Here is a 60,948-nt window from a genome sequence, read left to right as displayed (position 1 = left end):
GACATGTCCAGCGCTCCCCCCCCCCCCACAGCAACAGCATCATCATAACACGTGTCAGCCATGACTAACACACAGTGCAAAATGTCGAGCAAAAATACCCAGCAGTGTAAACAGTGGCACTTATCTGTATGTTGGCTGTGTTCTGTGACTTTCCAAGTCTCAGCAGGGGCAGCGCTTCCAGGAGACGTCAGACTGTGTGCAGCAGCGTTCCAAAGCCAGTTTTCAGCTCACACTGTGTGGAGAAAGTGGCGCCTGCACACAGATGGAAGGGACCAAGTCCCTGCTTCAGCAGGGTAGGAAACCTTGTTTGGCGCCTTTACCCCCTTCAGCCGCTCCCCCAGTGCAGTCTCCTCACCTCCTAGTGCCTCCCCTTCTTCCTGGGATCACTTGGAGTCGTCCAGCAGCGCTGGACACCTGTAACAGTCTTCACTTCCCCGGAGGGATTTCAGACTGTAAACCCTTTCAAGATGGCGGGCGCCATCGCAGGAGGTCCTTCCCCCACGATCCCCTTCTGTAAGGAGCCGGTTCCAGATCGCTTCCAGGGCCCAGGCAACCCCCAGCAAAGCTAGGGTTAAGCGCTGTGCAGTGAGTGCAGACAGACACCCCTGCACACAGAGCGCTGATAGGACACGCTTCTATCAGCCTCTGCTGCGCTCTCAGTGTGCTGTGCTTCTGTCAGAAGCCACACACTGGAAAAAACCTGCACTAACACTAAGTTAATAAAACAATAAAAACCTCACTAACTAGTGAAAAATCAAGAAAAAAGCCGGCTGTAGCAGCAGCCTGTCAGCCAAGCACCCACTCCTGTGGGCACCTAAAACGAACTGGAGCATGCTGGGAATGCAGAAGGGGAGGAGCCTGCAGTCAAGGGAAAAGCTTCAGCTATAGGTGCCTGGCTCCTGCGGACCCTTCTACATCCCAAGGTGAAGCTGTGTCACCGGACTGGACGAAAGAGAAACCATAGGCGTGACAGAAAAAAACGCTGAGAGTGCCCAAGCATTTTAGGGGAGGGTGTGCGATGTCAGGTTCTGGCCAGATATGCCTATATTCATCGCAGCCACCAAGTAAGTCCAGAGCTACACAGTGCTTGTGATTAGTGGTGGCCAGTGGAAAAATCATTCAATGGTGAGCCTGTAACAATTCGCAAGTGCACATTAATTCGCAAGGGATTTCACTATAGTGGGTTGGCATCTACCTGATCGCTGGAGGCTGCACATTTGCTCAACATCAATCTGTTTTTAATTTCCCCCAATGTATCCTCAATGCATTGTCGCTAAAGATTAACATCATCCACAAAACAATTGTACTCCATATGTCAAATTTGACAGAAAACCCGCTTTAATATATACTTTTGTTTAATAACATGGTGCAAAAAATCGAATACTATGTTGTATGGCAGAGCACCCAGTAATGCAAGTCCAGTGCAGTCAGTCAAGTGCCGTCTTATTTGTACCCATGGATTACATTAGCTTAGTAAATAAACTATGTTTTTGTAAACTAGACATAAATCACATTTTGTTGATTTAGGTCCCATGGTTAAAGTGATGAATATTTTTTACTACATAGCACAAAAGGACAGTTCCGCATTTTGAGGCCTCCTTGTAATGCATCTTGATCTGTAACACAGGATGACTGGGTCCTTCTACTAAAGTACACCAAATTAAAACTTTGGTTTTGTTCCTTTGACTGTATATTGTGCACAGTATCACAGCTATATATGTGACACTAAGGGTTAAAAAGACACACTCATCACAGATTTATGACATGGTCAGGGTAAACACTATTATATGTACATTTGATAAGAGGCCAAGGTGTCCATGAAAGGCCGCACAATGTTATCGGTAGAGAAGTAGAACACCAAGCCAAAAGTGATAGAGATTGGGAGAGCAGGCAGTGCCTTCTTGAAAACTGCCAGCAGCAACAGAGTCAGACATAAACCCTAGAAAGAAAAAAATAATTAGTACAAACAAAATCTGAATGACTATAGAGGTTAGTTCTGTTGCAAGAGGTTACATTGGCTTTACAAGAGCAGTGGTGCACTCGGGAAGTGGTCTCTGAACCCATCCCCCCTCCAACTTTGAAAGATCAAAATGTTACTTTAGAAGGAGACAATTAGATGTAGCTGAAATGACATAGCTCTAGTGCGTGGGATTTAAGACCAACTGGGCCAGGGCATATTCTGCTCCAAGTCTCTGTCTGCTGTGCGGTTGGAGTCCACCTACGCGGCCTTCTCCAGCGAGCGTTAGAGTCTCTGCAATGCTGTTCTGCCTCAGCTTCCTTTACTAAATCACTGTACAGCCATCTTCCTTAACTAATCTGTATTATCTACCCTGTCCAACGCCACCATTTCCCCCACGGGCCCTAATGTGTCATCATGCCCCAAGCATGTGTATCAGAATGTGTCATCCCCCACGACTCAGTATGTGTCACCATTTGGAGGGGGGAGTTATTGGTTGATAAAAAAAAAATGATGGTGTGCCTTGGCAATTAATTTTTTTTTTTTGTGCCACGAATTTATAAAGGTTGACAATTACTGCCGTAGTGTGTATGTGTCTCCACCAGGCACCGGTGTGTGCATTACCATGCCCCCTCATCCGAACCCCAGTGCATATGTTTATATGTCACCCCCACTACCAGGATGTATATCACCATTCCCATCCAATCCCCAGTATATGTATCCATGTCTTAAAACATACTTCTTTTTTGCCCATTATTTCTCCTGCAGTGCGTCCTCAAAAGCAGAGCAACTCTCCCCCCTCCCCACTGCCTCACTTGACCCTCCAGTTACCCCTCTAAACCCTCTCACAGCCTACCTTCTACAGAATAATTTCCCCAAGGCACCTGATGTCTCCAATACTTTTTTTGTTCTAAACAAGCGCTAGGAAGTGAAGGTTTTTTTGTTTAGATAAAAAAAATATATATATATATATACACACACACACACACGTGTGATGACGGCGGCACTCAGTATGAATGAAGAGACAGGAGACCTGATAACTTCCTACGTTTCGAGACCTTACGGTCCCTTTATCAAGGTGCACCTTGATAAAGGGACCAGAAGGTCTCGAAACGTAGGAAGTTATCAGGTCTCCTGTCTCTTCATTCATACTGAGTGCCGCCGCCGTCATCACACGGATATTCAGCCGGTCTCCCACGGGCTACTCTCCGGCGGGCACCAGCTCATCACCCTTCACCTGGGACGCAATTAGGAGTGCCGCTCTGCCAACACATTATATATATATATATATATATATATATATATATATATATATATATATTATAAAATAAATGACCAAAATAAAATAAAACAAATCAAATGTGCATGCCAGAACCAAAATAAAAAAAAAAATATAGATGGATATACCAATTTTAAAAGATAAAAATTGCAATGGCAAGAAATGTTTACAACTCTTTTTGGAGCACTTTGAGATTTTTTGTTTGGGGTTTGCTAGTTGCTGTGTTTAGATGGTTTGGACGGAGTCTCCGGCTTCGGGCATAGGCAGGCAGTGGGAGGGTATGGTTATCCCTAACTGTCCCTACTCTTACCTCTCCTCCTCCACATGGGGCATGGGGTAGTTGCACACTGGAGAAGGTAGGAAAGGGGTCTTAAGAAAGGTCCATCACTGGACTGAAACGTTGACCTTATGCCCACTGTCATGCACTGGTTGATATAAGTGGTATGTACCAATAAAAAGTTGCTTCTGCAATCAAGGCTGGTGAGTGCCCCCATTCTTTATCTACATAACTTTGGAAGTACCTCTGGATATTGGTGACTTTCTGGCTTCATGGCAGCCCGGCTGATGTCAATTTTTTGGGAGGGTGCTATCCCCACAACATGGAGATAATAAGTTAGAGAAGTCAGCACATGTGGACTGGACTTGTTTTGGCTATTCAGTTGAAGCATTATATTGGACAGGCTGCAGTCCCTGCCCAATGAGATGCTGCATTTATACCCAACCTACTGACGTCACCACCAGCCCTGACAGTGATCTCCTCTACACCCATTAATTGCAAGACATGAAGATGGCAGGAGTATGATTTATAATAACAGTTGTGCAAGTCAATACAAGCTTTTTCTCAAGTACACAAGATTACTGGTTTACTTACTATTAATATGGCAACAAAACAGGCGAGTGTGGTATTCCAGTCTCCACTAGCTGTTGCTGCAGCTTTCCCCACAAGGACACTGTAGAATATGAAGTCTCCAAGACCAAGCTTTACGCCTCCTAATCAGATATAAAAATGCAAAATACATTGTTTTAGGTCTAATAGTACGTGTACTACAAAATACACTGGAGAGGTTTCATTCTTTAAGTACTAGTTTTACATTGGTCACATATAACGCCAGACTTCCATTACTGAGGCCATCAGTTTACAGGTGTAGGGACAAGTGCTCTCCATTGTTTTTATCACAATCACTCCTTTTTTTTAATGAAGTGTATTTGAAGAATTCTCACAAAGAAAAGGGAACAAAAACTAAAAACATTTGCAAGGTAACACAACAACAACAAAAACTGAAATCTTGCACTGAACAAAAGGCCCAACATAGAAGGTGTTATAAAAGCACTAGGAGGTACATGTATGATCTTCCGCTATTCAGGAGAAGTGATATCAGTGCACATTGGATTCAGCATGGATAGCAGAATAGCAAATATCACTATTAAGTGACATCACATGTAGTCACTGTGACCCAAAAGATGACAGCCCTGCATCCGGCTTTGCCGCCACAGGACTACTGATGTTACAATATGCTTATATGCTTTGTCAACCCCCCCCCCCCCCCAACACACACACACAAACCTGCAGTATCTTTTGTTTCAAGTATAAAATAAAAAAATTAACAAAATTATATATATATATATATATATATATATATATATATATATATACACACACAATAAAAAAATTACGAACTACTCCCCCTTCCCCATAACAAAACTTTCTTATCCTTCAATAACATCACACACTTTTGTTGTTTATACAGAGTGCAATCTGCACTATCGATGTTGAATATATATATATATATAGTCGACATCGATAGCAAATTTGTGCATATCACCCTGCGTGCGTCCACATCCAATCCCGAAGCGTGGCCCCATGGCATTGGGATTGAAAGTAAAAACAGACTGTGCTGCACAGTCTAAATCTACTATGTCCGAGAAATGGACATGCTGCTCAATGATAACTGCGGCTGCCGGTCTGCGAGCTCTGACAGGCTAGTTGGCAGGCTCCATATTTCAAAAGTCCGTCGGCACTAGTGTGAGCCCCTCAGTAGCCTAGGAGCTGAGCACACACCAGACAGGGCCATGGCCACGGGCGTGGGCTGGTGGTTAGTGGCCATGCGCTGCTCCCGCCCAGGACCAAGCACTCTAGGCTGATCGGCCTATTGGTTGATCAGGCCCTGATCCCCTCCCTGTAGTTTTATTACTATTAAAAGCTCCCTCCCTGGAGTATAATTACTATTTAACAGCTCCCTCACTGTAGTATAATTATTATTTAACAGCCCACTCCCTGTAGCATTCTTAATATTCAACAGCACCCCTGTTTAACTCTGTAATTAAAATTTATGCGCCCCCCCTATAACTTATACATTTGCTTGGCACATGCTGCTCCCTGCTCCTCATTGCTCAGATCAGACAGAAATCACTTCCTGTATGACTCTGAGAGCAGGGTCTTCTTGGTCCCCATTCAGCAAAAGGCAGCCTCGCGATTGATTGCCTGTTGCTATGCTGACAGGACCACTGTCCCCCGCGTGGATGCAGATATCAGGGCTGCATCCATGCCCGTACACATCCCTGCGGCATCCCATCAGCCCCCGTTACCACCTGCAGGCCCCACGCACCCATGCTGCACTTAAAGATAAAAGAGAAACGGAGTCATGCAGTGCGGATGGCAGCACCGTCAGTAGTTCCGCCCCGGAGAGAGAGGGATATTCAGGTTTGGGAGGGGCATGTCTAAATACCTATCTAAAATGACACTGTAAAAATGTATCTAGCCATTATTTGTGTGCTACATTCCAAAGGATACTCAAAAATAAATCATTGGCCTATACTAGATGATAATGATCTTATAGAATCCAATTTAAAACAACTTTTATGATAGATAAATCCTTTTAAAAGATAAGGGGTGTATTACTAGAACAAATTAATAATAAAAGTAAACATCTGTTGTAATCATTCATTAATAATAATAAAAAAACAATGAAATGGTTTTGTGGTGAAATTACAAATTGCAGTAGTAGCTTCTCATGGACAAACAATGGTAGAGGAGACTAAAATGGTACACTACTCTTATAGTCTCAGAGACTAGGTACTTCCTTATGTCCCTAAAGTGACAATCTCACATTTCTCCCTTCATTTTGATGGTCATAGAAATTCCAATAAAGAGTACTAGGCAGATTTTAGAAATCTACTGACAAGCTCATAGTTCACTATGTCATACCTATATTGAATTGATTAATCATCAAATGAAAAATCAGATCATGACAGACATTGCTAGAATTCTAGAAACTATAAAGCATTATGTGTTCTCATATTCCAGTCTACACTCATAATTGCAGTTATCAGTACTCTGCCCTGTTTAATTACCAGGCTAATTAGCCAGTATGTAACTGGTAAAGCGATTTGAGGTCCCAATCCCGTCTGCCGTCATCAAAATGCAGGCACAGACAAGAAGGACTGGGGTCAGTGTTGATGGCACATTTCCGTTGTTAGATGATTCCTGGTGTGTCTCTCATTGCATGGTTCGATAGCGCAGACCTACACACGGAAGGCAGTATCTGTCAGGACATTTCTGTGTCACTCCATGATCTGTGTAAATCTCCTTTGCTGAATGTGGCAGCCCTCTGCAGCAGGGAGCCTGTGTTCCTTTGCAGTTGCACAACGTGGGCCTGTTACACCTACTATTTACATGCAAAAGCAGCCAGTATTTACCCTTCATGCAATAAAATGTATTTGCCCCCTTTGCATTGCAATGTGTTTTTTTTCCAGGTACAGTTTGTTTATGTTCTTTCTTGCTTTATTCCCAAATAAGAACCAGCCCTACAGTCCCATACTTGGTTCAAGAAGTACTTCCCCTCCCGACACTCCCAAAGGAGAATGCATATGTTGTTAATGAAAGCAACCAGTGGCCTATTACGTTCCAATAAGCATTAGCTTCCACAGCTTCTCCGAAAGATTGCCTAAGCCAGCTTCCAATTTGGGTTTTAATGACAGGACAATACAGGTAGGAGAATAATGTAACTCATAGCCGAGTCAAAAGCAGACACCACCCCGCTAATGTTTTAATACATAAACCAAAAGGTACAAGAAGGTTAGTACACGTTAGTGCTTAACCCCCCACCACACACACACACACACACTGCAAACTAACCCTAGCCATCCCCCCTTAGTGCCTAACCCCACTTTTTAAGTGTGTAACCCAACTTCTGTTATGGTTAATAATAAATAAGTTTCTTTTTTCTTTCACTCTAGATTTTTTACCGACATCTTTATGTGGACAAGTGGCAACTGTTGCATCTTCATTTACAGAACATTAGCCTCGTGTGATTCAAACTAAATAAGAGCACACTAAAAAGTACAGAAAGCAGTTTCTGAAGTTCAAGACAAGATATCACATAGAATCCTGACACTTTTATTAGTTCCTGATATAAATAGGTTATTTCTAACGTCCGTTAATGCCTTTGATAACTTAATAGCTATCCTATTACCAGAGACCCCAACTACATGTGTACATATATTCTATTTTTCTTGACATTTCATTGTATAGCCCAGTCACCATGAGTCTATGCTCAGGTTACGGTCTGTTACGAACATTGTTCTATACAGTCTTCTACTGAATCTTGTCTGGGGTGTGGTATATTTCCCCAACAGTCGGGATTCCGACAGTCATTAGTCAGACGTCGGAATCCCGACTGCACAGCGTGGTGAGCGCAATGAAGCCCCTTGCGGGCTCGCTGCACTCGCCACGATGCGGGCACGGTGGCAAGCTGCACTTGCCACCTATTTTATTCTCCCTCTATGGGGGTCGTGGACCCCCACGAGGGAGAAGTCGGGATTCCGACGTCGGAGGAATGACTGTCGGAATCCCTACTGTCGGGGAGCCGTCCGGCACCCCTTCCCACTGCCTCACTACACTGCTTACTTACTTCCTGTTATCATAGACTGTGGGGGTGATTCAGGTTGGTATGCAAAAGCAAACTCCTTCTTTAATGGACAAAACCAAAGGTGCACTGCAGGTGGGGCAGGTGTAACTTGTGCAGAGAGAGCTACATTTGGGTGGGGTGTGTTCAAACTGAAATCTAAATTGCAGTGTAAAAATAATGCAGCCAGTATTTACTCTGCACAGAAACAAAATAAGTCGCCCAAATGTAACTCTCTCTACACATGTTACATCAGCCTTATCTGCAGTGTATATGTATTAACAGAAACAAAGACGGAGTCACCACTGATCACATCCAGGGCCTGATTCAGCCTAGCACACAGGTACATGTCACCCACGGCCACACACCCCCACACCCCCGCAGCGCGACTCCCCTCGATAGCATGCAATAGGATGTATTCACACCATCGAATGATTACTTTCCCCTTCAGTAATATGTCAGTGTATGTAAACTAACTTTTCTTTCTGCCACAGATCGCTGAAAAGGGGGCGGGTGCTCGAGCAGGCAGCCCAGCATTTTTATGTTGACGCCCATAAAACTCTGGGCATTTACCTCCTTCCAAACCCCTCTTCATGTGAGCAGCTCCGCGGTGGTGAAACTCACCAAAGCCGTTCACTCCTCGGGTTTGCGCATACGCAGACCACAACCACCAGAAAGGGGCCGAATTCGTACCTGACCAAACTAAATCAGCACCCCCTGTGTGTACCATATGCCTGTGCTTTCAAACAGGCATAGCTAGACTACTGCAAAAATGACTTCTTTACACCAGTACTAATAACATTGTTGAAAAGCACAAAGCAAACTTACTTTCCTCATCTTCATTATCAGTGGTTGACGTTCTGTTATTTGGGGATTGAATCTGGACCTCTGTAGCATCTATGTCTTCTTGTGATACGTGATTTATAGTCCCTGGTTCACACTCTCCTAAAATGTAAGAGAAATTAGTGTTCTGTAAATAAACACTTTAGACATTACCGAACCTGTGCAATCACAACTACGCACACAACTGTTTGGCAACGGTGTGTAAACAATTTACAATGGCTGTTAACGCATTGGCATATTTGCTTAATTGTACCAAATTTAATGTACATGCTAGACATAGATTTAGTTAACTCTGTACAGGTTTTTTCCATACAACATTTTCAGAACTCTAAAGCTGGGTACACACTATATAATATTTTGGTTGATGTTGTAATCCATGTTGTATTGCTACAAATCATTTTATAGCAGCAGTATTGTTTTGATGAATTGGGCATTCCCTCCCGACGTCCCATCAGATGAGTTGCACATCCATTAAACATGCAATAATATACTGCCTTGCTGTACAGCAGATTGTGTGTACAGTGATGCGATATCATTACATCCCACTGCCACATCTCTGGGTCATATGATTGTTCATCTGTGTACCCAGCTTAAGTGACCTAGTCCCACCCCTACTCACATTATACCACACAGTGTAGGTCAACTTCTTACTACCAGAACACAATCACAAGTAATTTTATCTTAAAGGCATACCATCCATTTATCCACTTACCTGCATTCTGAGATACTCTTCGATCGATGTTTTCAAAATCCGCCATTCCCACTGTCCATACCATGGCAGCTATTGAATGAAGTAAAAAGATAATAATATGGTTTATTCAAAAACATGTAAAGGCATGTGCTCTGTAACCAACAACCCACATAACACATTAGTATGACTCAGAATTACTATAAATAGATGAGCAATGGTCACATCTTCATACATAACTGTGGATCTCAGAAGCCAGCAGGAGGCGTCTATTCACACAAGACGTCTCCTGTAGCAATAGCATAATCAGGCCCCAAATCAGCATCTGTAAGCAGTTTTTTATTAATAATCAGTCATTTTCACTGGAAAAAGAACACGGGAGTGGAGCATATTTGCCATGCATTCCGTAGAAAGTAGGTTGTAGTAGTTATATAGTTAAAAAGTGTTGGTTAAACACCAGGTTATTTGGTCATGCAAGGAATAACTTTTAATTGAATTGTACATGCAACTTCTTCTGTGTGTAATATATGTAATGAACAAAATATCAACTTTAGATCCTTTTCAACTGCCTCAATAACTAAGGTTTGTGCGGAGTCAAACAGGGTCGTGGCTCGGTGGAAAAAGGGTCCCTGAGAAAGTAGCGGGAATCTGACCCATGTAGCTACCAGATTTGGACCAGGTAAGGGATGTAATGTAAATGTATACATATAAATGGAGGGAATGAGTTCTTGCCGAGTTTTAGGGTTGGGAAGGATCATGTCTTAGAAACTCTACATTACAATATTTAAATAGCTATGTCGAGAGGGAATTAGGGGAGGAGGAGTTGGTAATCTGCACACAATTAGTTTGTAATCCCACTTATTTACACTAAGTGTATTATAAAATTAGCACTAAAGGATATAATACCTATATATAAGTGTCATTCAAACATCTGATATAACCCTAAGCGATCTCCAAAATAGGAAGAGACCTTGCATGGTACCTGACCACCCATAAGAACGGAACACACTGTGTATGTAAATTGTTACAAAATAAAAAGTAACAATAGTCTCTATAAAAGTGTATCAAATCATAAGAATAATACAACAGATTTTACAGTGTAATGTATTATTCAATAAGGGGATTTTTGTAAGAACTTGTCGTTCGAACCACTTTCTCTGAGTCCACTAACCAGGATACTTCAGTTCAACTTCAAAAGCACACTAGGATACATTACTCAGCCATTTTCTATATGCACAATCAACAGAACCAATAACATGACAATACTGAGCGTAAGGGAGGGATCGCTGTGTCACCAGGATGGACTTAGAGAAAAGGGGTTTGAACGGGAAGTTTGGTACTTGTTTCCTAGCAGGGCGCCCAGATTTCCTACGTACACTCAGTAGTTAATTTAGTTAATTTATTCACTGCACCCTGAGTGGCGAGCCCCGCGAGGGGACGCGGAATACATGTAAAGTAATCCACGTACCCTCGCGGGGCTCGCTACGCTTCGGGCTCGGTGGCACGCTGCGTTCGCCACACTAGATAAGATCAACTCCACGCCGACGTGGATAGTGGGGGTATGAAAAGGTCGGAGGACGCGTTCCGCCGCCGCTCGCCACGCTTCGGGGTGACGTGGAGAGTGGTGCTGTTTTAGGTGTTTTACCATATGAACCAATGAGATCGCATCTCACATCTCATCTAATCTCACGCGATGTGCAATGCGATTTCACTCAGGGTGCAGTGAATAAATGAAAAAAGTAAATTAACTACTGAGATCGCATCGCACACATCGCAAGGCACAAAAAGCCATGCGGTGCAATGTGTGATGCAATTTCACTACGCAGAATAGCCCACTAAGCAAATAGCTTAGTGGGCGCCTTGCTAGGAAACAAGTACCGTAAGTTTTTACGAAAATACCCTTTTCTCTTTCGTCCATCCTGGTGACACAGCTAACCTTGGGACGTTCATGAGCCAGTCCTTTGGGAGGGTACACTCAGAATTACAGTTCTTATCACTGCTTGTCCAAAAGAAGCGTCCCCCGATACAAACTGATGGAACCGATAGAATTTTGTAAAGGTATGAACAGAGGACCAGGTTGCAGCCCTACACAACTGTTCTGCTGTAGCCCCATGACGCACAGCCCAAGAGGAATCAACTGACCTAGTGGTCTGGGCATTTATCCGTGAAGAAACAAATTTAAGGTCAGCTGACCTTAAAGGTTCAAAAGGAGGAATCTGTAGCACGGACAAAACCACAGACAAATCCCAAGGCGCCACCGGCTGCCTATACGGGGGTTTAAGTCTCATGACGTAAAAGGTCTGAACTTTAGGTAACAGGGCTAACCTCTTCTGAACGAAAATGGATAATACCAAGAGTTGCACCTTTAAGGACTGCAGACTGAGCCCTGCAGAGAATCCATCCTGGAGAAATTCCAACAGTCTTGATACCCTGAACCTAGAGGTGTGTACCCTCTGACGCTCACACCACCTGATATAGATCTTCCAGACCCGATGGTAATTTGCAGCTGACACAGGCTTGCGAGCCCTGAGCATAGTCTGGATAACAGCTTCTGAAAACCCCTTCTTCCTTTATAGGGAGGTTTCATAAGCCAGGATGTCAAATTGAGCCGAGCTAGGTCCAGGTGTAGAAATGGTCCTTGTTTTAGTTGGTCTGGCTGAAGAGAAAGACGCCAAGAGTCCGTCGACAACCGCAGTATGTCTGAATACCACGAGCTCCTGGGCCAGTCAGGTGCAATCAGAATGGTTTGTACCCTCAGGGACCTCACTCTCTTCCATACCCGCGGAATTAGGGATGCCAATCCCGGGGCATTTTTTCAATCCCGGATTTCGGGATTGAAAAATGCTCAATCCCGGGATTCTCGGGATCCCGGGATTGGCATCCCTAAAAGAAAAACATGCCCTGTCCACCCGTATAATCAACATGGCGGGGGGGGGGGGTGGACATGGTCGGGCGGGCATGGACATGGGGGGTGGGCGGTTATCGACATGGGCGGGCGGGTATCGACGCGGGCGGGTATCGACATGGGCGGGAGGGCGGGCGGGTATCAACATGGGCGGGAGGGCGGGCGGGTATCGACATGGGCGGGAGGGTATCGACATGGGCGGGCGGGCGGGCGGTCGGACAGAGCAGCGCTGCGGGGGGTGCCTGCTGCAGCCCCGCAGATTACCTTACATAGGCGGGCTGCAGTGGGGCACATAGCGCTGCGGACGCTGCGGGGAGGTCAGTGCGGCCGGAAGCAGTCACCTGTGATAGGCTGCTGTGTCCTGCGCAGCGTGACAGTCAGAGGTCACGCTGCACAGGCCGCACGCCGGGGTTGGGAACAGCCGGGCAGCTTCTGAGCGGGTGCTCAGAAGCTGCTCGGCATTAGACTGCGCGTGCGCAGTCTAATCCCGAAATCCCGGGATTGGATACTCCAATCCCGGGATTGAAATCCCGGACATTTTGGGGCCAAATCCCGGGATCCCGCCGATCCCGATCCCGGGATTGGCCACCCTACGCGGAATCATGGGGAACGGAGGAAACACATAGGCCAGGTTGAAATGCCATGGAACGGTCATGGCATCCACTGCCAAAACATTTGGATACCTGGTCCGAGAACAGAACCTGAGAACCTGACAGTTTCTCCTGGATGCCATCAATTCTTCCTCTGGGAGCCCCCAGTGAGACACTATTTCCTGGAAAACTTCCTGATGAAGCGCCCACTGTCCCTCCAGCAGCTCTGCCCTGCTGAGGAAATCAGTTTCTATAATCCGGATCCCCGGAATAAACACAGTCGACAGAGCAGGAATGTTTACCTCTGCCTACCTGAAAATCCTCAAGACTGCCTGCGTTGCCATCCTGCTGCGAGTCCCGCCCTGATGATTCAAATAAGCTACAGTCATTGCATTGTCTGACTGTACACATACTGGTGATCCCTTCAGGAGATCCTCTGCCTGTAGAAGGGTGTTCCAAACCGCCCAGAGCTCCAATATGTTGATCGGCAGTCTGGATTCTTCCTTGGACCACAGCCCCTGCAACCTCCGGTGTAGGACCACCACCTCCCAGCCCCTGAGACTAGTGTCTGTTGAGACAATCAGACAATCCCACGAGCAGAGGGAACGCCCCAGCTGCAGAGTCTCCAGATCCATCCACCAGATCAGGGACTCCCTTGTCTCCAGAGACAGCAACAACCGTTCCTGCTTCATGGTATTTGAATTCCCTGACCAACATGAGAGAATGTTCCACTGAAAAATCCTCGAGTAAAACCTTCTTGCCGAGCAGATTCACACCCTGCCAAATTGTTGGGTTTGGAAATTGCAGGATCAACAGTACCAAGTGACAAATGTCCACTGCCTTGGATTCTGGTAGAAACACTCGATGTAAGTGTGTCCAAAATCACCCCCAGAAACTGAAGTCTCTGTGTGGGTGTCAAATGAGACTTTGGGAGGTTCATCAACCACCCCTAGTCTTGAAAGAACTTTGTCTCAATAGCCAAATGTTCCTGTAGCTTCTCTGCTGACTCTGCCTTGAACAGGAGGTCGTCCAGGTAAGGGATAATTACTATCCCTCTCAACCTGAGGGCCGCTGCCATGACAGCCATCACTTTTGTGAAGACCCCAGGCGCTGTAGCCAAACCAAACGGCAGAGCCTGGAACTGTAAATGAGTATCCCCTATCGCGAACCGTAGTAAAGACTGATGTTCCCTGCAGGTAGGCACATGTAGATAAGCATCCTGGATATCCACCAATGCTAGTAATTCTCCCGACTCTATGTTTAACAGCACTGATCAAAGAGAATCCATGCGAAAATGGTCCACCCAGAGATGCAGGTTTAAAGATTTAAAATGGGTCTGAATAGCCTGTCTGGTTTGGGGACCAGGAAAAGAATCGAATAAAAACCTTTCTTCCTTTCCTCCTAAGGTACCGGGACCACTACCCCTTTCTCTATAAGGGACATTGCCGCCCCCAAGAGAGCTGTCCGCATGCGAGCTTCCCGCAGTAAAGGAGAAGGGAGAAATCTTCTTGGAGGAGACCTCCTAAGATTTAGCTTGTAACCCTGGGAAATTATAGAATAAACACAGGGGTCCGTGGTGGAATCTCTCCACCTGTCCCAAAACTGCAGGAGGCGAGACCCCACTCTGAGCCCAAAACGGGGAGTCTCCGCCCCATCATGCAGAGGACTTATCCTCTCATTTAGACACATGTTTCTTAGCGAAGGCCCCGAAACAGGATCTGGGTGCCTTCCCCTTACTGGCTGGAAACTTTATTCTTCCCGTTTGTCCTCTGTTAGATCCCCCCCACGTCACTAAAGGGGTCGTGCCCAGGCTGCAGCATCACTAAATGGGGGCGGGCCCGGACCACCACCGTCGTGCAAGGGGGGCGGACCTGGACCCGCCGAGATTGGGATACCTGGAGCTTCCCCGGGCACACCAGCAAGACAAGCAGCAGGCTTTTTTAGCGGGGTGCTGCTGGAGGGTAAAACAGCCTAGCAGGAACACTATAAATGCATTCATTTTTTGAACGCTCTGTGCAGTGTCCTGCATGACCCGCAACATTACTGGGTCCCCCTGAGATGGGGTGACTGAGCCCACCAAAGTTTGGGAGGATGAAGGAGGGCCAGGAGATTTAACTAGGTCATCTCTGCCTATTCAAAGCCTTCACCAAGGCATTCATAGACCTCCCCAATGCAGATGCCCACGCAGGTTCAGACTGCTCAGACCTTTAGGCTTGCTCTCCAATGGGCACAGACTCACACGAGGGGCACAAATTCGCCTGATCCATCTGTTCACATGTTAATTCTACACCACAAAACTTGTTGATTAACAAGGCAGGCGCTCTCTCCCCCACAGCAGGAGCACTACACCCTTCAGTCATGATATAACCACAGTGCACAATGTCAGGCAATTGCACAGAATAATATACTCAGTGTACTTATCTGTCTGCTTTTGCTGCCAATGATCCTCTGTGATCAGCGGGGAAAGCGCTGTCCAAGGAGAAATTTCTCTCTGCACTTTAATGAAAGCCTTGCTTCAGCTCCACAGCCTGGAGAGAAAGGGCGCCAGCACAAAGAGCAGGAAGAGACCAAGTCTCTGCTTCAGCGGGGAAGGAAGCCAAAAAGGCTAATTATCCCCCTTTAGCCGCTCCCACTAGTGTTTCTCCTCACCTCCAGTGCCTCTCCTTCATGGGATCACTTGGAAGCATCCAGCAGCGCTGGACTTCCTGTTATAGGCTTCACCTCCCCATAGGGAATTCAGCCTATAAACTCTTCACAGATGGCGGCCGCCATCGCGGGGGTCCGTCCCCCACGATCCCCCCCTACGCAGGGAGCCAGTTTTGGATACCCCCAGAGCCCAGGAAACCTCTCTTGTGCAGAGGTTAAGCGCTGTGCAGAGGGAGCAGACAGTGTTCCTCTGCACACAGAGAGCTGACAGGATGCGCTTCTGTCAGCCTCTACTGCGCTCTCAATGTGTGTGTGAACTTCTAAAAGAAGGAACACACTGGACAAAAACCTGCACTAACTAGTAAAATTAATAAAATAAGGGGTGTGGCTTGGCCGGCAACTTGAGCGGGTGCGGGGAGTGTGAGCTCCGATACAATCCTTTATATATATCCTGCCCCGGGACCCCTGGATGCTGTATATTTACCCTATTGCCTCCGGAGCTGCTCCTGTGGATTCTGCGCCACCTGTGATTCTCCTCTGCGGCGCACGGAGATCAGACTGGCTGCCTGCTGAGCTCTGTGAGTCCTCTCCGCGTGCGGGCGCCATCCTGAATTCTCTGGCGGCTCTGGCTGGGCTTCTGTGCCTCTGGAGTGCGGCCCTGTGTCCTATCTGCACTGGTGTCCCGGCGGGTGTAGGTGCCTGGTGCCTCTCCGGAAGATTGGCGGTGGAGAGCGGGAGTCGCCTTTCCTGAGGCGCGCTGCTGGGCCTCACGGAGACCCCGGCGCCATCTTGCCCACCGGACTCCTGGGCTGAGGTGCCTGTGCTAACCTAATCCTGCAAACGCTGCGTTACACGTCTTGTTCCTGCGCTGGGCTCAGTGGGTGCCTTTGTTGTGTGCTTTCTGCAATCTGCAGGGTTCGTATAAAATCTGCTACACACTATCTGGCTGCGCCTGGGTGAGACTACAGAGAGCTGTCCTGCTGCTGCCAATCTCCTCTGAATGGTTGGTGATGTGCTAGCCATCGCCAAGCTGAAATCCCTTAAGATTCCTCTTAAGATTCCTCTACAGCAGCCTGCCTACTCTTCTTTAACTTGGTAACCTGGCTGTGTACACTGCGGGCGTATCAATGGATGTACAATTGATTCTCCAGGCTATAGCTGCCTCGGCTGACAGGATTGCTGTTGTCCTGGAGATAACCCTTTCTGCCTCTCCTGTTCCAGACAAATATCCTCTTACTACTCACCCCATAATGATGGAAGCATCTGTTCATCATACTTTACTGGCTGTACGTGCCTCCACTGACCGGCTGATTAATAGGCCTGCTGATATGCAGATCTATACATGCACCTCCGATGGGCTCTCTGTGATGGATCTCCTTGGTTTTGATACTCCCTGTTCCATATCCGACTACCTTATTCCCGATACGGTTCATCCATATGTACTTCATCGTTCTTATCAATCTCCTTTTCTGCTATTAATGGCTGTGTTGGGATTCCAGATACGCTGCCTGGATTATCCACGAGGACCTGGGACTAACCATCCTATCGTCATTTCTCCTATAACACAAAGTCTTGAGGAATGGCCGGACTGACGATCTAAACCTATATTGTCTCCTGATATATCTCTTCCACTGTTCCTACCTATTTATCTTTAGTAATAATATTACCTTTCTTTAGTTACACTGTTTTTTACACATACATACATCCTGTTTTTGCTCCAGTCAGGGGTATCTTCAATGCATATCCTGTGATTTTATATCATGCATTCTGTAAGACGAATGCATTACTGCTGAATAGGATGATGGAGGAGTTTTGCGCTTTGGTCCAAATACATATATGGTCCAAGTCCACTACCCCCTGTCATATCCTGCTTATAATATTCAGTAACTAAAAGGGGGAGGGGGGGGGGGGGAGTTGACTAGATTAGTAGAATTTAGGATAGAGGGGCTGTGGTTTGGGATCCAAGTACGCCTTAGTTGGGGGTGGGTTGTACAGGGTGGGGGGTTATAGAGATGGTTTGTTTTGGGCTTTTTGGGGGGGGGACTCAGTTTTATATCTTCGATTTCCTGCATGGCCGGACACCTGTATGTATGTATGTATGTATGTATCTTTTCTCCCAGCATAATGTTTCACTTTTTCATTTTCTGTTTTTTAGTGGGTATTATGTTGACAGACTATATTTCTCTACTTATTGCAGCCTTGTTGCATTTTAATGCGACACACTAACTTGAATATATGTGTATTATTTATCCGCTCTTCTATATGGCCCAAATGGCGCCTTTGGGTCCGGGAAGAGAAAATATCCTGTAATGAAACACGTTTTTCTTTTATGCGTATAATATTCTACTGCATTGGTCCTCAAACTGCGGCCCTCCAGATGTTGTGAAACTACAAATCCCAGCATGCCTTGCCACAGTTTTAACACTCCTTTATAGCAAAACTGTGGCAAGGCATGCTGGGATTTGTAGTTTCACAACATCTGGAGGGCCGCAGTTTGAGGACCCATGTTCTACTGTCAAAAATATTCTGGCAGACAGAGCACATGTCTCTGCTGATTTCATGCTTGTTTCTGCTGTTGTGCTGCTGGATTCAGCATGTGATCGTTTCAATGCCTTCAGCTTATTTATAATTTGCGTAGTGGTTCTTATAAATCCTGATGCTGCCATCATATTGCTGATATTACGGTATATTGCAGCATCCTTTACCGTACCGGTCATCTGACACATGATTTCTTCTTTCCCACGAATTCGAAAGAGTTCCCTGATCTCCTCCTCTGTCCAACTGGGCATGGTAGCAGAATGTAAACAGCAGTACAGCAAAAAAACGTTTTAGCTCTTCTCTGTCTACTGTCTGCTGTGATTACTTCCTGGATGTGGCGACTGTGCAGTCATCACAAGCAGGAAGCCAATCATGTTCTTAACCTTTATTATTCGATTTCAAACTGGTTTCACAACTTTTGGTGGCAATTTGTAATTACATACTACAAAACATTAAATCGTGGTGATGGGTCCAATTAAATGTCATTGTTGTATATACAGACAAAAAAGGTTATTAGTGGAACGTCAAACAATGATCACTATATAATTTTGTTAGTCTATCCCATAGCTTTAATGTAAATAATATAGTTGGAGAGCTAGATATATTAATAGGACGCTGTTTATGTGGCATCCAGAGCAGGGTAGATATTGTGTGCACTTGCATCCACTCGGATTCCAATTGGACCCATCTTCGTGTATCCCTACCTGAATGCCACAAAACAGCCTGAGAAATATGTACTGCATAAAAATAAAATTTGACATTTGGTACTCCAAGACCTCCCTCTTTTGTATTGTTTTGGAGCTTTTTCAGTCGAACTCTAGCTTTTTTTCCCGCCCATAAGAACCGTGTAAATGATTTATTTATGTTAGAAAAAACTTTTGTTGGTATTAATATTGGTAGGGCCTGAAAAAGGTATAATAAACGCGGGAGTACATTCATTTTTAGTGCGTTTGCTCTCCCCGTTAGTGAGATTGGTTGTCTCATCCATCTATCTAAATCTTGGTTAATTTCATTAATCAGTCTAGGATAATTGGCTTCGTATGTATGTTTACTTTGTTTCGTTATATATACGCCAAGATATTTCAAGTGCGTTTTTTTCCAATTAAATTGACAGATGGACGAAATTTCGGCCCTCATCAACGGGGAGAGGTGTAGTCCGAGGACTTCTGTTTTTGTTGCATTAATTTTAAAGTTAGAGATTTCACTAAACTCCTGTATAATCTGAAAGGTTTTCAAGACCGATTGGACTGGTTTTGCTATAGTTAGAAGGATATCATCCGCATATAGTGCTGTTTTATATTCCTGCGTACCTATTTTAATGCCATTGATATCTGCAGAATTCCTTATTTTTGCTGCTAAAGGTTCGATCATTAATGCAAAAATCAATGGCGATAGGGGGCATCCCTGCCTTGTCCCATTTTTTATTGAAAAAACCTTGGATTTCAATCCATTTACCAACACTGATGCTATCGGGGACTTATATAGTGCCTGGATGCCCGTTAAAAAGCGTCCTGAAAAACCGTAATGAGAAAGTACAAGATTCATATAAGGCCATGAGATACGGTCAAATGCCTTCTCTGCGTCTAAGCTCATGACCAGAGAAGGCATTTTGTATTATATAAACTTATATATATAAACTAATATCTACCCCCCCCCCCCGCGCTTTGACCCCGATATGGGATAACCCAGACTTTCCAGCCGGTAAAGAAAGGCAACACTTTAAACATTGGAAAAGCAATAATTTGCTTTTTATTAATGATATAGCCACAACGTATTTATTCCCACCCTTCAAAGATCTACAAATAAAATATAATATACCTACTCATTGTTTCCACCAATTCCTCCAACTACGTAGTTTTTTCATAGCTAGATATGGTACACAGAATCGATCACTCAACCCACCCTCTAAAACTACGATAGAAGCCTTATGCTTCAAACGCGCAACATCCAAGGGCTTAATTTCAATAATATACCATCTTTTACTTAAACAAGGGAACCCTATTCGAACTCTAAATGAACTTTCATGGGAAAGGGACTTAGGAAAGCAAATAGAAGTAGATAAATGGGATCAGATCAAAAATAATCTGATCTCAGTATCATCTTCGATACGATACAGAGAAAATGCATTCAAAATCTATACGAGATGGTATAGGACTCCAGTTAGGATATCACGTATATACCCAAATACAACTGATTTATGTTGGAGAATGTGTGGACAAAGAGGTACCCTTATACATACTTTCTGGGAATGTCCTAAGATAGTAGGGCTATGGAAATTTATCTACAGCTTAATTAGACAGGTAACAGGGATAAGCATTCCATTTTGCCCAATGTTTTCGTTACTACCATATGAGATTCCAAATATAACGAAAACATCGCAAAAGCTCATATGGTATATGTTTAGCGCAATTAAGATTAAGATCGCCTCTCATTGGAAACTCCAAGAGATTCCATCCAGGAACGCAATACAGGCAATGGTATGGGATATATATCACATGGAACATATAGCTAGTATAGTAGAAGAAAAATCGGGAAGGTTCGAGAAGATATGGTCCCTATGGCTAAGCTATCATAAGATGCCCCCACCATTTGCATTCGGCCTATGAAAAGGAAAAAGGGTAAAAGGTAAGCAATAAATACTCCAGATCGAAGGAGGGAAAGTGAGGAAAGAAAACAGATAGAATAACCGTTTACACTTACACAATGTTTAAACATTGGTCTCTGTTGCATGGAGGTAAACTCCTAACCAAACAAAATCATGTACATGGATAAAAACTCAGATAGGTAACAAGAACGATACCCCCCCCCCCCCCCTTTTTATATCTATATTTCTGCTTTTCTCCTTTTCCTGTATCTCTTTTTTTTTTCTTTTTATAATGGATATATATACATGAGTCTTAAAATAAGAAAATGTATGAAGATATATGTATAATAAGAAAACACACAATAAAATGTTTATTCAAACAATGATCATTAATAGAATGGTGCAAGAGCACCACATGAATATATTCATACTTACAGGAATATATTAATGCTGGAAATATAGGTTCATTCCTCTCCTGTGCGGTTTCCACAAGCATCCTCAAAGGGCCATTTGGGCACAATACAGCTAGAAGATCTGCCGGCACAGACACAGTATAGTTAGAAAACAAGATGGCAGATGCATTCTCCATACAATTCATGAAGGTTCCAGTAACTGGAACAAGCTTGTGTGGATATGCTACAATTCAGAATTGAAGTAAAATACCTGACAGCCTTACACAAATGATAACTGATTAGATAATAATGAACGGAGTAAATGTGCTTTGCATGCGGCACGATGTTAACACACTACAAAATTATACACTGACCAAACACCCTTTGCAGATCCACATATCCACTTTGCTTTTCCTCATTCAAGGACACAACTAAATGGGGATAAAGGGTTGGTATTTTACATTAAAAAAAAACTTATAGCTAACATTAACCCCTTCCTGACAGAGCCAGTTTTTGCGTTCCTGACAGAGCCCTTTTTTTCAAATCTGACATGTATCACTTAAGTGGGGATAACTTTTTTTTGCTTTTACTTATCCCAGTGATTTTGAGATTGTTTTTTCGTGACACATTGTACTTCAAATTAGTGGTAAATTTGGGTCGATACAGTCTGTGTTTTTTTGTGAAAAATACCAATATGTCGTAAAAAAATGGAAAATTTAGCAATTTGCAAAATGTTAAATTTTCTGCTTGTGAGACAAATAATCATACCACTCAAAATAGTTAATAACTAACATAGACCATATGTCTACTTTATGTTTCCATCATTATTTCAACTTCCTTTTAATTTTTTTGGACACTAGGAGGCTTACAATATGAATATCAAATTCTCACATTTTCAAGAAAATTTCAAACACTGATTTTTTTAGGGACCAGTTCAGTTCTGATGTGACTTTGAGGGACTTGTATGTGAGACACCCCCATAAGTGATACCATTTCAAAAACTGCACCCCTCACAGTATTCAAAACAGCATTTTGGAAGTTTGTTAACCCTTTAGGTGTTTCACAGGAATTAAAACAAAGTGTAGGTGAAATTTCAAAATTTCATTTTTTTTGCAGATTTGCAATTTTAATACATTTTTCTAAGGAACACAGTACATTTTACTAGAGAAATGTGACTAAAAATTGATTCCCCCAATTCTTTTGTTTTCATAAATATCCTATATGTGGCCCTAGTGTGCACGTTGACCAAACCACAGGCTTCATAATAGAAGGAGCACCTACTTGATTTTGGAGCCTCCTTTTTATGAGATTATTTTTTAGGCACCATGTAGGTTTCTAGGCACCATAAGATGCTAAAATTTAGGAACCCCCCCACAAGTGACCCCATTTTGCAAACTACACCCCTCAGGGAATTCATCTAGGGGTATAGTGTACATTTCAAACCCCCTGGGGTTTCACCAATTGTGGTACAACTGGGCAGTGAAAATAAAAAATTAAATTTTTTACACAAAAATGCAGTTCTGGCTCAAAATTTTTCATTTTCAGAAGGCATGAAGGAGAAAAAGCACCCCAAAATCTGTGCCCCAATTTCTCCCGAGTACGGCAATGCCTCACATGTGACCAAAAAATACCATTTGGGTGCATGGCAGGACTCAGGAAGGAAGGAGTGATTTTTGGATTTTGCAGCTCAGATTCTGGTGGAATGTTGGTGGGTGCTATGTTGCATTAGCAAGACCCCCCAAGCACCAATACAGTGGAACCCCCCCACAAGTGACCCCATTTTGCAAACTACACCCCTCAGGGAATTCATCTAGGGGTATAGTGTACATTTCAAACCCCCAGGGGTTTCACCAATTTTGATACAACTGGGCAGTGAAAATGAAAAATTACATTTTTTTACACAAAAATGCAGTTCTGGCTCAAAATTTTTCATTTTCAGAAGGTATGAAGGAGAAAAAGCACCCCAAAATCTGTGCCCCAATTTCTCCCGAGTATGGCAATGCCTCATATGTGACCAAAAAATACCAGTTGGGTGCATGGCAGGACTCAGAAGGGAAGGAGTGATTTTTGGTGGTGGAATGTTGGTGGGTGCTATGTCGCATTAGCAAGACCCCCAAAGCACCAATACAGTGGAACCCCCCCACAAGTGACCCCATTTTGCAAACTACACCCCTCAGGGAATTCATCTAGGGGTATAGTGTACATTTAAAACCCCCAGGGGTTTCACCAATTTTGATACAACTGGGCAGTGAAAATGAAAAATTACATTTTTTTACACAAAAATGCAGTTCTGGCTCAAAATTTTTCATTTTCAGAAGGTATGAAGGAGAAAAAGCACCCCAAAATCTGTGCCCCAATTTCTCCCGAGTACGGCAATGCCTCACATGTGACCAAAAAATACCATTTGGGTGCATGGCAGGACTCAGAAGGGAAGGAGTGATTTTTGGATTTTGCAGCTCAGATTCTGGTGGAATTTTGGTGGGTGCTATGTCGCATTAGCAAGACCCCCCAAGCACCAATACAGTGGAACCCCCCCACAAGTGACCCCATTTTGCAAACTACACCCCTCAGGGAATTCATCTAGGGGTATAGTGTACATTTCAAACCCCCAGGGGTTTCACCAATTTTGATACAACTGGGCTGTGCAAATGCAAAATTACATTTTTTACACAAAAATGCAGTTCTGGCTCAAAATTTTTCATTTTCACAAGGAATGAAGGAGACAAAGCACCCCAAAATCTGTGCCCCAATTTCTCCCGAGTACGGCAATGCCTCACATGTGACCAAAAAATACCATTTGGGTGCATGGCAGGACTCAGAAAGGAAGGAGTGATTTTTGGATTTTGCAGCTCAGATTCTGGTGGAATGTTGGTGGGTGCTATGTTGCATTAGCAAGACCCCCCAAGCACCAATACAGTGGAACCCCCCCACAAGTGACCCCATTTTGCAAACTACACCCCTCAGGGAATTCATCTAGGGGTATAGTGTACATTTCAAACCCCCAGGGGTTTCACTAATTTTGATACAACTGGGCAGTGAAAATGAAAAATTACATTTTTTTACACAAAACTGCAGTTCTGGCTCAAAATTTTTCATTTTCATAAGGTATGAAGGAGAAAAAGCACCCCAAAATCTGTGCCCCAATTTCTCCCGAGTATGGCAATGCCTCATATGTGACCAAAAAATACCAGTTGGGTGCATGGCAGGACTCAGAAGGGAAGGAGTGATTTTTGGTGGTGGAATGTTGGTGGGTGCTATGTCGCATTAGCAAGACCCCCAAAGCACCAATACAGTGGAACCCCCCCCACAAGTGACCCCATTTTGCAAACTACACCCCTCAGGGAATTCATCTAGGGGTATAGTGTACATTTCAAACCCCCAGGGGTTTCACCAATTTTGATACAACTGGGCTGTGCAAATGCAAAATTACATTTTTTACACAAAAATGCAGTTCTGGCTCAAAATTTTTCATTTTCACAAGGAATGAAGGAGACAAAGCACCCCAAAATCTGTGCCCCAATTTCTCCTGAGTACGGCAATGCCTCACATGTTACCAAAAAATACCATTTGGGTGCATGGCAGGACTCAGAAAGGAAGGAGTGATTTTTGGATTTTGCAGCTCAGATTCTGGTGGAATGTTGGTGGGTGCTATGTTGCATTAGCAAGACCCCCCAAGCACCAATACAGTGGAACCCCCCCACAAGTGACCCCATTTTGCAAACTACACCCCTCAGGGAATTCATCTAGGGGTATAGTGTACATTTCAAACCCCCAGGGGTTTCACCAATTTTGATACAACTGGGCAGTGAAAATGAAAAATTACATTTTTTTACACAAAAATGTAGTTCTGGCTCAAAATTTTTCATTTTCATAAGGTATGAAGGAGAAAAAGCGGTACTCTTTACCTAGAACGGCGCCCATCGCGGTGATCGCGACATCGCGGGCAGCACATAAACGGCCGCGACGCGATGCCCGCGATTACCGCGATTTTCCCATAGGGAACAATGTTAAAAAGCCTGATTGACCGCGATTTTACTGTAAAATGCCTCAATGCCCGCGATTTTCCCATAGGAATCAATGTTAAATGGGCTACAGAGCCCAAATAGCCCCAATTAACAGTTAAATGTCCCCCCAATTTTTTTACGCCACCCCACGATCCACGCCAACCCGAAGCGTGGCGAGCGCAGCGAGCCCGCGAGGGGCGGCGGTACGTGTCCTCCGACCTTTTCATGCCCTACTATCCACGTCGGCGTGGAGTTGAGAATAGAATAGTGTGGCGAGCGCAGCGAGCCACCGAGCCCGAAGCGTGGCGAGCGCAGCGAGCCCCGCGAGGGGACGCGGATACCTTCACAGTTATACGCGTCCCCTCGCGGACTTCACAGGTGTCCGTGGCGACGCGGACACCTGTGAAGCCCGCGAAGGGACGCGTTTACCTGTGAAGGTATCCGCGTCCCCTCGCGGGGCTCGCTGCGCTCGCCACGCTTCGGGCTCGGTGGCTCGCTGCGCTCGCCACACTATTCTATTCTCAACTCCACGCCGACGTGGATAGTAGGGCATGAAAAGGTCGGAGGACGCGTACCGCCGCCCCTCGCGGGCTCGCTGCGCTTCGGGTTGGCGTGGATCGTGGGGTGGCGTAAAAAAATTGGGGGGACATTTAAGGGTTAATTGGGGCTATTTGGGCTCTGTAGCCCATTTAACATTGATTCCTATGGGAAAATCGCGGGCATTGAGGCATTTTACAGTAAAATCGCGGTCAATCAGGCTTTTTAACATTGTTCCCTATGGGAAAATCGCGGTAATCGCGGGTACCCGATTTTGATGTACCCGCGATTTACCCGCGATGCCCGCGATTACCGCGATTTTTTACCCCCGACGCCCGCGATTCTGATCGCGGGCGCCGTTCTAGGTAAAGAGTACCGAAAAAGCACCCCAAAATCTGTGCCCCAATTTCTCCCGAGTATGGCAATGCCTCATATGTGACCAAAAAATACCAGTTGGGTGCATGGCAGGACTCAGAAGGGAAGGAGTGATTTTTGGTGGTGGAATGTTGGTGGGTGCTATGTCGCATTAGCAAGACCCCCAAAGCACCAATACAGTGGAACCCCCCCACAAGTGACCCCATTTTGCAAACTACACCCCTCAGGGAATTCATCTAGGGGTATAGTGTACATTTCAAACCCCCAGGGGTTTTACCAATTTTGATACAACTGGGCAGTGAAAATGAAAAATTACATTTTTTTACACAAAAATGCAGTTCTGGCTCAAAATTTTTCATTTTCAGAAGGTATGAAGGAGAAAAAGCACCCCAAAATCTGTGCCCCAATTTCTCCCGAGTACGGCAATGCCTCATGTGTGACCAAAAAGTGGCAGGACTCAGAAGGGAAGGAGTGATATTTGGATTTTGCAGCACAAATTCTGGTGGAATGTTGGTGGGTGCTATGTCGCATTAGCAAGACCCCCAAAGCACCAATACAGTGGAACCACCCCACAAGTGACCCCATTTTGCAAACTACACCCCTCAGGGAATTCATCTAGGGGTATAGTGTACATTTCAAACCCCCAGGGGTTTTACCAATTTTGATACAACTGGGCAGTGAAAATGAAAAATTACATTTTTTTACACAAAAATGCAGTTCTGGCTCAAAATTTTTCATTTTCAGAAGGTATGAAGGAGAAAAAGCACCCCAAAATCTGTGCCCCAATTTCTCCCGAGTACGGCAATGCCTCATGTGTGACCAAAAAGTGGCAGGACTCAGAAGGGAAGGAGTGATATTTGGATTTTGCAGCACAAATTCTGGTGGAATGTTGGTGGGTGCTATGTCGCATTAGCAAGACCCCCAAAGCACCAATACAGTGGAACCCCCCCACAAGTGACCCCATTTTGCAAACTACACCCCTCAGGGAATTCATCTAGGGGTATAGTGTACATTTCAAACCCCCAGGGGTTTCACCAATTGTGGTACAACTGGGCAGTGAAAATGAAAAATTACATTTTTTTACACAAAAATGCAGTTCTGGTTTAAAATTTTTCATTTTCATAAGGTATGAAGGAGAAAAAGCACCCCAAAATCTGTGCCCCAATTTCTCCCGAGTATGGCAATGCCTCATATGTGACCAAAAAATACCAGTTGGGTGCATGGCAGGACTCAGAAGGGAAGGAGTGATTTTTGGATTTTGCAGCTCAGATTCTGGTGGAATGTTGGTGGGTGCTATGTGGCATTAGCAAGACCCCCGAAGCACGGTGAAATGATGAACCTAATAATCCATAGATGTGTGGTATATTTTAAAACACTCCTTTATACATAGGCCGGGTTTGTCGGGGCAAGTTTCACAGTGGAAAATAGTTTCCTTTCTTATTCCCTTTTTATAGCAAACTTTGCACCTTTTTTGTGTCCTGCCCTTTCTTGCAGTGGAGGGGATTTCGTTCGGAAAATGCTGCCCTGGTACAATACGGGGGCCAGTACTAGAAGTACTGGGGCCCTCTGCCTGCTGGTTCCCAAATACTAGGCCCTTTATGACTTCCTCTTGAAAGTGCATAAATGTCCCCCTCTGGCCGGTAGAACGGAATAGCACGTAAGCGTTATACAGTGCCATCTGGATGATATACACGGCCAGCTTCTTGTACCAGATTTTTGTTTTCCGCAGGGCACTGTACGGCTTCAGTACCTGATCTGAAAGATCCACTCCGCCCATGTACCTATTGTAATCCAGGATACAATTAGGTTTTGGGGTGTGGGTACTGGTACCTCGTACAGGGACGGAGGTGGTACTGTCTCCGTGAATTGTTGTCAGTATAAGGACATCCCTCTTGTCCTTATATTTGACCAACAACATATTTTCGGTGCATATTCCCCTGCTTTCACCCCTTCTCATTACTTGGGCAATGTGCGTTTTTGGGAGGCCTTTTTGGTTCTTGCGCACAGTACCGCAAGCTGCTGTACCTCTTGAACCAAGGGCCTTAAACAGGGGGATGCTAGTGTAAAAGTTATCCACATAGAGGTGATAACCTTTATCCAGGAAGGGGTGCACTAAATCCCAGACAATTTTTCCACTAACACCTACGAGGGAGGGGGGGCATTCTGGCGGTTCAATTCTTGAATCCTTCCCTTCATATACCCTAAACCTGTGAGTGTACCCTGAGGTGCTTTCACACAGCTTATACATTTTTATGCCATACCTTGCCCTCTTACTGGGAAGGTACTGGCGGAATTTAACCCTTCCTTTAAAATGTATAAAGGGACTCGTCTATGCAAATGAATTTATCTGGGATGTACATCTCTTCAAATTTGGCAATGAAATGATCAATGACCGGCCTGACTTTGAATAGCCGGTCAAAGGTGGGATCATCTCTGGGTGGGCACTGTGCATTATCGTTGTAATGCAAAAATTTAAGGATCGTCTCAAATCGAGCCCGGGGCATGGCCATACGGTAAAATGGGGTGCTGTACAGAACATCTGTACTCCAATATTGCCTAATTTCTGGCTTTTTTACTATGCCCATATGAAACACCAGACCCCAAAACGTCATCATCTCTACTGCATCTACAGGGGTCCACCTAGCAAATGATGACGTGGGGTTTTGAGCAATAAACTGCTGGGCATATAAATTAGTTTGGTCCACCATTAAATTTATAAAATCATCAGAGAAAAATAATTTGAAAAAGTCAATTTCTCTGAGACCTGTGGAATCAAATTGGATTCCTGGCATGGCCAAAAACTCAGGAACCTGGGGCTCAAAATTGTCTGGTGGTGGGGTCCATACGAGATCAATTATTGGGGGGTGGGTCTCAGCTGCTCTACGGGGGCGTCTTTGAGGGGGTCCCTCATCACCAGAGGAGGAAGAGGAGCTTAAGACGAATCCTTCAAATTCCCCGCTTGCATCACTGGCTGTGTCAGAGTCAGAGGCAAGCATGGCATATGCCTCCTCCGCTGAATACATTCTTCTGGATGACTGGGATGACATTTGGGATGACATTTGGGATGACATTTTTATTTTTGTGTTACTGGTAGTGAAATGTTTCAACACGTGTATAGTGTAGGGGGGGGTACAAACTTTATTTCAACCCGGGGGGTATGTAGTGTGTAGTGTGTATGTAGTGCAGAAAAAAAAAAATACTTTATACAAAAAAAAAAAATTGAAGGGGTTAAAAAAAAAAAAAAATTGAAGGGGTTAAAAAAAAAAAAAAAAAGGTCCTGCGCCAAAAATTGAGCACAGATGTTGGTCAGTAACGTCCGTCACTGAACAGCGCTCAAAGGCAACAGGAATTTGATCAAAAAAAAAAAAAAAAAAAATAGATCAACCCTGTGCCGAAAAAGATGATCAGTGATGTACGTCACTGATCAGCGCACAGTGGCCACAGGACACCCACAAAATCACAGTGTGTGTAAAAAAAAAATTAAAAAAAGACCCCACAGCACCCACAAAAAAAAAAAAGGTGATCAGTGATGCGACACTGATTACCAGTGAGGGGCAGCAGGTGCACAACCTTTGGTGCAACTGACAGTGCAACTGGCAGGTATATATAAAAAAAAAAAAACCTCTGCACCCCCAAAAAGTTGCTGATCACCTCAGATATAGTGATCAGCACAAAAGGCGGGGGCAGCAGACACAAAATTTAGCACTCTCTATCACTCTCTGTCACTATCTCTCTATCTCTCACTATCTATCACTCTATGACACTGCAGCAGCAGCACTGACAGTTATATATATGAAAAATAACCCCTGCACCCCCAAAAAGTTGCTGGGGGTGCACAAAAGGGGGGCAGCAGACACAAAATATAGCAGTCTCTATCACTCTCTGTCACTATCTCTATCTCTCTATCTCTCACTATCTATCACTCTATGACACTGCAGCAGCAGCACTGACAGGTATATATATATATATATATATATATAAAAAACCCTGCGCCCCCAAAAAGTTGCTGATCAGTTAATTTATACTGATCAGCACAAAAGGGGGGGCAGCAGTCAGTTATATAAAAAATATATAGCACAATCTGTCACTATCTCTCTCTATCTCTCTCTATCTCTCTCTATCTCTCTATCTATAACTCTATTACACTGCAGCAGCACAAAATATAGCACTCTCTGTCACTAGGCCTCTCTATCTCTCTCTATCTCTCTCTCTCTATCTCTCTATCTAATAACTCGCAGCAGCACAACACAGCACAACACAGCACAGGATGTCACAAGAGGAAGCAAGATCCAGGCAGTGATCAGGTAAGTATTTAGCAAGGTTCTGGTCAGTAAATGGCGACAGCTGGGCACGGTGACCGCACTGCACGCTATTCCAGACCGGAATGGCGTCTGCAGTGCAGTCACCGTTAGTTTAAACCCCCCTCCATGGCTGTGATTGGTCCGTCGGTCCGTGGCCCATCAGCTCACCCAGAAGAGTAGGCAAATCTCCCAGGCCAGCTGCTATCCACCATAACATGATTGGTAGTGAATCTCAAGATAGTGACAATGCCTGTAGTCTTGCAATTTTCAGACAAAACCCACTTTGCCCCTATACAGCACCATTCCCTCCATCATGCCCCCCCCCCCCCCCCCCCCCCATATCATGGCAAGCTGGTCGGCATGGTAGTGTGGTGAGGCAGCCAGAATATCAGCAAGTATGAGATCAAATAGCCTGATTTTATATCTGAATATAGACACCATTTTTACAACAAATTGGCACTAAACCATAAGGAAAAATCAGCCATTTCATGGTCTTGATTTTCAATTTATACATAAAAGCTAATTGCTGTTAAAAGGTAAAGGTGTTTTTTGCCTTTTAAATCATTGCCACTTTAACACTTCAGCAGATTTGACGAAAACCTTGCCGTTGTTTGCATATTGCAGTGTATCACCCCCTCCATGTGGTTAGTGTAAATATGCACACACACACACAAGTAAACAAACATGAAACTAAAACAGCGTTGCCATGAAAACCAGGTTCCTCAGACTGTACTGATTTAGTTCCTGACACAAGGTGATATATACCTCACAGCTGTTGTGTGCACTAAACAAAATACAAACTACTACTGGAAAAGTATTTAAAGGGGACAAAATCTAATATACTGGAATACTTTCTAATGTACTGTGAGAATAGTGTTCACTCTAGGTTTATTTCGAGCAAAGTGCTTATCACAGGGCACATTTTAATTTTGAAAAGCAACATTTTGTACTTGCCATGTTACCATAACTATGTACTAGCATGTTTTGAATTGTGGGTAATAATGTGTGGAACAGTATTATATTTTAAAATGTCCTCAAATGCCCCTAAGCCATCAGATAACCCAACATGCATCATTTGGTCCCCTTAGTCCTAACTACATACCATTATACCACAACTCATGCACCTGCAATGCCCATCTGACAACACATGCCCCTTTAGTACCCCACAAAAATCTCTCTGTAGCCGAGAGAGAGAGAGAGAGAGAGAGAGAGAGAGAGAGAGAGAGAGAGAGAGAGAGAGAGAGAGAGAGAGAGAGAGAGAGAGAAAGAAAGAATATGCCGATACTTTTATATATTGATGGTCTCTCCTTAAATTTGGAGGCATATGCTGAAGTAGTATATTTAAGAGAAAAAAATGGTAGTCGCACAGGAAGAGTAAAGTAGATCAAAAGGTGGCCCCTCAATAGATGTCTACTGGTATAAATTTATATAACGAATGAGGGTGTGCTACCACGGGACATCAATTGATTACATACATGGTTCTGTATGCCCACGAAGTATACGGTCGGCGTACGCTTCGCTAATGAGCTTCGTCAGGACTTTGGTCCTGACGAAGCTCATTAGCGAAGCGTACGCCGACCGTACACTTCGTGGGCTACCCCCACTCCCCCATCCCCAATGAAATGTACAAAAATTTTTAACTGTCTAGTTTAAAATTGTGGTATTGTGGTATTGAGCGGTCGTGTGAACATACAGCCCGTTGGCTGAGGGCGCACTCCTACCCACTTTTAACATATTAGAACTGTCACCCAGTCCTGCTGATTGTGAGACGGCGTGTCATACTAGAGCACGCCGCACTCCAGGGACTGTGGGATTAACGCTGCTACCGATACGCACAGTCAACGTGTAGGCACCGCATATTGAGCGGCAGCCGGTGCTATCATACATAAGCACCGGCTATTTTTAATTGTATCTTTACATTGCCAATACGCCGTACATTAGAGACTGTGTGATCAGCGTTAATTATTGATAGGCACAGTCAGCGTGTTAGTACCGCATACTGAGCGGCTACCGGTGCCCCTGAACACAAGCACTGGTTATTTGAATTTTACTCTCACGCTGTCAAACACGCTACATACCCTTCACCTATCTGGATAAAATGTTTGGAGTTGCACCATCCTTTCCCCAATAATTGGGGTGATTTGGTTTCAACTCTGCTGAAACCTATAAGTTCACTATCCGCCACATATTTATAAAGAATCCGTAATATACTCTCTAGACAGTGTATATAATCCAAGTGGAAACCGATAATAAGGAGTGTGGGGCCCCACGTTGTTAGGATAACTTATATCCTTTTTTAACAAGAATTTGGGGCAGATGTATTAAGCCTGGTGAAGAGATAAACTGGAGATAAAGTGGAAGGACATAACGCACCAGCCAATCAGATCCCAACTGTCATATTTCAAACACAGCTGATTGGCTGGTGCGTTAACTCTTCCAAGTTATCTCCACTTTATCTCCAGTTTATCTCTTCTCCAGGCTTAATACATCTGCCCCTATGTATGTCTTCAATGTTTTGTGTCATTTTATTTCGCTATACTTTTAACCAAATATAAATAAAGGTTACATTTTAATAAATCTTCTATAGGTGCACCACACAGTGACAATTCTTCCTGTCCAGAACCATGTATATGCTGAAGTAGATAATTTTTCTAGGAATACCCTCGCACTCTAGATTACTTAAATCTATAAGTAATGAGGTAACAGGACTTTATTCCATTACTATTAAAAACAGAGAGGCACTGGGGTTAGAAATGAATGTCTAAGGCAAACAACACATTTATAAGGGGTAAGTACAATGGTCTGATTCATCAAATGCAACAGCAGACAGTACAGTATGTTATTTTTTCTGTAACCCTTTCTGAGGAACACCTAACAGAAGGTTTGAAAGCCACGAGTACAATCTGCATTTACTGATCAGCAACAATGCCATATTAGTCAAGGTTCCATTATAATCAAGAATCAGTGAATATAGATCATATATAGTGTATGTTTTGCAACTCTCACAGTGTACAGTACAGTATATTAGTGTTCATTCTAGAACTCGCCAACTTTGAAAATCCATGCCGTTCCTCTTCCCTACCTGGGGTGTCGCTGTCTGCTGTAGTGCTTCTAGCACAGTATGGTCTGTATATCAGTACTGATATGCAAACCAGACCTGTGCTAGCAACACCACAGCAGACAGCGACGCCTCAGACAGGGAAGTGAAACTGCATGGGTTTTCAAAGTTGGCGGGTGCTAGAATGAACACTATGGGGGGTATTGAATCTTCGGGTCACGGCAGACGAGCTTGCTCGCCTGCCGTGACCCAGTCCCGTTCTCGGTCAGCTCGACCGAGAACAAGCAGGCGGGATTCAATGTCCCGCCTGCAGCGGGACGAGAAGGGGGCGTGGCCGCGAGTTGCGGCCGGGGAATGACGAGATGCAGCCGGCAGCTCGTCATTTCCCGGCTGTTCTCGGCAGAACGAGCCCGACAGCTAAAGATGTCGGGCTCGTTCTGCCCGGAAACCCTGTTCAATGCTGTCGGGGAAGACAGCATTGAATAGGGCCCGTCGAGCATCTACCCCACGGGAGATGCTCGACGGCGATTGAATATCCCCCTATATATTTGTTCTCTTTTTTTTTTTTGTTCTAAAAGTTGAAACTGCATATTCCTAACCTCCATTGGACCAAGTTATCTTCATTTAACAGAGGGAGGGCATAAAAGTAAGTGAAATTAAATGTAATAGTGAAGGACTTTATCACTTTAAAAAACTTATTGGTCACTACATTTTTGTAGAATATTAGGAATTAGAAAAGCCGGGTCATTCTCTGCAACCAGTGACATTAGCACAATAAATGCCTCCAGGAAGGGATTACTCTTTGAGTGAATTTGACAAAATAGGTGTGAAAAGTGGCAAGAAAACATTTTTATTCATCATAATGAACTGTAATGTTCACCTTACATAGGAAATATAATCTGTTTGTTTCCATATTTTTTATTTTAATTTATATAAGAAATGTGAGCGACGCTGGCATTTTATGCGTATATTTTGCACATCTCTCGCAGAGATTTTGCCAATCAAAGGGTTAACATGCAATTGCGCTTCCGTGGTATTTACACTGTCCTTGTGATCAATAGATTCCCTGCTGAAGGTATTTACTCACGTGGTATATACAGTGAGAACTGTAAGCCTACATATGATCCCTGAAAATAAATGTGTTTTCCACAATGTGTCTATTCATTTAATTATATACAAAATCAGTCACATACCGTAAATAGATATTGCTCCTAGTATAACCCACGCTGACCACTCTGGCAAATACTTGATGAATACAAGGGCCATAAGAGCGCTGATCATAATAAGATAAGCCTGCTGTAACTGTAGAGGACCCTTCCAATGAATGCAGATCATTCCCACGGCACCAAAGTTCCAGATGACCATGATTAAGGTTGGGTAGTCCATTGCCACATTGTACGTCTTAAAAACTTCACTATGTCATGAAATAACAGCAATTTAGAAAAGAAACAATGATGTTACAGTACAAATTATCGCAATACCTCAGGTGATAGTTCCTAATGAATCAATAGGCTGCATTCATAAGATACTCATGCATTCAAGTGCATTATTCAACTTTTAGTTTATAAAGCAGCATTAAAAACCATAAATAATATCAGTCACATATGCTGCATTATATCATTTTATTTCATTAAATTGGACACAGCACGCACTAATATATCAAATATTAGAGTTACTACACAAACTGCAGTCTGTAAAAAAGATGACTGTATCCTCTCAAAAGCAGAAAAATCATTAGGTAGACACAGATCAGAATGTGGATATTTATTATTAATAATAATAATAATAATAATAATAATAATAAGGACAAGGAGGAAGAGAAGAACATTGCGTGCCTCTTCCAAGACAATGACATGGATTTAATTTACCACAGCATATTAAACATAGTATTCAAAACCAAAGTTAACGATAAATAAAATAAAGCATATTTGATATGAGATATCAATAAAATAGTATTATTTATTTGAGAAGTAAACAAATACCTAATAAATAATCACATGGAGACAGGAAAAACTGGACACACACTATACAATAATCTGTCAGATAATCTGTTCAATTCGCCTGGTTGGGAACAAATGACAATCAACCATTTGCTCCCAAACACTGGAAAATGGGCAAAAACAGTCATTCAGATAAATTGTTATCTGCCAGATAACTGTCCAGTGTACATTTAGCTTTAGACACATAAAACTACTTACAAGGTATTTTGAAAGTATAGTTAAGAAACATGCAACTACATATCCAATAAAATACATAAAGGAAGTATACATTTATTGTCCTGAAGATGGTGTTTTACATACAATGGGGGACATTTACTAAGATGTTTATTCTACTTCACATGGGATGTTGCTATGGGTAACCAATCAGAATATACTTCTGATGTATTTAGCACCCTGTAGAAGATAGTAGACAGGATCTGATTGGTTGCCCATAGCAACATTACATGTGAAGTAGAATACACATCTTAGTAAATTTCCCCCAATGAAAGGTTGAAGAAACATGCAATTTTGGTCCGTAGTGTTTTAACAGACACACATTATTGGGAAGACACAGAGTGTCGTCCCTTTATAAAAATAATGTGTATGGCATTGAATGGTACTTAGATACTCTAGCGTAGACATACTTACCCAAGGTATATGTACGAGAACATGAAAAGCAGCATCAGCGATGACAGAATCAGCCAGCCATGAATAAACTAAAACACAGAAACAATTGTTAGGAGTTAACTAGCATAATTTAAAGCACAACACCGACAAAAATAAATAACCTTATCCATTAAACGTTACAATGCCTTTAATGTTATAACATTCCAAATGCTATCAGATAGATCAGGGGTCCTCAAACTATTTGCTCTGGGACTCCATCAGACAATAAAAATAATTAAGTGACCCCAGCAAGTTACTGCAGAAGGTCATCACATCACATGTGTAGTCAGCAGACAGCACATACATGGCAGCACAAGTGATAGGAGGAGTCTAACATAACAGACAATTCAACAGATTGTTCAGACTCCTTGAATCACTGACTGAGATTAGAAAAGTCATCAGCCTGATGGTCATCAGCATGGCGTCGTGACGCCATGCTGAGAACGTCGGGACCCACTTTGGGGTCAGGAGCCACAGTTTGAGAACCGCTGAGATAGATTCATGCTATGGGGCTCATACAGCTAGGGTGGATTGTCCCAATTCCTCGTTGTGCCAATCACCAAAAAGAAATTTTAAATGCATCCGTATTATTTATTGTACTGTGATATCTAAATGAATGCATGTTGTAGAATGATTACTCTAAGTACAAAATTGACTGTTCTTAACTTCAAAAATGAAATGGAATACAATATTACTTATTTTTACATCTATAACCAAACTATTCATTGTTCAATGCGGCAGTAATTAACCTTTCAAACTGAAAACGGGACCAACTTGGATTAATAAAATAATTTCAAGCCCTGTCAAATCTGCTGAAACCATGTTCACACTGCAGGCTGGGCTGGATAACTGCCAGGATGTTACATTCAAATTGCACCCGAGTCTTATACTGGCAGATCTACTGGTGCTTGAAGATGACATCATCTCCAAGCAAGCTGATCCGCCTCTCAGGTATTTTTAGCGACCCAGTTACGATAACACAGGTCGCTCCTTTCACACCGTAATGCACCCGGGTTTGGTTCTAGCCGTAACCCTGGTCGCAACTCTGGTCGAGTCTTTTACACTAAGAGCCAGATGTACTAAGCTTGAAAAGTGATAAAATGGCGAGTGATAAACCACCAGCCAATCGGCTCCTACCTGCCATGTCACAGGATGTTTTTGAAAAATGACAGACAGGTGCTTATTGGTTGGTGGTTCATCACTCTTCATTTTATCACTTTTCAATCTTAGTACATCTGGCTTAATACATCTTGCTCTAAGACAGGACCCGGGTCACACCAGTTTATCCCAGAAATATCCCAGGTTATTATATCACCGTGAAAGGGACATAAAGGGTTTATGATGTTAACCCAAACAGAAAAACACCACAATTCTTCACTTTGGGAGGGAGTTATTAAATGAGCAATCCTTCTTACTTTGTAGCAGCGATACTTGTATAAGAGTACAAGGAATACAGTCATCACCAGAATAACACTGATCATAATGAGTGTATTCAGCACTGAATTTAGAAGTCGTTGACCGACAGATGTTGTGTCTTCAGTAAAAGGTGTATAAATTCTGAAGGAGAAAAAGGAAAAATAAATCAATTAAAATAAAAACAGCTAAAAAATAAAAAAAAAAACTATAAATATTCAAGTAAAATATTTGCTTCAGCTTTACAGAATGTCTGTAAATGTACAACGGTCTCACACTTATAAACAGGGGGCCAAACTTGTATTTTCTCAGTGTCCTCAATAAAACACAGTCTTGTGCGATTGTACCCACCCACCCTCTGTCTGTAAATGTAGCAGAGAAAAAAATGTATACTTCAGTATTACCCTTACTTACACTGCAGGTAAAATTACATATTTCCTAAATTACAAATCCATTTCCTATTGTTTAAAAGTCTAATAATATGACATGATAACATGGTGTCCGTATGGGTTTGCTGCATTAGCCGCGGGTCTCGCTGTTTCCGGACAGGATGGCGAGGATTCCTCCGGAATGATGAATAGGGCAAGCGGCCGGCGAGGGGGCTAAACAGCGAGGATCTCAGAAAACCAGCGATCCTCGCTGTTTAGCCCCCTCACCAACCTAGACTTTGAGTCAAATTAGGTTAATTTGTAAAAACTGAAGTAGAGTCTTTAAAATGTATTAGCCATTTGTGGCTGCACTACATGGATCCTTGACACTTTGAATTTGTTAAAATAGGGATGAAAATTGCCAAGCAAAACAAAAAATTGTATTCATTTAACCTGTAATATTTACCTTTTATTGGAAATATAATCCTTTACACATTTTTTTATTTGAATTTATATAACAAATGTGAGCGACACTGGCATTTTTAGCAGATATTTTGAACATCTCCCACAGAGATGTTGGCACTCAAAGAACAAGCTATAGGAAGATTCATTAACCTTCTCATGCTGCACACCCCTGCCAAACTAACACTTATATAAATCACTTTCTAATATACAAACTAAATATTACCCTATTAATAAATATTTGATCAATTACGTTTTTTTATAAATTATGTACATTTTGCTTGCTTACCACCTACTACCTAAGACAGCAGTCTCTTTATATACACAGCCCTGCTCCCAATACATTACTTTTAATCCCCATACCTGCCTATCAAGTAATGACATATCTAAAGACAGCATAAATGATTATTGATAATCTATTTTTATTGTTCACTGCTATATATGACTTTATAAATAACATTAATACACTATATATCATTTAAGCAGAATAAATCATACTCACAGTTGTCCATTTTTCTCAGTATAGAAGCTGACAGATTTTATCGTAGCAACGACAACCACCATGCACAGAGTGACTGGAATGAATAGCATTATGACATGTTTAGCACCATATTTAAGTGTCAGCTCTTCCTCCTCACTGTCCACTGGGACTTCCCTGTCAGAGGCCCCCACACCTGAAGTCTCACCATTAGATGCATCGCTAAGCACCTGTGCACTACTGGTATATTGTTTCTGCTGGAAATAAAGAGACTGATTAAAAAATGAGCACAACAAATACACCTACAGAGTCAATGGCTGACAGTAGATATAAGGCAGAGAATGGAAAGGGCCGAATAGTATGCTTCGCTAAATTTGGAAGGCTGCTCAATATGGATTTTGATAGATAGAGGTACTGCTTTGTGGCTGGACCGAGCACTGGTGTATGTAGTGTTTGTAAACAGCGGTTTAGGGATTTTGGAGCAGAGGGTGTAGAAGTTCTGATTGTGGCTTAAGCCCCACACACACTAGAGGATATTGTGAAAGATATCACTCAGAAAGAGGCTTCTGAGCGATATCCTTCATTAATCTAGGTGTGAAGAGAGATTAGGATAATGCATGTTTTTGCGGGTCCTGGTGATGTCACTGAATGATATCAGCGACTGATATCGTTCAGTGCGTACGAGGCGGATATAATTAACTGTATCGGCATCGGCCGGGTTGGCTACTGTGTATGGGGCTGTAGTCAATGGCGATCTCTATCCCTACTTACCCTATCTAGCGGCAAAGTTGATGCTGATCGCTGACAGTACCAGTAATGTACAGTAATGTCAGAAGTCCTCGTTGTGGATTATGATGATGTCAGACTTCAGATATAGTGTACGCCTTTGGTCCTGCTTCTTTTCAGTGATTCTGGCAGGGCCCACACATTATAGTAATGGGACAGAACCAGCGATCAACCTCAGCTTTAGCATTGGATAAGGTAGGTTAAGGAAAGATATTGCCTCTGACTACATCACAACCAAAACTTCTACCCCCTTTCCTCCAATGTTTCTAAATAGGCTGCACTCATTATGACTGTCGTTTGTTTTCTTTTTTTTATTATTCTTCCTTTGCTCATTATTATTTTTCATTTCTTTTTTTGCACTACATACACCAGCACTCTGTTCTGCCACAAAGCTGCACCTCTATTTATAAGAACAAGGTAATTTACCAATGCAATAACACTATAATCCCCCACACACCTCATAACAATGGGTGTCAAGTGAGCTTGCTGCCTTTGAGATGCCCACCTACTGATGCACCAGTGAAATTTTGAATTCCTCTAATGTATCAGAAAAAAATCAATAACATCAATGTCGAAACATAGCAGAGCCACAATAAAATGGCTCCAGTAATGACGGTGTAGTCCACTACTCATTCTGAGATTAAATTATGAATGTCTTTAGAGATACTTAAACATTTCCATGGTTAATGGGAAAAATTGTTTGCCAATTCTTTTTTTGCATCTGTAAAATCTGCAATGTCCTGCTTGATTTGAACACACAAAACACAAGGAGGCAATTCAGGTGCGGATGTAAAGTAGCCACTGTACACTGTATGAATATATCAATCAATGTCTTCACTCTGCACATGTGTGTGATGCACAGTGCGCATGCGCAAGTTTGGTCGCAGAAAGATTTTATAAGTGAGTGACAGGAAGTCAGCATTTGGGGGTGGTAATGGGAACACAGGCATGTCATGGCCTTTGGGACAGAGGTTTCTTGGCAAGCATATATTAGTGACTGGCCTCTCCAGTGACTACTGGAGAGGCCTCTACTTCCCTGGAGGTCAGCTGAGCCCTCGCTTCTGCAGGGGCACTCAGGTGACCTGATGTGGGAGGATATTAGCAAAATTTCTGAAATTATGCAGCGCCATATGCAACTGATGTGATCGCAGAGGACGTTCGTTTGCACAGATTACCTCCTACCCATATTAGCATATAATTGCAGTTGAATACAGCAAAAGCATTGCAACAGGAGTAGGAAGAACAACCTTATCTGAATGACCCCAACTGAGCCAGAGGTTCCCAAACTTGGCTCTACAGGCACCCTAACAATATGGTTTTAAGAATATCCATGTTTGACCACAGGTGACTTAGTTGAGTATCTTTAAAACCTGGACTGTTAGGGTGCTTTGAGAATTGTGTTTGGGAACCTCTGCACTGATTAAAGAGGAGCATCATGAAAAACCAAAAACATATGGGGGGGGGGGGGCGGGGGGGGGCTATTCAATTGCTTATAGCTCCCGTAGCTGCTGTCTAAAGTAGCTAAGGGAGCAATGCTGCCTAGTTTACCACTTGTCCACAGGAGCTATAGCCACCTGAAAATGGTGGCAGCCCATTATACCGTGGGCAACTCACCGCATAGCCGGCCAGGCAGAGTATTCCCCGGAACCCTCCCCAGAACAGTGTTTGTGCGGTCAGTTTGGAGAGGCTTACCATACTATCTCTTTAGACTAGGATATTAATGATTTACACAGGTTCTGTGGCTGGCTGAGGTTAAGCCTGCATTTCGCCTAATCAGGCACAGGACCTGGGTAGTCCATGAGGGTATGGTACTGTAAATCTAAGTTTAGGAAACTCTGGCTTAGACAATGACATCATTTACATACACGGTCTGTGACCAGGGTCAGATTAACATCATAGTTATGGCTCATAAAGAACCTGTAGCATCACAATGCACATGAAATAAAATAAAATAACTGCATATATCTCTCTCTCTCACCCTGTTATCTGGGGTCTCTGCTGAGACTTGTAGTCCATCTTGGTAAGAAGGTAGAGGGGTGTTCTCAGATGCTATCAGTGATGTTCTCTCATTACAGTCCTCCTCCTCACTGTCCGAGCTGTTTAATGTAATCATACTTACACAGGCTGTACCTACCAAATGGGACAAAACACATTTCTGGCCATGAACTTCTGGAAAATCATTTACATAATCAAGTAATAAACATTTAAAATCAAACTTAAAAACAGATAAGCATGACACCAATGTAACATAAAGCAGTCTATTTAATTGTCCTTTTTTGCTTACAATTGGGTTTAAAATGAGAAGAGTTTGAAAAGTAGATCCATACTAAAATACACAAAAGCTGGACTGTTAAATTCACACAGGCACACAAGGCTCTTGCCCAATACACAATAACTAGACACAAAAAGCAGAATTCACACTTAATTCACAAAATGGTTTTGCTTGATCCAAACCTAATTCACACAAAACCACATCTGGATTACCAGATCAACACAAAATTCAACAAGATCCTCAGTGCCCGATTCATAGTTAATCGCAAAAGCAAAGGCCAGTATTCAATGCTCCCAATTCTCAGTTTTTTTGGGCGAATCGGGCTGTTTTCACTCCTTGCGGTGAATCTGTTTCTATTCAATGTTCACTGATCACCGAAAGCAAACAGTGAATGCCGGCCAGTTCTCCGTTTCATGTTCGCTGCAAGTCGCTGGAGTATTTCAATGGGGTTTTCACTGGGATTCGCCGAGAGTGTATTCAATGCTAGGATGGAGAACTGCTTTCTCCATGATTCGCCATTTGCATTCGATATCTTTTTTAGGTGAACAGGAAAGTGATCTTTTGAAATAAAGGGTTTTGGGGGGGGGGGAAGTTTGGTGTCAAAAATATCTGATTTTTATTCTAAGAAGGGGCGTGCTATTTTTAATCATGTGCTTAAAGCACATTAATATATATTTAATTTTATTTTTAAAAAAAGTTTACATTTTTTTTTCTATACACTTTGGCCAGCAGGGGGCCGGGAGCCGAGAGCAGCTCATTAATATTAATTTATTTACTGCACTCTGGTCCCGATCATTACATATGCACGATCGGGACCAGGGAGTGCAGCGGCTGATGATCTCAGCCCCCTGCCAGCTCTGGGGGGGCTCTGCCAGTGTCCTGGCAGCCCTCCTCAGTGTCAGACGCAGGCAGGGAGACTTCCATCTTCCTGCCTGCCTCCTTCCCCCAGCTCCCGCCGCCAAGGGCTCGCTGCCCCTGACGAGTTGAATAGGGTGACACGGAGGGCTGGCAGCGAATGCTCCAGCCCTCAGGAACCCTGCGAATGTGCATTGAATTAGCGTTCATTCTAGCACCCGCTATCTTTGAAAACCCATGCAGTTCCCTTTCCCTGCCTGGGGTGTCGCTGTCTGCTGTGGTGTTTTTAGCAAAGGTCTGGTTTGCATATCAGTGAGGATATACAAACCACACTGTGCTAGAAGCACTACAGCAGACAGCGACACACCAGGCAGGGAAGAGGAACTGCATGGATTTTCAAATATAGCGGGTGCTAGAATGAACACTACATTGAATACTGCACATAGTCTTCCTTAAATGGGCAAAACCATGTGCACAGCAGGTGAGGCACATGTGCACTGCAGGTGAGGCACATGTAACATGCTGGCCATACACTAGACCAACTCTCAACTAAAATTTTTGTACTGACAACAGCAATTTGCTCACAAAAAGGCCAAATTGTTTATATAAATCAGATTCAGCTACAGTACCTTGTCAGAGCAACAGTTTTTGTCTATTTCCTGAATTTGGGAGCAAATTACTGAATTACAATTTACATTTGCTCCCATCAAGTACCAAATTTTTATCTAACCAGCTAGTTGGATGGTTGAAGGAAAGTTGGTCTGATTTATGGGCAGCATAAGATTTGGGTGGAATCTGTTCAAACTGATATCTAAATTGCAGCGTAAAAATAAATCAGTCATAGTGTTCCATACCAGCTCTGGCACTATATACAGTTGTACTCATAAGTTTACATACCCTAACAGAATTTGATATTTTCTGGCCAGTTGTCAGAGAATATAAATGATAACTCACAAACTTTTCTTTCACTAATGGTTAGTGATACAAGAAAAAAAATTGAGGCTCCACTGCGCTGTTCCCAGGGCAAATTCAAAACACTCCTTTCTTGAGAGAGTGATGTTGCTTCTAATCTCCAAATATAAGAAAAGAAAATCCTCTTGTTAGGCGAGACAGTATATTCAAATTCATTTATGGTAAGACCTGAGAGACTCAGAGCCTTTTTATCAAGTGGACCATTCTACTTCCAGCACACCGCTACATCCTGAGTTTATCCACACCAACCAGGACATCTACTTGTGCATTGCACCATCCCATCCGGACTCATTATCCGAGGCAGACACGGAAATCTCCAGGTTCTACCATCTTTCCCATCAGAGACACCTAATTCTCCATCTGGACTCTGTTTTGGGATTGCCATTGGCCACCTGGTCACCTGCTATTACGGGACTACACCTTCAGATGTCAGTGTGGTAATATGCAAATTACATGCTATACTCTAAACTATAAATTGTGCTGAGAATTGAATGTCCACAGGTTTACATTTTTATACAACATTGTAACCCCCTTTTTATGACTTGCAAAATTTCATATGCTATTACAGCTTTTTAAATTTTATCTTTAATAAATTCTATATTGTAAAGGATACCGTTCTGCAAATTTTTGCTCATTATATTCTTTTCAGCCCGCGCTGGTACACACACCCCTTTTTTCCTATACGTTTTGAGGACCTGACAAGTCCTAGTACCAGCTGCAGATAGTAGCGCACTGATCACCTCTCACCTCCCCCCTTTTTTAGACCTGAGAGACTCACCTAGTCTCGCTTGAAGACATACACATAAAAGGTATATTTATCACAATCCAGGACCCCACAAAGACACAGACTCACCAAGGTGATGGTCCCTATATGCAGGCAAAGGTATCTTTATTCTTGATCTCCAAATGGCAGGACAATCATTGTCCCAAAAAATTGTAGCTATTTAATAGATTAAAAAACAAGGACTTCATAAAAATGGTTCAACACTACAATATCACCCTCAAACTCCACACACGGAATGTCGAGTCATAGAGAGGGATATGTCCAAAGAATGTCACCATGGAAAAGTGAAGGTCCTAAAGTCAGCAAGTCCACTAAAAAACACCAACGCGTTTCAAACTGGTAGTTCTTCCTCAGGGTGAAGTACTCATGGTAAGCGGTTGGGTTAAGCCATTTTTTGTCAAATAACTGTGTTTACTCTTTTTAAATCATAATGAGAGCAGAAACTACCCAAATGACCCTGATAAAAAGTTTACTTACCCCAGTTCTTAATACTGTATATTGCCTCCTTTAACATCAATGACAGCTTGAAGTCTTTTGTGGTAGTTGTGGATGAGGCACTTTATTTTCTTAGATGGTAAAGCTGCCCGTTCTTCTTGGCAAAAAGCCTCCAGTTCCTGTAAATTCTTGGGCTGTCTTGCATGAACTGCACGTTTGAGATCTCCCCAGAGAGACTCAATGATATTGAGGTCAGGAGACTGAGATGGCCACTCCAGAACCTTCACTTTATTCTGCTCTAGCCAATGACAGGTGGACTAGGCCTTGTGTTTTGGATCATTGTCATGCTGGAACAGCCAAGTACATCCCTTGCGCAGCATCCGGGCTGATTTTCCTCCAGTATATTCTGATAACATGCTGCATTCATCTTGCCATTAATTTCAACCAAGTTTCCAGTACCTTTGTAGCTCACACATCCCCCAAAACATCAGCGATCCACCTCCATGTTTCACAGTAGGAATGGTGTACCTTTCATCATAGGCCTTGTTGACTCCTCTCCAAATGTAACGTTTATGGTTGTAGCCAAAAAGTTCACTCCAAATGACTTTGTTCCAGAAGGCTTGTGTCTGTGCTATTTGGAGTATTGTAAGCGGGATGCTGTGTGGCATTTGCGTAGTAATGGCTTTCTTCTGGCGACTCTTCATATTTCTTCAAATGTCTCCTTATTGTGCATCTTGAAACAACCACACCACTTTTTTTCAGAGATTCCTGTATTTCAGCTGGAGTTATTTTGGGATTTTTCTTTATATCCCGAACAATTTTCTTGGCAGTTGTGGCTGAAATTTTTGTTGGTCTACCTGAACATGATTTGTTTTCCACAGAATCCCTCATTTTCCACTTCTTAATTAGAGTTTGAACACTGTTTATTGGCATTCTCAATTGCTTGGATAACTTTTTATATCCCTTTCCTGTTTTATACAGTTCAATTACCTTTTCCCACAGATCCTTTGACAATTCTTTTTCTTTCCCCATGACTCAGAATCCAGACACGTCAGTGCAGCACTGGATGAAAGATGCAAGGGTCTTTCAGAAGACCAGAGACTCACTGACCCTTTTATGGACACACGGATTACAAGCAAACAGATCACAGGTGAGAATGGTTACCTGTAGTAGCCATTCAAAAACGGTTTGTGTCAAAAATCTCCATGGTATGTAAACTTTTGGGTACTTGTTTCCTAGCACGGCCACAAATCTTCGCCATCGGGGGTAATTTGAGTGGCCTGCGACGCGACCGACGCGATGCCCCCGATTTTTCCATTGAAATGCATTGAAAACAGTGAAAAATCGGGTCGGTCGCGTCGTGTGCGCCTAAAAATGCTTAAATGGTCCACCCGCGATGGCCGCGATTTCCCCATAGGGAACAATGTTAAATGCCTCAATTTACCCGCGATTACCCCGATTTCCCATAGGAAGCAATGTTAAATGGGTCAATTTACCCAAATCATCATAGGGAAGAATGGTAAATGGGCCAGAAAGCCCCAAAAACCCCCCTGACCAGTGAAATGTCCCCCCAAAAGTAGTTCACGCCACCCCGCGATGAACGTGAACCCGAAGCGTGGCGAGCGCAGCGAGTCCGCGAGGGGCGGCGGTACGCGTCCTCCGACCTTTTCATACCCCCACTATGCACTAGGGCGTGGAGTTGAGAATAGAATAGTGTGGCGAGCGCAGCGAGCCACCGAGCCCGAAGCGTGGCGAGCGCAGCGAGCCCCGCGAGGGGACGCGGATACCTTCACAGGTAAACGCGTCCCTTCGCGGGCTTCACAGGTATCCGCGTCCGCTCGCCACACTATTCTATTCTCAACTCCACGCCCTAGTGGATAGTAGGGGTATGAAAAGGTCGGAGGACGCGTACCGCCGCCCCTCGCGGGCTCGCTGCGCTCGCCACGCTTCGGGTTCACGTTGATCACGTGGTGGCGTAAACTACTTTTGGGGGGACATTTCAATGTTCAGGGGTGTTTTTGGCCCATTTACCATTGTTCCTATGATAATTTGGGTAAATTGAGCCATTTCACATTGTTTCCTATGGGAAATCGTGGTCATCGCGGGTAAATTGAGGCATTTCACATTGTTCTCTATGGGGAAATCGCGGGCATCGCATCTGGCCCATCGCACCCGATTTTTTTGCGCATGCGATGCCCGCGATGGCCCCGATTTTACCCCCGATGACCGCGATTATGATCGTTGTGGCCGTGCTAGGAAACAAGTACCAACTTTTGATCAGGGTCATTTAGGTAATTTCTGTTGTCATTAACACAGTTGTTTGACAATAAATGGCTTCACCCAAACACTAACCAAGAGTGATAGAAAATTTTCTGAATTGTCATTCATATTCTCTGACAAATGGTCAGAAAATTACAAATTTTGTTAGGGTATGTAAACTTATGAGCACAACTGTATATCCACAACACACACATACAAAAAAGTGGTGTACCTGCCCTGCTTAACAATGTCAAAGAGGTAACAGGTACACACCACTTACCCACACTGCCAGGCTGACACCAGGTACGGCCTAGCTACATCGCCGCCTCCCCGGCATCTCCTGACAGCTGCGCTTCACCCTCTTCTGCCTCCCCCAGGCCACCCTCCTTGGTCTCCCCAGCTCCCCGCTCATGCTCCGGAGGCCCAGCAGCAGGACGCTCAAGGCAGTTTATGTCTGCAGGTTAGGCAAGGGAAAGCGCTCCAGAAGGAGCAGAGGCATGTCAGGAAGGCAGGCTGTGCCACTCCGCGCCACCTACTCTTCTGGGTCACTGTCTCCTGGCGGCGGGTGAGCGGGCGGCCAGTAACACGCTGCTCTCAGCAGAGACGCAGTGCGGTGGCAGCAGCAAGCAGCCCTGATATGACAGCGGCATGTCAGTGTGACTGGGGGCGCACACAAAAGGGCAGGGCACATTTAGAAGCCTAAAAAATGGGCCAGGGCGCTCCTCCCTGCAAAAGAAGCCTAGCGGGAACACTACAGTCAGCATTTACCCTGCACATAAACAAAACAGCTCACCCAAATCAAACTGTCTGCACATGTTACGTTTTCTTCACCAGCAGTGCACATGGGTTTGCCATTTGAGAAAGATTCTGCATGTGCAATCAACTCTGAATCAGGCCCTTAACTCACACAAACACATCTGGATACATAACAGATTCATACAAAAACATCCAGATCCATACTAAATTCCTATTTTGGATTTGGGTACTTTGTCTGATTCTAGCCTGGATCCTGTGTTTGTGTTTAGTCTTTATGAGACCTATTCATCATATAATATTTTTGTGTGTTTCTGAAAAATACCTGCAAATATTAACGATCCCTTAGATGTGCTGCCGACTTGCATGAACTGTGGCCATAGGAATCCATACTATCTGGGGCACGTGACATTTTAATAAATATGCCCCTTAATCTATGTGAAATTAGTGCATGTGTGTTTATGTGAATTGAAGATTTTCTTGTGTTGTGGACCATGCTCCTTGTATGAATTTACTGTTGATCAACCTTTTTGATTGAATTTGGAAGTGCATGAGAATCAGGATTTTTTTGTGCATGAAGGACCAGATGTATCAAGCTTCAAAGAGTGATAAAATGGAGTGATATACATGGAAACAAGCTGCTACTACCTGTAATTTTCAAACCCAGCCTGTAACATGGCAGTTAGGAGCTGATTGGCGGTTTGTTTATCACTTGTAGCTTGATACATCTGGAATCAGTGTGGAACGGCTTTAACTCCCGCTATTCCAAATGCCACAAACAGTGGCACCATCTTGCTTGCTACAATGGGGGGGGGGTTTGGATTTGGCCTACAGTAATATCCATTTGCCCATAAAGTGATATCTTGCGTAGGGTTCTATGAGGTCTATATCCGTCTCTGGCCAGGGGATCTGACTTGTACAACATATTTCCCCAAATCCATCGATAACAGTAGTGAGGCTTCTACAGATCCTGCAATTATCAAGTCTGTGTTGACTAAAGCCATCCCAACCACAATGGGTGCCGGACGCGATCCCGACAGTCATTTACCCAACGTTGAGATCCCGACTGTCAAAAGTCCGACAGACGGTTGCCCGACGGCCACCTGCTATTTTCCTTCGTGGGAATCACGACCCCTATAGAGGGAGAATAGAATAGGTGGCGAGCGAAGCAAGCCACCGTGCTCACAACGAGGCGAGCCCGCAAGGGGCATTGTTGCGCTCACCATGCTGCCTGAGTCCGGGCAGTTGGGATCCCGACATCGGGCTAATGACTGTCGGTACCCTATACCACACCCACCACAATGACAGCAGTAGGCGTTCAATGATCTGTGAATGATCTTAAAGAACATTCCATTCGGCAGCTGCCAGTTTAGGAATGGTTTTTGCTTTCTTGTGGGTTGAATTACTTTCCATCACTTACATACAGCCATATATAACAGCAGTTTATTATACAAACAGTTTTTTATAAGTTAAATGTGCCTACGGACATTGAGTGACTCAGATTCCTGAAATATTATCCAAGTCATGAGAATAGAGAAACCACAAGGTTCAGCTGACATGTAAAATAGAAGAATGTTGCACAGGAAAAAAAAAAGAATAGACTTTATTTTTTTCTACTGAGTTTTAAATGGATCGTTTGGTCTACAACTACTAGGTCGGCAAGCATTGGGTCGACACCACTAGGTCGACATGGGTCAAGGTCGACACAAGCATTAGGTCGACAGTCAAAAGGTCGACATGTGTTTTTTTACCCGAATATCGACACAGTCGACATGGACACAGTTTGAAGTGCACTGCTTCCCCTCACACAGCACACTAATTTTATTCTCTCACCACGGCCTAGTGGATGGTAGGGCATGAAATACCGCCTGTCGGCACAAACAGTGAAAAACCCCATGTCGATCTTTTGTCTGTCGACCTAGCCCATGTCGACCTAATGTCTTGTCGACCTAGTTGTGTCGACCCAATGCTTGTCGACCACAGGGGGGGGGGGTGTTTCGACAGGATAGCTTTAACCTGCGCACTGGGCTACGAACACACGCAGCCCAGTGAGCAGGTCTGAATTGGGTCCAATATGTCTGTTATGTATACTGTGTGTGTTCATTTGTCTGTTGTGTATACTGTGTGTGTGCATTTAAATGAAAATGGTTTAATATAGTGGTCATCAGGACCCCACACTAGTCACGTTTTGCAGGTCACCCAGCAGGTGCTCTGTGTATCACCAAACATCACATTTTAAAAATCCACCGCGCCAGGCAGGGGGAAAGCCGCTCAGTGTAATTGGCATCATCGATGTCCATACACGCTGGGCATAGTCGCCCAGTGTGTATGGACCTTTGGTAAAAGTTTGATAGCTAAATGGATAATGGAGTTTTAGGATACCGTAAGGCAAAAAACAAAGCATGTAATTAGTGATTAATGTCAGAAGCAGCTAACAGTAAATTAAATAAAGAAGTAGCCTAGCAACAAGGCACCAGCTCTCATTGCCTTGCATTTGAATATTTGATCTAGTGGCTGATAGTCTTTCATGGATAAATGTATATTTGCACAGACACAGCAGTTCAATCCAGGGGAACAAACAGAAATATGGCGTGTGCAACTTCTGTACAATTATTTGGTACAATCTGCGGTACTGTTTACCTAGCACGGCGCCCATCGCGTTGATCGCATGTACATCGCACAATCAACCAGATCAACCCAATGGCCCCGATTTTACATAGGGAACAATGTTAAATTCCCTTCCAATCAACCAGATCAACCCAATGGACACGATTTTACATAGGGAATAATGTTAAATAGCCCCCAGACCACAAATTGAATAGAATAACCACCCTGAAGTGTGAAATGCCCCCCCCCCCATTGTTAACGTCACCCCACGGTCAACGTCATCCCGAAGCGTGGTGAGCGCAGCGAGCCCGCGAGGGGCGGCGGTACGCGTCCTCCAACCTTTTCATACCCCCACTATCCACGTCGGCGTGGAGTTAAGAATAGAAAGTGTGGCGAGCGCAGTGAGCCACCGAGCCCGAAGCGCAGCGAGGGGACGCGGATACCTTCACAGGTATCCGCGTCCCCTCACGGGCTTCACAGGTATCCGCGTCCCCTCGCGGGGCTCGCCACACTTTCTATTCTCAACTCCACGCTGACGTGGATAGTGGGGGTATGAAAAGGTCGGAGGACGCGTACCGCTGCCGCTCGCCACGCTTCGGGATGACGTTGACCGCGGGGTGACGTTAACAATGGGGGGGGGGGGCATTTCACACTTCAGGGTGGTTATTCAATTTAATTTGTGGTCTGGGAGCTATTTAACATTGTTCCCTATGTAAAATCGGGTCCATTGGGTTGATCTGGTATATTGGAAGGTAATTTAACATTACAAACACATAAGATGCATGCGATGCCTGCGATTTGCAGCAAGATACCCGCGATATAGATCGTGGGCACCGTTCTAGGTAAACAGTACCCAATCTGCTTACACGCTTTAAAAAAAAAAAAAACTATAAAAAAAAAAATATATATATATATATTTGTAATTAACATATACTGTAGAAGTGCGCTTCATGGTTCGTGAATCCTATATAAAAAAAGGATTTTATTTTAACAGGTTACCGGCACATTGTTAAAAAACCTGTAGCAAAGCAGGCGGCCATAAACCACTGCAAGCATAAATCACATCAATATGAATCAATGGACTTCACCGCATCTACTAATAGTGTTCATTCTAGCACCCGCCATCTTTGAAAACCCATGCCGTTCCTCTTCCCTACCTGGGGTGCCGTTGTCTGCTGTAGTGTTTCTAGCACAGTGTGGTCTGTATATCAGCACTGATATGCAAACCAGACATGTGCTAGAAACACCACAGCAGACAGGGACACCCCAGGCAGGGAACAGGAACTGCATGGGTTTTCAAAGATGGCGGGTGCTAGAATGAACACTATACTAATGCTGGGTATACACCAAAACGATTTGGATTGGATGCAAATCGTATGCAAATTGTGCGAGCTGATTTGCATACGATTCGATCCCAATCTGATTCCATCTGCATTCAGATGAATGGATCTTATACAGATCCTACCTGCAGCAGATAGGATCGTAATCGGATCCAACCAAACGATTTTGACCCAATCTGCATCCAATCGGTCTGAATTGGATCCAGATTGATGGGATTGTGCCCAAATTGTTTTGGTTTGTACCCAGCATAAGATTCTTCCCTGCGTTAGGCCACACAGCTAATTGTTTCTATGTCCCCAGTCAAGAAACGTGAAGGGATGTGGCCTAGCACATGGATAACGCACGATGAGAAGAATCTCAGCAGATGCGGTGAATAGGGAAGTCAATCCCGGGGCATTTTTATAATCCCGGAATTCGGGACTGAAAAATGCTCAATCCAGGAATTGGCTTCCCCCCCCAAAAAAAAAAATGCAGCGACCACCCCGCATATTTACATTTATGGCTGTGGCTGGGAGCCAGTCTGGGACAGCAATGTGGTGCAGGCGGGCGGGCAGCTGGGAGCCAGGTTGGGAGAGCAATGTGGTGTAGAAGGGGGTGGGCATAGCAACTGTTCGGTCTGCTCAGCATGACCTCTGACCAGAGCCACCTAGCCGAGGATGGGAGAAGCTGGGCAGCATCTAAAAGAGTGCTCAGACGCTGCCCGGTTTTAGACTGCGCATGCACAGTCTAATCCCGAACTCCAACCCCAGCAATTTTGGTGCCAAATCCCGGAACCCCCTGCATTGGCCACCCTAGCGGTGAAGTCCCATTGATTCATATTTATGCTTGCAGTAGTTTATGGCCGCTGGCTTTGCTACGGGTTTTTAACTGTGTGTTTGTAAACTGCTGAAATAAAATCCTTTTTTATATCAAATAAACACACAATGAAGTGCACTTCTATATGTTTAATATAGAAAAGAAAAGGGTGCCACTGGTCTCAGTGACTGCGGTGTAACGTAAACGCAATATATTATCCAATTTCTGAACAGTTCATCTATTCTGGAATTTGTAGTTCCTCTATCCGAATGAGAGGTGGACTTTTATTTACCAACTATTTTAATATAATAAGCCTTGTATACCAATTCAATATATTATATAATGAATAATAGTTATTAACCAGTCATCTAAATATAATTTTTATACATTTTAGTGTTTCCTAGGTAACGGAGACATGGGCTTTTTTTTAAGGAAGTGTCATACAACAGTACTTCCTCTATGGCAGGTATTCAATGCTGTGGGCGAGTGGTGACAGCGAGCAGAGCTTCCTGCTCGCTGTCACCACTCACCCTGACAGTATTCAACGCAGCCCCCTCATACGCCAATTTCCCCTCGCTCCATTTTTTGAGCGAGGGGAAATCGGCGTATGTGGCTCCTGAACCAGCGAGACTCGCGGCTAAATACAGTGAGTTTCCTGCATTAGCCGCGGGTCTCGCTGTTTTGGGGAATTCTCGCCGTCCTGTGACGGCGAGTATTTCCCCGGAATGTTGAATTGAGCGAGCGGCCGGCGCGGGGGTTAAACAGCGAGGATCGCTGGTTTTCTGCAATCCTCGCTGTTTAACCCCCTCGCTGGCCGCTCGCTGCGGCATTGAATACACCCCATTGTCGCGGACACAGCTTATGGGCCCCATACATCAGCAATTAATTGTAACAATCCTCCGTTCGGGAGATGATTGTCACAATTAATCTTCAATGTGTGGGCTCCCCCTTTTGGCAATCCCAATCAAAAATTAATAGGGATCGCCAATCGATTGCTGAATCAGATTTTTAAACATATTTAAAAATCTGGTTTTATTGGAGTTTCATTTTTGTATGTGTGGGCATTCTAACAGGAAAAATCTGCCGATCACTAAAACAAATCTGTAATGTGTGGGCAAGTCAAATACAGTAGATTGAAGAAACCATTTATCTTGGGGGAAAAAAAGCACTGGATATGAGAAGCAATTAATTGTGATTGCTGATGTATGGGGGGGGGAGGGTGACCAACTCATCCCTTTAATCTGGAACACATATTAATTACACAGGTTCTGTGGCTGGCTTTCACCTGGTTTTAAACTGCCACACCTCAAGACTCTATTTCACCTGGTTTTAAACTGCCACAGAACCTGTGTAATTAATATGTGTCCCGGATTAAAAGGGATGAGTTGGTCACACTAGGGGGGGGGGCGGAGTTGCGGCATGGCTGGGGGGGTGACCGGGCAATGCAGCACACGGGGGGGGGGATGTGCCGGGAGATTGCGGCGTGGCTGGGGGACTGGACTGGTGAGCGGGGGGGGGGGGGGGGGGCAGTCAAGGGAAGAGAGTTAGCACTCACACCTCCATACCATCCAGGACACGGCAGGAGTCAGGACGCGGGGGTGTGTATGTGTGCGCACTGCAGGAGACAGTGCACGCAGTGATTGATGAGACACTCCACAGGGGGCAGGCGGGCGATGCGGCGGCAGTCGCAAAGTTGCTCTACAGGGGGGGACGGACAGTTACCTTACCGTTCACCTCCATATCATCATGGGGGGGGGGGGGTGGGGGACACCTGCTCCACCTTCCACCCTCCAGTGGCCGGCGCCCTAGGCAAATGCCTAAAGCTGCCTAGTGGTGGCGCCGGCCCTGGGACCATTACGCTATAGAACGTAACCCGCACCACCCAGGGTCCATGCCACCCTCCTGTGTCCAAGCCACTATCTATTACCTTTAGTAAAGTTGTGGCGAGCGAAACACCGAGCATGAAGTGTGGCGAGCAAAGTGAGCTCACGAGGGAACAATTGTGCTATTCTGAAAGCAGCTAACATAACTGGCGTAAGCTGTGGCCACAAAGATGAGGAAGTACCCATACACCTGTAGCCTGACACTTTCACGTACACAATACTTTGGACAGTACCTGGATGAACACCTACACCGGCTCAGGAGCGTGACTGACACATGACAGGAGGGATTACACCCTAGCAGCTGGGATATTACATATGGCAATAGCAGACAGGACTGTGCTATACAAGTATATAGTACAACAAGGGCAATGTACAGCGCCTGACCAGCGGCGAACTGTACCAAGAACACACAGAGAACGGCTCGAAGGTGGGATGTTGGGGACAGCAGCACTCAGCGCTAACTACATTAATAATGATGTTTTGTAATGTAAGAAAGGATAGCCCTATGTAATATAACATACAAACGTGATGCACGACAGAGATGCCCAGCAATAATATTCTTACCTACAAGGAGGCGCCCGCTTCCGTAATGCACAGTAATATAGGGCCTTCCCGGCCACCGTACAGCCGAGAGAAGCCCGTGTGCGGCTCAAGCCTCTTCCTAGAAGGTAGACGCTAGCGCCAAGGAAGTGATTAGGAAGGATGTCACAACCATGTGACCAAGGAGATTCATTGATGGCCTGGCTACAATGGAATGGAGCTGCCTGTGCCGGCTACTTCCTCATCGCTGATTGGCAGCGGGACGGTTTTCAATGAAGGGGAGCTAGACAACCCCTCTCGATTTATATGTATAATGCCTAATACAACTGTGAACATGCAGCTTTCACATTTCAGTATATTTACTTTTGTCTTATCACAGTGTCTAGCACTTTGAAAAACATACTTGTTCATACAAGTAAAATTTATAATTATTCCCACAGTCACTTTAGGCTCATCGGCATTTAGTTGCCAACACTGAAGCTTATTTGGAGTTGGGAGCTAAGGGCCTTATTCTAGTTCACTCTTTCTGCCAAAATCCTTCTTAGATGGACAAAACCATGTGCACTGCAGGGGGGGGGGGGGGCGCATATGTTACTTGTGCAGAGAGAATTAGATTTGGGTGGGGTTTTACAAAGTGAGATCTATATTGCAGTGTAAAAATAAAGCAGCCAGTATTTACCGTGCAAAGAAACAAAATAACTCACCCAAATCTAATTCTCTCTGCACAAGTAACATCTGCCCCACCTGCAGTGCACATGGTTTTGTCCATCTTAGAAGGATTTTGTCAGAAAGAGTGAACTAGAATAAGTCCCCAAATGAGGAATAAAGAAATCAAAACCTTGCTCTAATTTACCCTGGTCGCATCAAGGGGGTGATTCTGGTTGATCCGCAAAGTTGCAAAATTCACAGCTTTGCGGGTCCTCTAAACGCCGCCCAGTGCCTGCACAAATCGCCATGCCTTCTCACATGATGACTTCCCCCAGTAATAGCATAGCTTGTAGGTCCAGAAGGGAAGCTATATAATCAGGGCTATTTTTCGGGAGGCTCCAGCAGGAACTGAGGCCCTTATTCTAGTTCACTCTTTCTGACAAAATATTTCTTAGATGGACAAAACCATGTGCACTGCAGGTGAGGCAGGTGTTACTTGTGCAGAGATAATTAGATTTAGGTGGGGTTTTACACCTGCCTCACCTGCAGTGCACATGGTTTTGTCCATCTAAGAAATATTTTGTCAGAAAGAGTGAACTAGAATAAGGGCCTCAGTTCCTGCTGGAACCTGCTGAAAAATAGATCTGTATATAATACATAAGTGCCTTAGAGCAGTGGTTCCCAACCCTGGTCCTCAAGTACCCCCAACAGTGCATGTTTTCCAGGTCTCCTCACAGAATCACAAGTGAAATAATTAGCTCCACCTGTGGATATTTTAAAATGTGCCTGAATAATCTGTGCACCTGCCGGGTGACCTGGACACTGTTGGGGGTACTTGAGGACCAGGGTTGGGAACCACTGCCTTAGAGGGTTATGTGTATGGAAGTTAAATATGATAGGCTTTCCTGAAGAGATGAGTTTTCAGGGAACGCTTGAAAGTTTGGAGGCTAGTGGAGAGTCTTATTGTGCATGGAAGGACATTCCATAGGGTGGGAGCAGCCCGAGTCTGTACTTGGGAAGACCAGTTAGGAGACTATTGCAATAATCAATGCGGGATATAATGTGTGCGTGGATAAGAGATTTAGTAGTGTCTTGTATGAGATAGGGTCGTATTTGTACACCTCCTTTCGTACATCTACTGTCTTTATGTCATAGAAACAGAGAATTTAACGGCAGATAAGAACCACTTGGCCCATCTAGTCTGCCCCATTTTTATGTCACTGAATTCCAGACACAAGGGGTGACATTTAATAGAATGCGATTTTGCACATCGCACTTTTTAAATTCGCATTTTACCCGTGTAATTTGCATATTTAATGGGATACGAATATGCGGCTAAAAAGTGCGATAAAGTGCTAAGAGATGCGATGTGGTGCGATATTATGACATATAAAAGTGCGATTTGTCCCATCGGTCATGTGCGAGTTTAGGGCCAACCGGAGTGCGAATTACAACACTGCCTCCGCATGACAAATAACCCCCTAACCTATTGGCCCACCTAAGTCCCCTCCAATATGCATCACACCCCTATATAAAGGGGCACTGGCGCCATTTTAATCTTTGACAGTGAGTAAGGAGATGGAGAGGAGAGGAGGAATGCTTGGCAGAGGAAGAGTGGCAGCAAGTGGTGGTGGCAGAGGGAGCAGTGGCCCACTGATAGGCAGCAGCAGCGCAAGAGGAGCCAGGGGGAGAGGCAGCAGAGGAATGCTGACACCCAGCACATTCAGAGGGAGAGGCAGCAGTGTGGCAGGCAGCATGGCCACAGCAAGGCCAGGCCCAGCCCGGACCCTGGAGGAGCAGGCCCAGCAGGAGGAGGTGGAGGATCCTCTTGCATCCCCATCCCATACCCTAACACAGGACCTCTTCTCTACACAGTCCCAGGAGGAGCTGTAGGAGGGCCACATCTCTGACCGCGACTGGCCTGAGGTGGATGATGATGAAGATGAGGAAGACAAGGAGGCTGAGACTGCCCTGGAGGAGGAGGGGGACATGGCCATAGAGGAGCTGGAGGAGGAAGTAGAAAGTGGCCGCACCCAAAGTGCCCGGAAGGTGCGTTTTTCATATGAAGAAAATGCCACACTAGTCAGGGCAATTATCCCTGTATATGACCGGCTGCTGGGCAAACATAGCAACTGAACCACTGTACAGCACAAGAGGGCCATGTGGAATGACATAACACAGGCGGTCAATGCAGTCAGCAACCATAAACGTATCGTCAGAAATGTGAAGAAACGTTTTAACGATATAAAAAGGCAGCTGAAGACCAAAATGGCCACTGAGCTGAAGCAGGCTACCCGGACTGGAGGAGGAAGCCCCCAAATTTGTCTCATACACCTCCTATGAGAGAAAGTTAAAGAGGATCATCCCACCAGAGGTCCTACCATGTGGCCGATACAGATAGGCCAGCAACGCCACCCAATGTTTTATAACTGTAATGCTCTCTTATAATGTTAGCATAACAATAGTGCTGCTGTGGAACTATATATCCCAGCAAAGTCATTCTACATTAATTGCATGCTCATAGATAGAATTAGGTGATGATGCTATGATTGCATGTAGTTCCACAACTGCTGGTTTTGGACAAAAGTTTAGCAGTGTTTGTTACAGATTAACATGCCTGTGGGCCCAAACATAGGTGTCATGTTAGTATAGCTTAAACGCCTACAGCAGATTTGTGGCCAGTTTACAGTCAAAATAAATATTTATTATATCAGTAAGTTATATTTTAAAAAAACGATTGTAATAAAAGGGGAAAAAAATAGTGTTGCCCATCACCCATGTGAGTATTTGTATCATAAATCAACATGCTGGTAATAAATGCTGTCCACAAAGGTGTATAACGGCTGTCCATCATTTCTTTTGCAGATTATCCATCCCGGAGTGCAACAGACCAACAGACCAATTGGCGGCGATCCAGAGGCTGCAGGTAATGAAATAAAAAAGGACACCATTAGACACACCCATTTCACATACACAATATCCTACATTACATTCATCTCCTGCTGCTACATACGAATGGAAATGAATGTATTCAGACCCAGCCATCACACTTAGTAGCAATGTCAACTTTACATTAAGTCACAGGGTACATATGTAAGTACTTAATACCCATTGTTATGTGACATAACCCTCAAAACACCTTAGTAACATCTAACTGCACATATACTGCACTAGTATGCTTCATTAATTACCAATGTATCTGTATCCACAGGAACATCACAACTAGGGCTGCAACCCACAGAATCTTCTGCAATGATGCCGGACGAAATGGAAATAATTCTTCAGTCAGTGGAGTCCTTTTCAACTGAAGAATAAATCATGACAACATCACAGACTGCTAAGCCAACAACTGCGGTGACACCCAACCTACCCCCACCCACACAATCACCCCACACACCAACTACCGCAGCCGAATTAGCTAACTCTTTGCATAATTTTAAAAGTAAGCAGATATAGTTTTTGGGCATGCAAAGCCATCAAGGGTACATCCGGAACTTGTTTCAGCAAGTGAAAAAATTGACCACCAGTGTACGTGTTGCTGTGGGCACACAAGTCCAGATGGCTACTACACTGGACACCCATTTGGCAGACATTAGTAATGCCCTACGGGAACACAATAGTCATATTGCCACCCATAGTGAAACTCTTCTTGGGCAAAATCAAGCCAGTACTGCACAGACCAATGCCATAATTGCTATGCAGGGTCAAATAAATCATATGGAGCTTAATTTATTAGGGGCAGCTACATCTACTGTAAGTAGTGTCTCCAGTACACCAGTGAGTGGCTCACCCACTTCAACTGGTGTACTGGAGATACTATGATTTTTACACCACTGGTATACAAGATGTGAATACTGTACTTACCAGCATGAACTCAGCACGGGATAGCTCAGCTTCGCCTGTAGGCCTCTGACTACTCCCCTAAATATTGTAGAAAATATATGGTATTTGGTATATTGTATGTGAGGACACTTACAGCAAAGGTACATGTTAGTATAAAGTGCACATGTCATTACCTGAGAAGTAGCAACTGATGATCTCCCTACGCATCAGGTTCCCCCTCTGCGTACCCCTCACTACCATAGGTGTGGTAGTTTCTGCATCCTGCACAACTGCTGCATTGTTATCCTACACATAGGATGGTTGGGCCAGGGCAATGTTGTGTAACATGCAGCAAGCCTGGACGATCATCACTACTTTTGCTGGGTGGTAAAGCAGTATTCCTGATGACCTATCCAAACACCGGAACGACTTTTCAGCACCCCAAAGGTGCGTTCTACAACACTACGGGGGCAACATGTGATTCGTTATAGCGGTGCTGTGCAGGGCCTTCTGGGGATCGCAGAGGTGTCATGAGCCACGGAAGACACCCATATCCTGAGTCACCTTTACAGAAAAGATAAGGTCAGTGCAGTATATGGTATGTGCATTGGGCTAACAAGAGTAAGTGGGACAACAGCAAGGGAATGGCTCCACCTACATTTTGCACATATCAGAGGGGAGTACACACTACAGTGCCACATTAGATGTAAAACAACATGCACATTAGTCCAGATAACACTTACTGTTGACTAATGACTGGTTGTAACAACAGGTATAGCCATATTTTAGCCACAATTAATGCACATTGTAATGTTAATGAGAATTTAATGTAGTTGTGGGTATATTTAACAGACTATATGGACACTCCACAGGAGAAACATAATTTATTAGGTTTTTCCATTGCACATTTTAACACAACCAATAAAGATTTTTATATTTAAAAATGTACTTACCTAGTAGTCAGCCCTCTGGCATTTGTTGGTCCTGGAATCGGTCCCAGAGGGCTGAGTGCCTCAGAAAATATGCGTCATGGCAGTTCCCTGGGTAGCCTGCAACCACACTTAGGATTTTCAGGGTAGCATCACATACCACCTGCACGTTCAGGGAGTGCCGCCCACGCCTATTGACATAGACGTGTCCCCTCACGTGCGGTGCCCAAAGCCCAATGTGTGTGCAATCTATAGCTCCCAGCACGTTAGGAAATGCTGAGAGCCTATAGAACAGGGCTG

General features: G+C 44.1%; 1 protein-coding gene across 3 annotated transcripts; it reads right to left on the bottom strand.

Annotated features, from left to right (window-relative positions):
• Positions 1-1,315: 1,315 nt before the first annotated feature.
• PSEN2 (presenilin 2) lies at positions 1,316-56,199 on the bottom strand. 3 transcript variants are annotated; one of them, XM_083176261.1, is made up of 11 exons: positions 56,103-56,199; positions 41,732-41,883; positions 38,992-39,224; positions 37,662-37,803; positions 36,229-36,296; positions 34,795-35,015; positions 21,370-21,468; positions 9,696-9,764; positions 8,969-9,085; positions 4,108-4,226; positions 1,316-1,939 (listed from the first exon to the last, which is right to left on the bottom strand). In XM_083176261.1, exons 2-11 carry the CDS (start codon positions 41,864-41,866, stop codon positions 1,784-1,786), a joined length of 1,359 nt encoding a protein of 452 aa, XP_083032387.1. In that variant the 5' UTR covers positions 41,867-41,883; positions 56,103-56,199; the 3' UTR covers positions 1,316-1,783. The 3 variants fall into 3 exon arrangements, with proteins under 3 accessions (XP_083032387.1, XP_083032386.1, XP_083032388.1); XM_083176260.1 differs by lacking the exon at positions 56,103-56,199 and adding an exon at positions 55,274-55,436; XM_083176262.1 differs by lacking the exon at positions 56,103-56,199 and adding an exon at positions 55,274-55,436 and having other exon boundaries at positions 38,992-39,221.
• Positions 56,200-60,948: the final 4,749 nt, after the last annotated feature.

The sequence above is a fragment of the Crinia signifera genome, chromosome 3 (genome assembly GCF_055691185.1).
Source record: "Crinia signifera chromosome 3, ASM5569118v1, whole genome shotgun sequence".
Lineage (NCBI taxonomy): Eukaryota > Metazoa > Chordata > Amphibia > Anura > Myobatrachidae > Crinia > Crinia signifera.
The sequence above is the reverse complement of the archived record's forward strand: the minus strand, read 5'-3'. Positions and strand labels throughout refer to the sequence as shown.

Excerpts from the sequence above, each read along its gene's own strand:
- PSEN2 (XM_083176261.1), bottom strand. The coding sequence starts at position 41,866 with ATGATTACATTAAACAGCTCGGACAGTGAGGAGGAGGACTGTAATGAG. Across the intron at positions 36,297-37,661 it reads ACAAGTATCGCTGCTACAAA|TTTATTCATGGCTGGCTGAT; the intron begins GTAAGAAGGATT and ends TCTGTGTTTTAG. Across the intron at positions 21,469-34,794 it reads AGGAGCAATATCTATTTACG|ATCTTCTAGCTGTATTGTGC; the intron begins GTATGTGACTGA and ends CTGTGCCGGCAG.